We start from the raw sequence: 63844 nt of genomic DNA, 5'->3' as shown, positions 1-63844 counted from the left end.
AGGGTTTGGCGAGGGTTTGGAAAGTGGGGTTTTAGCAGAAGTTGCAAAACCCTTTTTTTTCTCTTTTATTCCCAACTTCACAAAATCCCCCAAAGCCCTCTTCGTCTCCAAACCCCCAATTTCAAAAGTCTCTTCGTGGTCCCCCTCAGGGACTTCCACAAGAAACTTCTGCGAAGACCCGCACGCCTGCAGCAGCAGCAGCAGCAGCAGCAGCTGCTGCTGCAGCAGCAGCAGCGGGGGGCGCAGCAGCAGGGGGGGACGCAGCGGCAGCGGCAAACAGCTGCTGCGGCAGCCAGAGGCGGCAGCGGCAACAGCAGCCAGAGGCAGCAGCAGCAACAGTAGCGAGAGGCAGCAGTAACAGCAGCAGCAGCAGCAGCAGCTGCAGCAGCAGCAGCAACTGCAGCAGCAGCATTTGCTGCCTCTCAGCACAAGTAGAGGACACCAGCACCTCGTCCAAAGCGAATTAAGCAAATTAAAACAAATCAAGGGCGGCTGGGGGTAGCCATTGCCTATAAGTCGTAGAAAGTGTACCCACATATCAGGAATGGCTTGAAAGTGACTCATGGGCAACACGTCATGTGACCAGCTTTAACACTTGTCAAACATTCACTAGTTAGGGGACTCTGTCTAACTGAGGCCGCCAGGATGATCCATGAAGACCTATGTTCGTTGCAGGCGGCCCCACGGAAAGATGAAAGCACTATAATCTGTCCAGCATGCTTATAGTCACAACGTTCCACTGCAGGTGCAGTGCTCACACGAGCACTTTAGTCTGATGCCTGCAGAATTTCTCTATACAACTGCTGCTTTGCAAATGATTATGTGCGTGACTGTGAGACTTAGGCACGACCTCACTCCTGCAAAGAAGAGGTACACCTTTTACGATGAAAATCTGCACGACCTAATTTTATGGGCATGGTAGTGGCAACTGTTTTTATCCCTTGGGTTTACGGTCCATCCGTGCTACATTGTTTCAATGTGCAACGAAGTTTGAGATGATGAGGAAACTGCACAAGCAGCTACTGAACCTTAAGTCTGATTCTGCTTTTTTCTGCTTTAAACTTCAAAGGCATATCGGAAGAGCGCCGAACGCGTAGGACACATGTTGCCGTCTATCGCAGCGCTGATATCGTGCTAGGGAAAGACACCGTGGATCGTCTAGTCGCTTGTGCAGCCCCTTACTGGATAGACCTCCGTGGCAATGAACGGGTAGAAAAACTGCCGGCATACACAGAGCCGTAATGAGCTCCGCGTGACCTGTGAACAATAGATATGGCGCATCACATATGATTCTTGCCACAATCACCTTACTACCTTTGAATGAGCAGTCGACATAGCACCAAACAGCCTAAAAGTGCATGTTTGGGGGATTGGTCGTCGCGCGTAGATGCATTCAATGCTAATAAGCTCGCGTTAAACATCGCTATGAAGTTCATCCTCCATGGAATGAGCTTTCAGGCCAGCAGACCCATAATGACCCACAACATGTCGTCAAAAGCGAATGATACGCTTCCTTCTCAGGTTTCTCCCTTCACTTCGGCGGGCTTTCTTATCGCACGGCATTCGTAATTTTGGGTGCTTAGAACGTGCGTGCAGATGACTAATTTCTGTGGATTCTGTTTGTCGCCATAGCACCGAAGTTCTAATAAATTTGTGAGTCATGGGACCCGCTATTTGATTGCACAGGTGGCAACACGCAAGGGTACAATGCCAGGAGAACTACATGACCCTCTCTGTCCGAAAAATAAAACATGTTGCTGCAGGAAAGTGTATTACAGTGTAACTTCAAACCGCAAACTCACTCGTATCAGCCTCAGTAGCTGCTTGTGGAATATCCTCATCATCTCAAACTTCGTTGCACATTGAAACAGTGTAGAATGAATGGACCGTAAAATGTTGGAATTGCTTTCCTAGTGTTCCTGATTCAGACCATCTAAGGCGCGACGTCTCAAGAGGTCTGCATGTGCTTTCGAAAAGACCTACACTATGGAGGGGGGCTTCGTTGACGCTGAACATACAGAGGGTGGCGACCGAAACAAGCAACACCATACGACGTTCGATCATAACACGTCTATCAATCACGAAAGACATGGCACTGAATAGGAAAATTTGGCTTTACAAGCAGAGTCGAACTAGGAGTGCGCTGCATTTGGCTTTACAAGCAGAGTCGAACTAGAAGTGCGCTGCATTTTGTTAGCTGGTGGGGAATGGCGCTGTTTTTAGTGCAGAAAGTTTTGAGCTTCCGACGGGTTTCTCATGTACAGAATGTCCAACACATCCAGTATCAATTGAGCCTCTCTGCTCCTGGTCGCCAACATTAGACTTACCAGAGAAGGCTGCTGGAAAGTCGGTTGCTGGTCTCCTCAAGTGATAATTGAGACGCTTCAGTGGAAAAGTCAAACAGACATCAGAGGACCATAACTGAATTCCTGTCAAGGGCAATATGCTTTCAGCTCAACATGCGAGGGCATGACTGTGGAGAATTATGCTCCCCAAAGAAATCACTTTCATGAAATGGCCCAGTCAGGACATAATCCACCAGCTGGTAGGGGCAAACAAGCCTCTTTCAGTGCTGCTAACAGTATTCAGGATGGCAAGCGAGACTCCGATATCTCCGTGTATAGGGTGAGTCACTAAAAGCCTCATCTAGCTTGTGCTTGCCAGCCGGTGTGGCGGCTGCAGGCACGGTATCCTTGCCTCATCACTTCGAACTCTCATTAATTGCCTCTCTGTGTCGTTCAGCGGGCCCTAATGGTGCTTGTGAATTTATGCACATTGCAAGAGGCGTTTCCTGTAACTTCTTGCTCTTCGCTTGCCTTCAACCATGATCCGTGGGTAACAGGAATTAGGAATTACTGCAAATCAGCCTACAAATTTCAGGCTTTCAAGTGTGGATCGACGTTGTTCTTGAAGTATTTGGTGCTTGTGCTCTTAATGGTGCATACGTACTTGCTCGTGCCGTACAGCAGCTTTCGCGAGCGTTTCTGCAGCTGCATGCTTTTGCTGGTCTAGAAAGACAGCTTCCTCTAGAATTGGCAGTGTCCTCTGGATGCACTCATAAACTGAAAACAAAGAGAATGTTTCAGGGGGTTGATACTATTGAGCTGTCACTGTACAGGAAGCACCACAGTGGCTGCATCGCACGTTACTGAGTTCAACTACACACAGTCAGCTGATTATTGTCCACAAAAGCAAGACTGCTGCGTAGAGCATTGGGTATGCGAACCCTGGCACATGCGTGCTTGTAACGCGGCATGTTGCTGTTGTAGTCCTCCTGATGCGCTTGAGATACAGGAATCAAGCTCTCACGGCCGAAGTGGGTATGCGGCGCAGAGGAGAAGACCTTCTTTGGCCATAGAAGTTTTGTGGATATGCTTGACGTTTGGTCCAAACATGTCGATTTATTAGAGGTGACTATATACCGTTACACGTATTTAATGTATCCTCGCTGCGGGTCAAGAATGCACTTGGTGGGGTGGAGCGCCGATGGTTTGTTTCCGTCTTTTTCTTGGTAAGTTTCTAGAGGCATTAAACTGTTTGACTTGTGTGTCCGAAATCCATGTTGTTAGACTGCCTCTTGCACCTTCTCAGCAGGTTAGTGCAATAGTGCTTCCCACTAGAGTATTGCACAGGAACAAACTCTATGGGTTGACGCATTTATCTTTTGCAGGAATGAAGATGCAACAGTTAAAGAAACCTGCTACAGACTAGGCCCCCAACGTTTCCTGCCGATAACGCTGGCTTCGAGGCTTGTAGTGTGAGCCCAGCGAACGGCGGCATGCATACGCAGGGACCCCAGTGGCTAGTCTTGTTTAGTATCATGCTGTACACGTCTGCAGGAACGTCTGATTGCATTCACAAGCCCACATAAGCGTGGCTTCTGTGGCAAAAAGCGAACGCGTGTAAAATACACAGCGTTTGTGAAATAGAGCTGCTGTGGTCTCGGATGATTTTCTGGATATTTCTCGAGTCATCCAGCTGTTATGCTTGTTGCATTCGACAATGTCGGGGAGTCCGGGGCTGCTGCACGAACGGCTGACAGAGAAATGTTCTATTGAGAAACAAGGCGCAGCCTAAAGTCATTCACGCTCTCATGCATAATTTCGACAGTTGCCGCTATTCAAACCATTGAAGCTGTTTGCCGTTCATCCAGCAATGCCGAGGCTGACTCCTTCTATACTTTTCTAGTGGTAGAATGGTGTCAGGCAGGCGGCAATAGGCGATTGAATTGAGATGCATCATTGCCTTGAGGTCATCTGTCATAGCAGGGCCACACTGGAGCGTTATGCGCTTCTTCACATTCAGTGGAAGTGAACTCGCCGCGTTAAACTGAACAATGCACTTTTGTCGCTCAGCTGCCATCTGGGGTAGGAATGATCGACGAACGACATCACCCTGGACAAATTTTACTGCGAGTTTCTTTTCCACGTATAGAGCTGCCAAGAGAGTTAAAGGGAGAAGCATATTGTTGGCATAAATGAGCAGGACGCATATAGCAAGAGCTTGAGGCGGAGACTCAAAAAAAGAAGACAACTGAAAGGGCTGAACCATCTTGACATTTAAACTGAAAGAAAGTAACAGAAAAACCCACAGTAGTCGCGATGCCATCCTGAGGAGTGACTAAACTTTTTTGGCTGGTAGAATCATGGATGAGAGACAAGAGTCATGTTCTTGAAAGTTGATGCAACAGCGGCGACTGAAACGTAGTTTAGGCGCTGAGAGGCGCAATTGTGCCCTTCAGGCAAAGATTGCAGCTGTTTCTAAGAAATGCAATGCTGCCGCTGCGTGAAATCGAGCGCCCTGGTGGCCGCGGGGCGACCGAAGTTCATGTCGCTGCCTACCTTCACCGTAGTGCGCGAGAACTACAATGGGCTCAGTTGGGGCTCCAGAAACCAACAATACAGAAACACTGGGAATTTCAGTTGAACTGGCTTAAGTTCCACTGTGGCTAAGGCTCAGCCGCTGCAACCCGCCGTACGCTGTGTCCCCAGACAGATTCCGATGCCACCCCGAGTGCAGAGCACCGTCCTATTCCGTGGGGAGTCTAGTTGCAGGCGACAGCCCGTCGCCTTCTGCTTGCCCTCATTGGAGGTCCCTTAGGTAAAGCCAGTGTCAAGGCACCCATTATACGCTCAGCGCGCCTCCCGCATACTACACCGGACAGCTGTTCCGGGATCCATATTTACCAGAAGTAATCCCGACGGGCTACGCTTCATATTATGCACAGTTACTCCGAGACATAACACAGTTACAATCAACTGTGTTGCTTACCGGGATATTGGAGCCTCCAGTCGCCTATCCGCGGATATCTAGCGAAGGCAGTAAAATCATCAAGAACTTTCTGGAAATGGGTGAACTACGATTCACGGTGTATGGGCTAGAACAACCGAAGTGCGGCCTGGAGCTTGCGGAATATCACGAATGGTACGCCATGGGGTACAGGCTAGACCTGAGGGCCACCCGCACGGATAGGAAAAACTGGGCAGAGCTGATGCATGGCATACAACAATGCATTAGCAAGGAAACCCGGGAGTAAGTACTGCCCCGATGTGCCAGCAACTGGTGGAGAGGCAACCATCAGCAGTACCTGACGATGTGGGAGTGCCGATCCCTGCAGCCGACCACGTCAGTTGTGTTTTCTGGTGGGATTGCCCCTCGAGTTGAGCAGCGCGACCACCTGCGAGGAAACGGTGCGATTTCCGCATTGGAGCGCACCAGCTGCAGCGCTAATGGGAGCCGAACCCCCGTGGGTGCAGGCATCTGAGGAACTGCGCAAATGGCTGCATTCGCTGGACGCTAGGCGACCTCCCGCGCGACCGGACAACATCAGTAGACCTGTATTCACAAGGGCGAGAACGAACCTCCGTAGCCCGAAGTACGAGGCGGAAGTGCACTGCTACGACTCTAAGGGCATGGGACATACGGTACGGGACTGCTCCTCCCTCGTCCCGGAGCGGGGTTCTGCGGAAACATGTATGCGATGCGGTGGATTGAGGTACTACTCCAAGGATTGCTACACCTCTGCCCGTCCATGGTGAGGCGCTGAGGACGGGCCCAGAAAACAGCCACAGCAGTCCAATGGTAAGACGAAACGTTTAAACGAAAGATCCTAGGTATCAGCGGAGAAGAACGTACTAGGCATGATGCATGTTGCAAGGCCACCATACATGCAGTGGCGACAAAGCCCAACGCCATCCTCGCCTCCAAAGAACGGGGCAAAGGGTTGTTTGGAGGAGGTCACCGAACAGGTGCAGAGACGTCGCAGAGGGGCGCAAGGCTACAGACTATAGAAGAACATAGGCGATCGGAGTTGGTAAATATGTCGCAAATGTAGGTGCCACCCAAGAAAGAAATTAGCTTTGCAGAGAGAGGTCGTGTAGATGACGAGGGCGCTGTTCCAATGGATGGTGCTGACTTGCCTGTGGTGGAAAGAATTTGTGCAGCAGAGGGAATGAAATTAAGCAGTGTGTTGTGTAGCACGGGTACGACTGCAGTGCTCCGCGTTGAAGTGGGTGGGAAGCCTTGTAAAGCACCCCTAGATGATGGGGCTTTCAGCTGTTTCGTTAGCCCTAATACAGTGGAAGGCATACAGTTCAAGGTGCGGCAGCTACCAAAGCACTGTGTGTTTAATATCGCCAAGGGGGACAAGTTGCATACTGATCACGTTATGAAGTGGCTAACAATGTGGTGTGCGAGAGAACATTTCTCGACAAACGCTTTTGTAGGACCGACAGCCTAACAGTTGTTGCTGGGAATAGGCTGGTTCACTGGACATACGGTAGCATGGTATTTCCAATGCATCAACCAATCTATTTGCGCGGCAGCTGCTGTGAACTACTCATCGTCGGAGTATGCATGGACCATTCCGCCCCGGGCCGCCCTAAAGGAGCAATTCAAAGGACCCGTGCGGAGCGAACAAACGGCTTATGGGCTAACAGCTGAACATAACTTCGGAAGAAGCGGCAGTGCTTCTGCCCCCGCCTCCTGAAAGGTCCAAGTCCCACACTAAGGCTATAAGCTGAAGATCGATGCTCTACTTCACGAGGCGAGCAAAGAGACGAAGAGCGCAAGGGGTCATCTGCGTTTCCGGGCTAGCCTTTCTTGATACTGCGGCGACCACGGCTACCAACTCTACGGGCTGAAGGGCAAACGGAGCTCCGCTGTGAGGTGGTCGCTCACCACGCCACTAGCGCTGGGGAGAGTTCTCTTGTAACCGCGGGCTACTTATAATGACAGCCATACATATTGCTTGCTATATTTTTTGCTATCGGCATGACCTGCTGCATTCCAGCGGGCTGCGTCCAGATTCGCAGTGAAATGTGTACGGACTTTACTAGTGACGGCTCCCAGTTTCTGAACTTTTCTTTGATCGGGATGCAGAAGGTTGTCGCTGGAGTATTCCACGGCTTCTGTGACAACAGCGGGATGCAAAATGTTTCCAGCGGAGCGCAGCGGCTCCAAGCGATTCTGTGGTATAGAGACAAGAGCGATCCCTACGAAGGGCGCTGTCTGCCGCAGCCAGGACAATGGCAGACAGCGGGGATCGTTTCTCTTCATTGTGAAAGAAGCTGTCATATGCGTAATTCAGGACGGGGACGACGTTCAGCGTGCCTTCACGTCAACGCATTGGCTGTTCTGGATACAGAACCCGTAATGCAGTATTTCAGGACGCCCAACAGCTCATAGTGGCGAAACGTTGTAAAACTCCTCAACTGGATTGACAGTAGGCAACTTGAAGCCTGTCATGAGAAGAGAAAGAATCCAGCACAGTAATCTCCATGTGCACTGGTGCTTTCATCGGCAGGTAATAACTTTCGGTCAGCACTGCAGCTAGATCTAGGTGCAAGGAAAGCAAAACAGCTAACTGGGCAGGAAACAAAAGCCGTAAGACCCCTAGATATTTCAGCAAATTTCTGTTGCAAAACCTCGTGTAATCGCGAGATGGCCAGGTATACAATGCTGACCGGGATAGGACTGCGAGCTGAGGACGGAGAAAAAGCTACAGAGAGATAATGGTACTGCAGGAAAATTCACTAGCAGCGGACTTTATGTCCTCTGGTAAACACATTAGAATAAGGAATGTTTAAAAGTTTCTGTTTCGCATTTTGCCGACCATGGGTTATGGTGTCGGGATCACGTGTGAAGCACCTACGCATACTACTGCAGACGCCAATGGCGGCATGAGGCTTTTCATGTTGCGCTGTTGGGTCTTCCTGCAGCAAATTTTTTCCAAGTTAACATGCGGCAAATGGCCAACTCCGGACGCTGTCGCAAAGCGTATTCAACGAGCTCTGCAACAGCCATCCACCTTTTTAGATGATGGGCCTCTTGCCCCTCTTAAAGTAGCCGGGCCTTTGTCACAACCAGCTTCACAATATCGCCCTGAGAGCGCAGTATGGAAATGTTTACCGTCGACCCCACAGAAATATGCGCGACGGCAGCTCTTTCAGCTCGCCTGCTAAGTTGCATTTTAAGCAAAATCAGATCATCGACTGGATACTTGTTTAAGTTGTACTGTTGAATGCAATATACCTGTCTCTGGCTTAAGTGAATTAGAAAAATCTGAACTTGGTTTCTAGTGAAAAGGCGGCAGAAAAGCCCAGGACGGCAACTACAAGGCACAGCAATATGTTGCCAATCCCGGCTCCTGAATACTCTCACGGAATGGCGAAGGAAAGGACGAGGCTGTAGATATTGAAGCAAGTATATACCACGAGGTAAAATCAGCGTTGCGTCTGGCTGAGGGACGAAGCAATAACGCGTACGCAATGGCCCCTTCGCAGCAAAATGTCCCACTGCTCTCAGAGAGAAGATGAAATGCACGGGTATTATGCCGACTGAAATACTGCTGCTGCCTTGCATGCAGTCCTAAGTCTCGTGTGGCCGTCGCGACTATGCTCACACGTACTCTTCGCATCTTCGACCGAAAAAACAAAAGTTTTGTACACGGTGTACCCTTTGTTTGGATGTGCGGTCCCTTCGCATGAGTGAACGGGTGGCTTTCATTGGCGTCGCACATATCCTGGCGGATCCTACAGGGAAGAACAAAACCTTCAGCTTGCCGGTACAGCAACCTGCTGCATCTCGCCAGACAGCCCTGCTCAAATTGATCCAGAAGCTCTACGAGTGCCTGGAAGCTAAAAATATTGTGCACCTTTGCTCCGGCGGAACCACCGCCTGCCTCGAGGCAACTTAGATTGCATGTGTACTCCAGGTGACACTTGTTTTCTGAGTTGCCTCTGCCATGGCCACAGGACAGACCAAATGCCAATATTCACTTCATGGGTCTTCACTGAAAGTCTGAACCAGATTGGCAGTATGTGTTTTACATGCCGTCTATCCCGCCGCCCCCGATATTGCTCACACCACTTACGAATCCTCCTTCATTGCTTGTTAGCCCTTCTACGTCCCTTCGTAATTGCTTTTCTGCCTCCACTGCAGGCTAGGTAGACTCCTCTGCGCCATCAGATCGATTGACCATACCCACCTGCTGATAATGGTAGCTGCTTTCTACATTTAGGGGAGACCTCCATGGGCTTGGTCGCTGTTGTGCCTGCTTTGGTGGTTCATCTACCAGGCTTCCAGCTTGCAGTAGTGATGCCTCCAGAAAAACGTTGAACGCTGGCTTGCTCGTTGAAACGTGTACTCGTTGCGTTTCCAGTGCTGGTGCTTGGTGCCCTATATGGTCTCAGGCACGCCTATGGCAATTCCTGTCATAGCGCTTCACCTTTGTTCGTGTCTTCTCGTCTGTGGCATTCGTTTGTTTAATATCCCCTCCACCTGCAGTTCCACCGCATGCTTTTTTTTTTGTCTGCCCGTAGTTCCTCTTTAAATAGCTTGGATGTCCAGGGGAACGTTGTTGCGCCTCCCTGCAATGGCCGCAGGCCGTGGGGCTTCCGTCGCCTCTTCCTGCAGTGGCGCCTCTATTATTCTGGTCTCCGTGCCTGACATCGCTAAGTGAAGACTTTCCAGAGTAACGCCGCTACCTCCCATCCCGTACCACAGCAAGGTATCGTCTTACTAGTATCGTTACCTTAAAATTGTGCCGATTAATATATTTTGTTAGTTTCTACTGTTATTTCCCCACGGAAACTTCGCGCCTTTGGAGCGGAAGTAGCGGCATACTTAGATGTCCTAAAAGCAAAGAAATTGATGACTAAAAATGAGCTGCACAGGATATGCACTCTGCTATTAGGCAGAGTGATCGACGGGGAGAAATGACTTTCAAATGATAGCAGCTGGCAGGTTTACAAAGTTTAAAAAAGCCAGAGCTAGCATGGTTGAAATACAGTGAATCAGGTTACGAGAGTTTTGATAACTCCACGATGAAGCTGATTACAAAAGCCTGACGATCCATCATACAACGGATTGAAGTAGCAAAGAAGGATTGGAATAGTACAAAGTGTGCTGAACTTGTGGAAGGGGAACTGAAAAAACTGTTATATTATGATGAGCCTTAATATTTTACATTATCGAGCAGTTGTTCAGTGGAAGATGAATCAAACTTGGATTAGCCTGGTTCCTAACATTTTCTGTCACTAGCCTTCGCTTTCGCTTCCAAGGTTCTGAGAAGCCCAAGATACTACTCCGTGCACAGCCCAGCCAGAAAAGATACTGGAGATTTCCGTTTCTACCTAAAGCTGCAAACCTTGTGGAGCCGTGTTGCTTTGGGCTCCAGCTGTGGACAGCCTTGTTCGTTCATAGCAAAACTGTGCGATGCATGCTCTCTGGAGCGTCAAGCGGCTACTACTTGCGTAGAAGTGATTTTAATACAGTGAATATCCGTCGTGGAATACGACTAAATTGCCTCTATATCAAAGCGCTAGAGCTATGGCTGTAGAATGTCCCAGAACTCTATTTTGCTTTCGATTTTTTTTGAAAAAATTCCTATGGAAGCATGAACTGCGCGATTGGAGGCGTTGGATTCTCTCCAGTTGCAAACAAAAAAATACATGTCGGCTGATGAAAAAAAGCGTAGATTCTTTTGCTTATTACAGACGATACCGGTTATAACACCTTCTAATTTGCGATTGACAACTTTAGACATATTCGTGTTACAGCTAAGGTTTCTGTAGAGACGCAAGAACCCTCAATCTGCGAATGCGAGTTGCTTCAGCTCCCCAGTTGTCTTTGAGTACTACATAAACCCGCTGTGTCACCCAGCCAGCTCCATCGCAGAATGCATCGCCGTTGCCCACTATCTGATCTTCAGTATTCTGCAATTCACCAGGAGGCTTGTCGAGACAGAATACTTGAACGGCCTGAGTTCGTGCACAGCGATACTCGAAGCTTCCTACTCGACACAGCTTTTCAGCTTCTTTAGTACCCCATGTGGGGAAAATCTCCTTGCTGGAAAGCAACCTTGGGCAAGCATCTTCAGTTTGTCCTTCTAGGCGAACGTAGATGGAAAACCAGTGCATTTCAACAGGGTCGCAGTGCGGAGATGCTGTTGCAGTTGTTTCTATGGCAATCGCAAAGATCAGAGCACGTCGCCCCAGGGAAACAGCTATTTGGCCGTGCTTCTCCGTAAGCAGGTATGTAGCGTTGCTGTCGTAAACGAGGCGGCCTGGATCATTTTTGTAATTGTAGAGAGGGAAGTAACTTCGAAGAAGCCTCGTGTCTTCGAATTCTGGAGCTGCAGATAGGGGCGAATGAGCTGTAAAAGTATCACTACGCATGTTGGGCATCGCGAACGAAGCTACTGCTTGCAACAACTCTGATAGAACAAGGGCTGCTTGGGAGACACCCCCAGAAGTTCGAGCATAATCGATAAAACCGCCAGCATTTCTTGCCGCGACATCTTCTCCTAGAGCCTGGCATTCTTTCAAAGCTGAATCGAGACCTATACCACAAAGTTCTTCTCTAGATTCATCGCAAGTATACCCGAGCAGTGCACACTGAGGATGCGCTTTACATGGGTGAACAAGATAAAAGCGGCCACGTACTGCTGTGCTGCTGTTTCCAGGGGAGTCCAGAGGAGCACTGATCTCAGCAAAGTTTGACCACGTGGCGGCGTTGTGTGATCGTTGCCAAACCAGATAGCAAGCACAACTGGCAGCTACAAAAGCAGGTACTGCCCACCGTAAAGGCTTTCGTGAACGTTGCGCAGGCGGATGCTCTCTAAACTTACGAACTAGCCACCCGATCAGCTTCCGAATGCCAAAATATCTCATCAAGAACTCATGATACAGGAAACACAAGCTCTTCCAGGTAAGAGTGTGTGCCTCCCTCTTCCTGTAGACAATGAAACTGCTTGCATCTGTAGACTCACGACGACCTGGACAAAGAGTTTGTCTTAAACGTTGTAAACTCCAGAATCGTGGCTGCCCTCTTGCAGGCATTGAGACTTTGCGACCTGTCATGGCTTCTGGAAAGAACATCTGCGCAGGCGAAAGCAAGATCTGATGATCATCACCATTGTCGCTAGTCTCAGGATTTTGTAGTCCAGCCGTAAACCTGACAACCGACGTGTCGGAACTCTCTGTTCCTCTGCTGCGACCACGACGCTGCTGTAATGATGATAATGGGACATCGACACCAATGCCACTGGATGTCTCATGGCTTTCACTTGTTGTTGCAGAGATGTTGGTCGGTCCGTTCTGTGTTTCTGTCACCACGGGTAAATTTAACGGAGCAGTTTCCTTGGAGAGCCGAAATTTTCTGCTGTGATTGTCATCACTTGTAAGGATAGTTGGAAGAGTTGGAGAAAGGCGCCGTATGCGGCGAGGCCTATTTTGTCTCACTGACGTTGCCGCTGCTTGCTTAACTTTCTTTGAAGCGCGTTGAGGACTTGTGTTTCCTGTGTTTTCTGCATTAGGACTTCCTGTAGTGGTCCTCGAGCTTATCGCGCCTTGCAATGGAAATGCGCGGTTCCGTGGTGACAATGCCGGCTTGTTATTTCCCCTGCGAGCTATTGCAGAGCTCTTTTTCGCCCCTTGAGGGGTGACTGACGACTCCAGGGGAATAGTAAGTGAAACGTGAAGGCCCAAGCGATCGATACGTGCTCCACTTACGGACACCTTTGGATCTGTCTTGTTTAAAGTAAAAGGACCGGCAGTCGACGCATTGAAATTTTGGCGATTCTCTGGCACAGGAAGTGCTACAGCGCCCCTACGTTGCCTTGTCGTCACCATGGTCTTTGCGCCATACGTCGGCACCACAAATACATGCAGAAGACTGTTTGCTACTTCACTTCTACAATCGTAACGTCCTGGCGTAGGACCACTGTTGTGCGCCCGTTAACGCGATAGCATGTTCCAATGCATCAGAAACAATAAGTTGCGATGCCTGAAGGCATTGCTTTGCAGGCCTTCATCCGTTAGACAGAAATATTTTGTTTATGCACATTTTTTTTTGATTGTGCTCCGAGTAAAAAGCTGCACGGGAGCTCTCTTCAGAAAACCATTATAGCCTACAGCGGTCTGGAATTCACACTTCAAGCTTTCGATCAAAACGTATCAGTATCCTTCTGCATCACTTCTAGCGCTACAAGTGTTTGCTATGTCTACTTTTTTTCTGGCAATGCCGCTAGCCGTTTGCTTAGTGGGCCAGCAGGATTTGTGGGGCTTGCATGTACTCAGCACTGCAGCTCCTTCAGGGCCCCAAATACGGTAGGTGTCAGCATCAGCTGTGTTCGCCTGTTTCTGAATCCTAAAGGAAAGATTTTATTACAATAAACGCATGCCAATGTGTGAAGCTTGGAAGATACGAATTGAAGGAACATGCACTAATCTATTCGAAGCACGACCAGTGACTGCGGTGTATATTGAAATGACGTGGAATGCTTTGAAGAGAGCTCCCTGATGTATTTTCCTACTCACACTAGCAGGAAGAATTCGAAAATTGGCGTTGATCGTCCCTGAGCGTTAGGCTTTCCAAGCCTCCTGGAGGGCTTTGCCCCAGCACTGCCTGTATTTTGCTCTGTGCCTGCTCTGAGCACTTGGGAGTCTACCATCATGTTAAAACCAGCTAAGGGTAGAAGGCGTGATGAATTGAAACTATTGAACCTATCACTGCAGAGAACCACTCTTATACCTTGTTAACACATTTGACATACATGCCTCGACTTTTGGCATCAATATCGCTCGTCAGCTATGAAACAAGGCAACTAGAACAGAGATATGCAAAGATATCTCATTGTCAATACAAAACAAATGAAGAGAACAAAATGATTAAAAACGAATGCCTATGGAAGAAAATTAAAATTGTCCAGAGAGTGCTGTCCAACTCGTGTAAGAGTGGTGACTAATACACTAACGTTAAAAAGTTAACAAAAACGAAGCCGTGCGGCTAAGTCGCGAAGGCGCAAAAAGGACAAGCAAGCAGAGAGAGGCAGTGTCAATTAATGCACACTTGTGGGTACCTTCGAAAAATCGTGGCCCTGTTTCTATCTTTTTTCGGGCACTTGCATTGAGTTCCTGGACTAGCCTTCGGAGTGGCACCACAGTTACGCATTACGAGCACCTGGGCGTACTTTGGTGATGATGAGGAGCACTGTGCAGTAGATGCCATGCAGTAAGTCCAACTGTGCTGAAGAAATACCAGCTGCAGTTGCCTTGTGATTCAGTGGATCTTTTTGAGTGCCTAGATTCAGTCCAATCTTGTTCAATCCATTGGGAAATTGGTGCTCCAAATGGGGTTCCGTGGGAACGAATAGACTTGATGTTGCCTTGATGACAAACTAATTCCAACGCCCACACTGTTTTACATCGATTGACTATGGAAGGCGGACCGACATCTCCGTTATGTTTACTCGAGTCAAGCAACACAAGTCTTAAATAATTACGCACACAGTCTGCTTAGCGTGCCGGAATTAACGCCCACCTAAACGAATTTTTTCCTCACAAATTAACCAGAAGCTCGTTTGCCTGCTTATCCGGCTGACGGTTATGCTGCAACAGTGGGTTCGTTTTGTTCACAAAGCAACCCGCAGCTACATTGTTGTAAAAGGGCAAGCAAGAAAGGCTAACCGAGCAATCCGCTAGCCTTGCTCATTAGAGGTCCTTCGTTTTCTACAGCTGTGCGGACAGCTACCATTGGGGTTTGTGGGTTTGCGAGTGCTGAGTATGGCCGCTGAGACGCTGAGAAGAAAGATGCCTATTTCGTAGAGAGCTACCACTGGGGTTAATAAGTTTGCGAGCGTTGAGCGAGTGTTGAGTACGGCCGTTGAGAAGGAAGATGCCTACTGTGTAGCGGGCAGTACTTTTTGTAGGACAAATGTCCTTCCAATGTGGTCATGCATAATTCTTCAAGTGGCACAGTAGTACATTCGTGGCCGCTCTAGTGTAGTGTGGTGCTAATATTTTCATTGGGCTGACAAGAGTCCAAGGAACAAGCCTTTTACTTGGGAATAAAGACGCAGAGCTTGCGAAAACAGTCCTATCTACAAGTGTACTGGATTTTTTAGTATATTAGACTAATGCAAGTAAATCGCTTTGAAAGCGCCGTCAAACCTTGAAATTTTCTGCCAGCTGCGTCTGCAGCCAGCCCCTTCTTGCTGTGGTAGGAATGGTGTAGAGGGTAGCGACAGCGCCAAAGTTACGCAGCAAGCACTAAAAAGAAGAGCTTGCCCCCGAAATTATCCAAGTATTGAATGCTTCTTTGTGAAAATGGGCATGCCTTCTGTAGTTTTTTTCATTCTTGAGCACAAACCATGTGCTTTCTGTTAGATCAAAAGCTGGTATACATCTCTTTTCCACAGAGGAAAAGATGGACAGTATACTTCCACCAGGATTCACGCAGCTACACGATCGGCCGGTAACCGCGTGGTTGATTTCCCTATTCGCGTAATACAGGCAGAGCCTTCCTCGGGATCTTGCAACCTACTGCGCGTGTCCCAATTCCGTAAAAGTCCGTGCAATGAATCCCTTTAGCGTCTCTAAACTTTCCGCAGCAAATGATGAACACCAAGGAACACAGGTGATTTCTCGCCATAAAAAATACCTGCATGTATTGGTTTTACCAGTACAACTGGGAACACGAGGTGACGCTGTTCGTTGGCTCCCCGTAGTTTTCCCCATGTACCGGACACTTTTGTCTCAACGCTCAAACACTCACTGTGTAAGGCTGCAAGGGCCATATCTATAGCAAATACGGACACTTAAAATATGTAATGTAATGCTTTCACAGAAAAAAGACGCAGCAGCAGGCAATTAGACACTTTCCATCGCGAGGCGCCAATTCAACCGCGCGAAACAAAATTTGACTTTCTTTAAAGTATTCTCTCTGAAGTATCTATCCAGGGCTCTTTCAAAACTGAATAACATGCAAGCGCGCAGTTGGGCTCCTGCTGCTGCAGCCGTTCTATAGTCTGCCCTCGCTTTCCCTTTTACGCTTGTTCTTGCCATGCACTCGCTCTTTCTTTTTGGCTCGTAATTTCCTCAGCCCTCTTGTGACTCTCATTTCCCTGCTATTTTGTGCATTTGTAGGTATTATATTAGTGGAGAGGAACCTCAAGAGAGAACTCCTCGCCTTCTGTTACCGTGCTCCCTGAATTGACGTGGAGCAGCTCCCCGAAGCCTGACAGCAAGAGCATGAGCTTTAACGAATGGAGCGACAGTGTTCACTGAAGGGACAAATCGGTACGAAGCCAGGCAGGAAAGAAGGGAAATGAAGACCTTGTAGCAATGAGCTAAGTGTTTTCTCGCATTTTCTGAAAGTACTGAGGGCCGCCAGGTGAGAGGCTGATTGCAGTCTTCGGTGCGACTTGGTTAACTGGGAGAGCGGCACTTTCTTGCTACTGCCAGTTAGATTCTTGGCAGGAGCACAAAACAAGGGAGTTGTCTTCTGGACAGGGCCTGGAGTACGACACCGTCTTGGAACTATTTTGGACCACGAGTAAAATCTTGGCGCGAATCTGCAGCTGCGCCGGAAGCTGCAACCTGACTTCGTGAAGTTTCAAGAGAAATTGTTGCTTTGCTTAACGCTTCTAGCCCAAAATCCCTCATGGGCGTTGCCTTTTTCACTCCAGCGTCCAAGGTCTGTGCTCTTGATTTCCCTCTCATAGAAAGCAGCTTAGAGACTTTGGGAGACTTGTCAACTATGATCTGTTTAACCGAAGGTATGTTTAAGCCGTACTTTCCTTTGCAGCCTGGCTCGGGCGGACTTTTGTGTGACTGTGAATAGTCCGACCAGGGCAGGCAGCAGCGGTACTCCGACCCTACGCCATGCCACTGGATGAAGGACGATTCTGCGGTGCTGGCTTTTCTGCCTGAAGCTCCAGCTGCCTTCCTCCTAACTTTCATACTGGTAAGAGTGGCGATTGGATGCAGCCTGCAGTTAAAAAGTAAGCTCTCATGAACTAATAACTCTGTGCCGCTAAAAGTTGTACGCCGCCGTCGCTGCTACTCGACGGCGAGCTCTCTTCACAAAAATGCACTTCTTAATTCCCCTTTGCAGACCTAAAACTGCTTATATAACAAAGGAGAGGCATCGAAAGCAACAAGTCCGGGCAAAGAACTCTGTGCTCAATAGCTGACGCGACGGCGCAAGATCCTTTGTGCGTGACAAGTATAGAGATCCTGTGCAAGCCTCTCTTGAGAATTGCGCACACACGCGGCCCACATCACCCGAGGACAAAACTTAACAATATAGAAAACAATTTTTGTATCGTTTTACATTACACCCAAACTTTCCTGTCAATAGGGATTTATTGCCCCGCTTGATGCAGCGGAACAGGCCCGTTAAGCGTCACTGGACAGGCGCCCAGTACCGCCTATATATTTCCTGTCCTCCAAAGCAAAAATCCGAAATTAGTGTTTGCGTCAGACAATCTAGCCACCTACAATGAGAGACCTCTTATGGAAAGTATAGGAGCACAAAGGCTGCCGGCATCTAAAACGTAGTGGCAAAGAACCAGCGTGGACCGGCGGCCGCTGCTCGGCGCGCAGAGCATCCGCTTATTTTAAGCCCAAAAATTTACTATGTGGGATTCAAATGAGTGTGGCGTTCTAGAATTGATGTTAGAGAACCGATAAGACGTCTTACGCGCCAGTAGGGAAGGTCGCAAGAAACTACGATAAGAATGGTTGCACCAAACAGGAGACATATGCCTTGAAAAAAATATTGTGCTTAACGCAGGGAGGAACAAGGGAGAAAAGAATAAAAGTGGGAAAAATAGGAAGGCTAAGGCGCAAAAATATACGAAGGATCGGATGAAACGAGCGGGTGGGCACAGGAGGAGAAATTAGAAGTACTACAAGAAAAAGAACACGGAGGAAATGTGGCGGATGAGACAAAAGCAGATAGCCGTACCAGCCTGGCCTCCTGAGAGGCCAGGCTGATCCCAATTAGCCATGTCATTCGCTGGATTGTACTATTCTTGTCCGCATCATTTTCCTTACCCTTACAACATCTGTTTGCGCGTGACTCACTATGTGTACGGTATTCCTTAGTGATCAAGACGATGGAAGGAACAGCCTTGCGTTGCTGACACACACGCATTCAGCGGCAGGCAGCGGGATCCACGAAACGCTTGGCCAATTTTGAAGCAACTTTTTGCTCGTTAGAAAAGCAGTTTTCATGAAAGAAGACAAAGTGGTCTATTATAAAAGCACAGAGGCACATGGTGCCAGAATGCTTAGGAGCCAAAGCACTCGGATGGTGGATATGTGAAGCTGCCGAGCTGCCGCATGATGACTGGGAAACACAGCCACCACAAAGTGAGAATGCAGTGAAAAAAGAATAAAGTTAGGTTCAAAGCTCAGACTACGTTGCCACTGCAAATTTGGCAGTATGGGATGGTTTCTGGTATCCTTTTTTTCCAGCACATTCTGGCTTTATGGTGATGGTGTTGTGTCTGTCTCCCCGTCATCGCTCTCGGCCCATGCTAGACCCCTTCGGTTTAAGTATGACAGACCAGAGGTATTTAATCCTTTGCATGAGTGTAGCAGCCGCCACAATGATTTGGGCGATGACCGCTTGATGCTTAGTTACTAGCGCCAACCTACGGCGTCTGAATACACCGTGCACACAAGGGATGTGAGGGATCCCTTTGTCTTTTGCAGAAAATGGGGTTTGTTAGGGTACTTGTGACGAATTTTCGCAAAACCGCTCACAATTTTTCCGCTGTCACCAGAAGCGCAAAACCGTAAACAGCAGAGTAGCGCAGTTCGGCTAAGCAAAACAGCTCTGAGGAAAACCTCACAGCTTCAAACTGTCTTTTACTCCAAACATCTTGCCCGAGAAATAGACGACGGTTTAAGTCATTGTCTACCTTACGTAATCGCCACAAGCTGCGAGTTAGTCCGCGCCATTTCATCGTACTCCCAATTACTCCTGATTAGAAGTTACTAAATCGTAAGTCTTTCGCTGCGTTCTTAGGAAAGGAATTGTCCCAAAACAATTTCGTTTCGCTTGGGGAACGAACTCCCTGAAACGGGAGACACACTGAAAAAGCATCGTTAGAGTCTTGAGATGCCAACAGCCTTCAGATATGTTGGATGAAAGCTGCCGTTTTCTATCCGTTATCTCATTTGGAGCCGAAAAGTGGGCAGCTCGTGAAGACAGGATGGAGGCTGCTGTCGGACAACCAGTACAGCGTGAAAGTACCGTGAGTTTGGGACGTTCCAGGATGTACCGGCACTCATTTCACTTCGTGTCATTTGCTCACATAGAGAGTAATACATGGTATGTGTGAACCATACTGACTCACTACGGGTGCTTTTCAAGGCTGTGCAGCTATTAAGGCATTCCAGAAGGACGTGGCATAGAAAGTTAAGACAAACCACTGCGATAGTCCACGCAGATCATTTCTCTTCGAGTTGCTGCTCTAATAAAATAGAAAATAATGCAAATAGATCGGGAAGTGGCGAATTTATCTTGCCCATTGAAGAAGCCCCACAAAGCCAACAAACGAGGCTCGCCAGTTGTGTGACACTCAGAGGAAGCGCAGGCAGTTCTGAAAGGCAGAATGGAAGTTGTTCTTGCACCGCCAGTACTAGTTGAAGATGGTGTTGCTTTCGAGCGTGCCAAAGAGTGCCCTCAATATTTTGTTTTAGGCTTACAGCCTCTGCATACTGAGAAAGACGTCTGTAGTGCGCCTTAATCGCATTGACCCAAGATTCGATTTCTTGAGCGTTCTTGTAGGAACGCTTGTTCCGACCTGTTGCGGTAGAAGTACGTCTTGGCGCTTTCATTTCTAGGGTGCTAAAACAGGTGTCAAGTCTTCCAAGGAGTGCATCATCACGTGACTGCAGGGAACTAGGTTCACCTACGACAAATCTTCGTCCTGTCTCGTTCTTGCCGTCCGGCACCTCATGTTCATTGCAAATATCTAGATTTTTTGAAGCCGTAGGAAGATTGAAAAAAGATGGCTGAGATGCTCTTCCCGAAATATCAGGCCTTGTGGGCCCTTTCACCAGTGAAACGGCCTCCATTCTATCGCAGTTATACATAAAATCAGGTAGGAGTGGATGTGTTTGATTCCTGTTGCAGCTTTTTCCGTCAGTGCCGTTGATGAATCGTCTACCCATTGGCGGGCGCATGTCTTTTTTATTACCGAGGAGTCACACTGCAGTTGTGAGGCAGTACTATTGTCCGATGCTGTGCAAATAGACGCCCCTAGAGGCCCTATGTTTCTTCTTGCTTTTTCAGCAGAGGATGAGTGCAGTCAAGTTATATGCTGTCAAATACCAAGCGAAACGCACAGCACACAGAGATACGAAAGTGAAACTGTCAAAAAGACAGACAGTCAGCCCTACTGCCAAGAATTCTAAGTGCCTGCACACTCTCTGTGCCTGGTAATAACAACTCCAGCCCATTCGTTCTACTGTCTTGCGTGTGAAAAGAATAAGCTATTTGACGAAGCTAACTGCTTTCTAAAGAGACAGGCGAGAACGTCACCAAATAGCAGGCGAACGAGCCCATGATGCTCCTTCCCCAGTGAAAAGTTTACGCTTGTTTATTTGGTTAATATAAATTGCTCTTGAAAAATTGCGCAAAGTAAGCAGTGACACTGCTAACTATAGACTCCACGGCGAGGCTTCTAGAGTGAGCTCGTACCTGTTGTGGTTGAAATCTGCGGAAATGAATGGCTCACGAGGATGCGAACTGTTATAGGGGCAAACTTATTTATAGACTCGTTAGGCGAAAATATGCAAAAAACAACGTCTTTTTCACTCAGATGGAATATGGGAGAAATCACATACACCAGAATGCATGCGCAGACTTGCCGCGTTCACCAGCCAGGCTACTGCGTTGTCCTCTAATCGTCAACGCGCACTATGAGACACAATGCATTATCACAAGTTCTTTCATGTTTCTTTTTTGCCATTTTCATCCGTGATTTTCCCCTTAGTGGGGCGTTCGATGCAACGGCAGGATACTTATGTCTGTCTCACCGAGCCGCTGAATGGTTTGCAATTTCATCTCACTGGGTGAAAAGATATAGCATGCATGCTAAAGCTTTCAATAGATAAAAAGAATAAAATAACCCTTCATGCTACAGCAAAGTTTCCCCTGCAGATCATTTAGATTTGCCATCAAGAGCGCTTCACAAGAAATAACTTTGGCTGGACGTCCTTGCGACCACTGACATGAACGGATGCAGTTTCTACATGCAACTCCATATACAAGCTGTTGAGACCTGCAAATAAAATACAAATATAGCATATGGTATCGAAGTCGGCAAGTAAAACACAAATATAGCTCTAGTGCAGAAGCTAAAGGAGCATCGATTTGGCACGATTTCCCACAGAATTCATGAAACAGCAGGGCAGCGTAGCCACTCTTGCCTTGCGCGCAAACTCGAAAACGTCAAACCTGAGTGCGCTTCCATTTGCTTAAGTGTTGCAACCATCCGAATTCATTCACTTGCGTCCCCCCGTGCAAAGGGAATAAACCAACGGTCTACTGTAAGGCGTTTAGCTGGCACGTTTGCCCTTCGCGTGCGCAAAATTAGCCTGCTGGCTGCACGTGGGCGCGGCAGTTTTTTACCCGCTGTAAATGGCATCTTGAGACTTCTTCTTTAAGAAAATTTTGTAAAGACAACCTTGTTATGAAAAGTTTTCTTGAGAAGGGAACATTCTTCGTAATCTTGCTTTCTGCATGCCCTCGGCCTCCCGTTAGCCCTAGCTTTAAAGCCCAAGACCCTAAACAGCTTCCTTTTGGCTGTATTAATGTGGATTTTAATCTAATTTTGGTCACGGGGACGGGCAAGGAAAAAGCCTAGCTAGCCTACGGTGGCAAGGCAGTCTCTATAACATGCTGCAGCAACGCCTTTCAAGGCGGATATGGTGCCACCGTGCAAACATCAGCAAGACAAATTCGACTACAGGAAACGATTTTGGATGGGTGAGTTGCTCTGCGTGCTCCGCCCCCGCATCGTCGCCTACATTGGCCGGCCCTATAGAGTAGCAGACATCATAGATGCATGCCTTCAATTGTTGCTAAATACATTGGCAAATGTTTTAGTTTGACACGTAATGGCTTTCATGTTTCATGGAAGAAATGCGTACTTTGACTAGAGAACTGGGCATACACGGCAGCAACCGGCATCTGCGTCAGAAGCAGAGGCGATGCAGAGAGCACGACTTTTTGCTTTGATGGTTGGAATGGAGACATACACAGGGAGAAGCTGTAAAGCAGGCCCACAGGGAAAGGACATCTCAACAGACGCACAACAGAAGCTCAGAGCAGCGACGGCAATAATGCTGCGGGCGCGAGCAGAAAGGACATCTCAAAAGAAGCACAACGAAAGCGCAGAGCAGCGACAGCAATAATGCTGCAGGCGCGAGTAGGAAGAAGACACAGCACTTTCAGAACGAAACGCGCCAAAAAGACAATCCATAAGCTTCTTTTAGTGGTGACAAGCACTGCGCAGAAAGAGGAAGTTGTAGTGCGGAGAACTCCAACGTAACCTGGAAATGGCGTCGAAGACTATAATGCTGGGAAAATAAGTAGTAGTAATCAGGTCTTCGTGCATAAAGTAGCTGAGTGGACCCTACAGTAATTACGTAACTACGTTCCTGTAAATGTGGGATGGCCTGAGACAACACTCTGCTGAGGAAACCCCCCTTTTTATGAAATTGATACCTCCAGTAATGCTTTACCGCCTATGGTCTGTGCTGTGTGAGACAGATCGCTGCGTGCTATCTTCTCTGAAAAAGTAGGCAGTCGAGTATATTGAGGCGCTGCCAATGAGAAATTGTAGCATCAAACTCGACTGTTAAAAGGTTTTGCCTGCTTTCTGTAACGACAGAATGGTGGACGACCCATTTCTGCCAGGGCGCCGATACATCCAGATGCTACTCAATGGGTTAAGATATAGTTGGCTGAAATGAGCTGGATTCCTTGTCAACGCTATACACGCAGTAGGATTACTGGGATTCTCCTGAACCGCAGCCCAGCAGAGAAAGCTCATGACGTGTTTAGCAGCTCACGAGGCCTGCTGCCAGAAGGCTCTACTGTATTGAGGTTCTTTAGGAGGATTTTCTTTTCAAGTTTTAAACCTTTGCCATCGGTTCTCAAGAGAGCGTGAACGGGGTGAAACCTGCGTGAATTCGCTGCAGACGCGCTTGGGTGCAGTTGCAAGAGAAATTGCTGGGCTTGCGAACAAAACACTGGGCAATCTACCAACAAAAAAAGGCTGGTAAGTATTCGGTTAGGAACAGGCGAATACACGTTAAGCTACAAGTCTCGGATAAGCCACTCATTCTTGCAACACGCGTTGAAGCCAGTCTCTTCTACGGGAACGCCCTTGACGCGATCTCAGCATTTAATGCTGCCACTCCTCCGAAAGGTAACAAACAGACACTCAGGATACTATGGAAGCCCTCATTAAAAAACTGCCTCTTCCACTGAGGTTACGTGACTGCGACTGCTCTTCTATTGGCCTCTGTACAAAGATGCTGTAGAAAGGCGCCAAGATCGACGATAGCAATCCATTCGAGATAGCACAGAGAAGTCTAAGACTCCTTATATCGAAGTGCAACATGTAATGAAGCAATACTAACCTCCACCAGATCCACCCCAGCATCCATAGTGGCCCACGTGAGGAAGAGTGACTGGCTACTTCTGCATAACACCACTGCGCTGGCCAACAAATCGCCAGAATTGGTGGTAAACTGAAGGATGTAATGGAAGCACTAGAATATTCATTTTTGGAATAAACTGCCGAATAAATCGTCAAGTGGAGGCCAAGTATTGGAGCCAAGCAGGATTCCTACACCTCTGTTGCAGGAGTGGCAGTTTATGCAGGGCTGTCTGAGGTAACCGCGTCGGGCCCAATGACGACTGTCACTTACGATTGATTGGAGGTGCGTCAAGTGAAACGTATCACAGTTAAAAGCTTATTTGGTTTTCTTTTTTTTTCCTGCATGATAAGCGTTCTGCCCTGACTCAGGCACCACCTCTCCTGCAGCTCAGAACTCTCGCGGCGCGGTTGCTCCAGTAGCACAACGCCTGACATTTCTAGGTTGTTCCGTTTCCCCTTCTTTCTTAAATTTCTTTGTCTTGAAAATGGATGGCGCCGGCAAAGTTGGAGGAAAGGTGGGAGGAAAGGTTGGTGGCAAGGTTGGTGGCATGGGCAAGGGAGGGAAGGGTAAGGCTGGAAGCGGCAAAGGCAAGAAGGCTCCTCTTTCTCGCGCAGCTCGCGCCGGACTTCAGTTCCCTGTCGGGCGTGTTCACAGAATGTTAAAGAGTCGTATCTCATCCGAAGGTGAGGAGAACACATCCAACCTAACATGCTCAAGTGCTGATACACAAAGACATAGCGTCTGTGGTGTGGCTGCCTCAGCAAGTGATTTTTTGATAAAGTCTTTGTAAGTCAAGTATTCTGTCGAGTTTGTTTATTCCTTTTTCCAAGGGTGTTTAATTGCTTCAGCTGTGGTGGGTTCGGGTGGCCTTACTGGAATGGCGGTACAGCGTGTCTGGAGGTTTATCCGCCTCTGTCCTGTGATAACTTGTGCTCATACTTGTTCCCGTGAATAATTTTATCCCAAGATACGGCTTGCACTTGCTGTTAATGCGCAAGACGCCGGCTCTTCAGGGCGAGCAGTGTAGGGCCTGCACGGGGGATATCCTGTCCTATCCTGTCCGTTTCTTTTAGAGCAAGTTGCAGTCAAGGATGGCTTTGCGTGTTGGTGTTTCTGTTTCCTGCTTAATTTGAATGCGCCTTACAAACTCCTGGAAGGGTGTTTACAGTCGCTGTAGATTGCATCAGTTGCTTGGTGTGCTTCATGTGACAGCACTAAGGGAGCCATGTTTTTCTGAGCAGGCCGTGTGGGCTCGACCGCTGCAGTGTATGCCTCCGCCATTTTGGAGTACCTTACGGCTGAGGTGCTGGAGCTCGCTGGCAATGCCTCGAAGGATCTTAAAGTGAAGAGAATAACTCCCCGTCATTTACAGCTTGCGATTCGTGGTAAGGTTCATCTCCCATTTCTCAGTAGGATGGTCGGTAGCTGCCGCAATCAGTGGCGCATGCTCTGCAAGTTTTTCTTCAGGTGATGAAGAACTGGATACGCTGATCAAGGCTACAATTGCCGGCGGTGGTGTTATCCCACATATCCACAGGTCGCTCATGACGAAAGGCCCCACCACGCAGCCTCTGAAAAAGCCAAAGAAGCCAGAACTCGAGTGAATAATTAGGATATTTTGGAACAATTTTGGGAGCCCAAAGAGTGATAAGCCTTGGTGTGCTCAGACCCAATTTGTCTTGCAAAACGTCAATTCTTTTTCTTGGATTTTGGGAGCCCCATTGAATCTTAACGAGCGCCAGCCCGCGTTAGCACACTAGGCTTGAGGGATTAGGCACCTTTATTTCTAAAAGCAGTGAACGGAGACGCTGCAAAACGTCGTCAAAGGAGTGAAATGTACCTGCGTACTAAAGTAAACCAGTGCACGAGTAGTTGTCACGATGGTGCGTAGATCAGCCGAGATGCGTCTAGATAGCATGGTAGGCTGGACGCTAGAAAACATCGCTGTACACGGCGAGTGCGCGTGATTAGTTAGTGTAAATTCGCGCCAACCAGGACTAATCCCGTCTGGGCAGATGGTACAGACAAGCTTGGACAGTGTTGGTGAGCTTTACCTTCATTCGGGAACCCTCACTGTCTTCTTGTACGGTTTGTACTCTCACTTGCTTCATCTTCTCTGGCGAAGATGTGCCCACGGATTATCAAACCGCACCGAATGAGCCACCGGCTTGGGAGTCGGTTATAAATACAGACGGAGATTGATTCCAGGTGTTAAGTATAGTTATTGCTTCAGCACTGCGCAAGCAAGGGGGCGAGGGGGTACTTTAGCTCCCGTTACTTGGTTTTCCGTGAGAGCGCTCCATGTTTTATAGGGTTTGTCCGTGTCCGTTTGGTTAGGAAGCAAGTAAATGAGAGCTGTAGCGGAGCCACCACTCTGCATATCTAGCAGGTAGGCTGTGCGTATTTCGAAGTCTCGCGGGGCTAAAGACAGCAGCAACTGCTGGAGCGGAACGTAGTTAACGCAAACGCGCCAAAAATAAAGGCTCGAACGACCGCCAAACACAGTTGCCACGAGTGTAATCGCAGTGTGTGTGGGCAATGTGTGGCTGGTAGTTGTACGAGTTACTGCAGGCTGGATCGATTGTGTGAAACTCCTGCCCTCATTGCCCCTGATGCTTCCTTCACCGTTTGCTGCTTCTGTGTTCCCTTTGAATCATGTCTAGATTACTGCAGAGTGCTGTGAGCTCCAGCTTGACTAGATCCATCGTGCTCCCTTGTCCTCCGCGCTCTGAACAAGTCCTTCACGGAGGTGCATAGCTACGATGTGAGTTAAGATGCTCAGTCAGGCACTTACCTATATCTTCTGCTGTTAAACACCTGATATTTTGTCGTATGTATTCCCTGAGTAATGCTAGTGCTAATCGAAGATCCGAAGTATATTACCTAGTAAGGCGAGGACTTTTTGATGTTTCCACAGACTGCTTTCCTGAAGGACTGTAGCCAGCTGCACCAGCCGTACAAAGCAAAGAGTGCTATCCTGGACAGTTGTATCCAGCTGCTCTAGCCATACTGCCTCCATATCTGTGTGTTTTGGTCAGCCCTTACATATCCCCTTGAGTAATGCTAGTGCCAATTGAAGATTCAAATTATGTAAGCTAAGAAAGCGAGAGCTTTTTTTGATATATCCAGAATAGAACTGCCTGTTTCTCCGGCACTCAGAGCAGGTAGCGGCACTTGCTGCTGAACTTCGTTACTTGCTGGACATGAACTGTTTCCACGGTATAAGTGTCGGCATCTGTAATTATTAGCTGCAGTGCACGCCCAGACTATTTAACTGCATTTTTGCGCCCGGTGGTAGTTTTCTGTGTTGCACTTGGGCTTCCCAAGCCAGTCCGGCCCAAAGCAGCTTCCTGTATACAGTGACGATTTAGTTCAATTAATAGCCTTATGGCATTTTCTGTTCGCCCGCTGAAACTGTGACGCTTCATTGCACTGGTGACCTCTCGTGCTACCCTATGTTATTACTGATTCGTAACCCTTGTACACTTCCTAGTAAGGCATTGAAAAGATGCATGCTGTATCAGCGCATGTGACAAGACTAGTGCATCATTACCTTTTTTATTCGATGCCAACAACCACCAAAAACTCCCGACACCATATTACATCAGCTGAGCACCTTGTATCCAAGAACTGCTTGTGTCTCACGGCGCCTCTCTAAACACACGCGACGAACTACTGGTAAACTGAAAAAACTGCCCATTTAGAATTGCAGAATGGAGGACAATTGGCTCTTCGACGGCTGAACTGCGAGTATTAGCAGTCGTGCAGATCTTCAGTACGTTTTCACAGCTATATGCATCTTACGAGATTTCAATGCAAAGTGCACTTCTTCTTTTAATAACTTTGGGTCTGTAGCTCGTGCACATGCATCTTTTGCGCACAGCTGACGTGCTAATGGCTCACTGAATCTTTTACGACAGAGCCCGCGGGCTTCCACATAATGAGAACAAGAAGCGTAGCTAGAAGTGGTGATGTTGATGTGTGAAGCGCACTCCTAGGAGAGCTCATTTATTTCTATATACCACACTGCACATGCGTAACGCGGCTAAAGCCAAATATCGGGCAGAAATGGGCATAAGGGCAGATTTTAGCCGGTTGCGCTTTGCTCTTGAAGCGGGTACTCTTCAGTCCAGTTTACCATTTCCGTCTTTCTAAGCCCATGGGCAGCTCGTGGGCCTCCGGACATTCGTCTGTTCCCTACCCTAATGTTTGTAAGCATCTCATTACTTGAAATCATTTCCGGTTCGGACACGCTTTGAGGTACTCAGGAGGCATGCTTGGGGCCAAGGGGTTTAGAAAAGTATTTTCATAATCTAGGGCCGTCAATTTTAGCCTCATGGGACGTTGCTAAAGGCACCTGCTGCTTCTTTGCAGTCAGATAGACTTAATCAGCGCTACTAAAATGTGAGCGCTCCTTTAGGGGCTGCGGCCTCCGCGCTGTTTAAGTGTGATCGGTAACATGCCGAGAAAAGTTCCAAACTGAAAGAATTTCATTGTATTTACTTATAGTCCGATTGCATTCGTACCGAAGGCCCCAATGAGCGCCATTTTCCCCAAAGCAGGTGGCCAACTAGATCACGACAGAAAACGCCACGCACTCGCCTGTGCATCGCTTCCGCGACACAATGTACTGGCTATTTAAACGGCTTGATAAGAGTTTGAAGCCCTTGCATCCAATTGAGTAGATTCATGCAAAAGGACTGCTCCCACAAAGTGCAGCGAAGATCAACGAGGAACGGTAAGTCTCCACCTGAGCGCTTATACTCCCAAGACAACTATGCAGCACGAAGTAAGGAAGGTCCAGCTAGGTCCGAAAGAAAGCTTGTCAACTGCAGTTCCTTACCAGATTCGTAGGGCAATGCAATATAGAGGCACCTTTAGTGAGAAGTTACTCTTTCTTGAAGCAACAAGAATGTGACAAAGCAGCAGCTTCAGTCCCGCTCTCTTCAAGTTGTTCATCTAACACTACTTTGGTATATAAAAAATGAAGTCATACGCTCTTTATTAACAAAAAGCTGCACTTGCGTGCAGTTACTGAAGCCAACTTCGCAAACCCCGGCGAAACAATCTTGTGCGTGAGTGTAGCCTGCCTTCAGCCACTTACAAAGTAAAGCTGCCGCAATTTATTATCAATCTTGAAGGCACTACTGCAGCTCTTGGCGCACAACTTTAGCTCCGACGAATCAAAAGACACATGCCACTGTATTGTGTTGCTAGAAAAAGACACAGACGCTTGTTATCCACCATAGGCCCGCCGCCTTTGTTGGAGCTGCTGATGTATCCTGTGTGGGAAGGATATCCCCTAAATCGCCGCGCACCAGTACGAGAATGGCCGCAACAGGTGTAACGCCCTACGGTAGATGCTCAAGGTTGAACTTGCTTTTGCTGGAAATAGCGTTGGTGTGCCATACGGATTGGCAGCAATGATGGCGCGTGCTGCAGATATCTGCACTCCGGAGTGAAATGGTTGAGAGTTTTTATCTCAGCGGACAACGAACCTAGGTTAGCCAACTCTGAACGGGGCTTCGAGAGGCTAAAATATGTGGGGAGAATTCGGCCCGCCATACGACGATCCAGAAAGTATTTTCCCTTCAGTTTCTTCTCTCCGGAGTGCCGAGCTACTATTTGACCCTCGTGTAGAGCAAACTCTGCTTCCTTTGTTTAGGCCTCTTTGTCAGCCTGGATGCTTACAAGACGGCAAGCCACGCCATCTGTCGAGTGCGATTGAGTCTTGAGCTACTCTGCAAAGGGCGTGTTGCCTCCCACCCCACAGACGCCGCCTATAGATGGAGCCGTACGTCGCCTAATCTGGCTGCCTCTGCTACTTTAACCGTGAGCTCCAGGCCATCTAGGCCACCTCCGAATTCTCGAACTGAATGTCTCTGGATTTCGCTGATGCCCCTAACAACGTCTGACGTGGCATTTCCTTTTTTCTTTCTGGGTTTTTACTCATCTTGATATCAGGTTTCCATTTGACCTACCTGTTATCGGTGTGCTTGCGTGCAAGCGCCATGCCAGCGCCTCTGTCCCTCTAAACGATAGGTCAAACCAGCGGCACAGTTCGTTTCCTTTCAACGCCGCCCCCCAGTTTTCACTTTGGATTTTTTTCATTTCGCTCCACAGACTTTGAAGCGTAGACAACCACAAACCAGCGGAGAACTACCTTTCCAATTCCCCGCAAGGCGCAACGAGCATACCAGGATGTAGACGCCGCAGGGCATCTGCAACCTAGCTTTCAGCCAGAAGTTTAGCGAGGGATTCTGAGTACAGTTCAAGGACGAAATCAAAACTAAAGGGTAAAGACAAAAACCTCCAGTCCCTAGCGAGGCTGCGGGGAGTTGAGGGCTCTCAGAATAGTTCCTGCTATCCAAATAAATAGAGGAAGCCATGTTCGTCGTCGTGAATAAGCACAAACCAATATGTGAACTCATAGCCCAGGCGATCATGAAGTGCGCCATTAGCATCTTCATGCATATGAGATTACACGAAGTGACTCAGGAGTAACCAGCAAAATCTCGAAAGCAAAGAGCTTGTCCTTACCAAAGGAGCCAGAAAGCCATTCAGTGTCGTGACCAATATATGATGTTTTAGGGGCAACCTTGGGGAAAGCTATTGGACTCCAGGACTGGGCATATTTGCAAGAGAAACTCGTTCAGAAAGCCTTGGCTCCTGTATGCAGGGCTAGTTCCACAGGCGGCCTCATCGTAGGGCCAGCACTACCCATTAACATTGGGGCCGCTAAAGCGGTTTCACAAGGAGAGCAAATGTTTTTAAGAGAGATATTCTCGCTTTACGGCTGCCAATGCCGGAGGCTTCGAGCAAAAGATCGTCTCAGCACAGAAAAGCAGAGCAGGAGAATACGAGAGGCATGGGTGATGGGTGATTGGAGTGGGACACTATGACCGTGAGTGCCTCACGTCCGGGAGACCCACGGAGAAGCGACTGGGTAGCAAAAGGGTCATTGCAACTAACTGCAACTATGCGCTCAAAAAAACAAGGATAGCAGCAGGAGTCAAACTCACTAGCCGCGAGAGACCCATCCAGGAATTGATGTGCGCACTCGCTGCATGGCACAACGGCATAGAAGCCTTTCCTAACTAAAAGAATCAGCTACAGAAACCAGGACTTGGGCAAAGCCGAAAGACAGACAGTATTTAAGGATATAGCCAGCTGGAAACAAAGGTTCACAACCGAGCATCAAAAGCAGAAATCAATGGACAAGAGGGCTGGGGTGTACTGTGGGGAAATGCTGACTTATAAGTCAGCCAGTCTGTAAGACAGATTTTGTGCTGCACCGGACACACAAGATCTTGTCTAAAAGGATGTTCAGAGAGAGTCAAGCTGCAATAAAGAGCTTGGGTAGAACAGTGGGTATGTAGTTTCAGATTGTTTGTCATAGTTTTGAAGCTTCTTGGGATACTAAACCATTTCGTACCTTGATTATCCCGTTTGCAATAAAGCTACTGTAGTACAGCATGCAATGCATTCTTAGGGAACGCAAGTTCATCGTGACATTCGGCGAGAGGTTGCGTGTTTTTCTTTTGTACGCAGAACAATGGAGAGAACGCAGCGCATTTAAACCGATAATAAAATCCTCGTAAAAACCACACAGTTGACGACACAAACATACTTCTTAGGGACTCCTAGTGCTACACCGCTTGTCCTCGTGAAGCGCATAAAGCTCGTAGACACATTCTGAACGACTACATCCACGGGACTCTGTGGTCTATATTTAAGAACTAGTTGCGGAAGGATGTTCGCAGAAATAGGGATATCTACAATAGCACCTGTGTGAGGATTTGTCCAATGAGGGTAGGAGGGTAGTTACCATAGACAACCTCGGTGACTAGGCGAATGGAGATCTTGGACCCGTACACCAACACTGGGCTCAGCTTCTGCTGGAACACCACTGCACACGGACGAGGAATAGTACGGGCCTGCCAATCTCAGTCTCTAAGGGCTTCTACAAGGCCTGCACTCGTAAAACAAGTAATGCGCTCTGGAACGTCGAAGCACCTCGCTGCTGCGTTTCAAAAGGATTCGGTACTCAGTCTGTATACTCATTTAGCAAAGTATGGTCCATTTTCTCTCGAGGGGATCTCCCATAAACTCTAGAAATCTCCTGCCCGCTTCTGGCATGTACGGGTGTTCGGAAAGAAACAATGTCTTTGTGCGGCGTCTTCCGTTGTGCTTAGCCCAAGGGGTCAGGCGCTCCAGAGAAGAACCTGCTTTGCCCAACAGCGGAGCCTTCGCTGATATCACCAGGCAATTTTGTTTTGGTGCCGTGGTCTACTTACGTGTCATGGTTGCATACCGACCGATAGATTCGTATGCTCTTCGTCGGACACTTCTGCAGCGCGTCTCCGGCGTTGCAGGATGCTTTCCAGAGCCCCATTCTTGCTTCTAAACAAGCGGCTTTCTCTGTCGTAATTTTTTGTCTTTGTCCCAGCGTTATCCATGCAAAAGTTTCTCTTCTCCAGATGGAAGGCGTCTTTGAAAGCACGTTTTTCGCAGCCACCAATGACAGAGCATGCTTTCTCTTGAGGTATCAAAACAGGCAGGTAGGGATATCATCTACCCAGGCCTTCGAGCACTGTGAATGAGTAGAAGGATACTCGACCGTTTTACAGAATTGCGACGATGTTGCAAGGTTTGGTTCTTCTAGTTGGCTGCGGCTTTCTTGACTACTAGACGACGCTTGAAAGGGCATCGCCAGTCTGCTAACTATCGTTCTCCTTCGCAACATCTTGAGTAAGCCTTTGTACTGACACTTCTTCAAAAACAGTACTTCATTCAGCTGGCTCAACGTTTCTCGCTTTTTGTGACTGCCGCGCAGAGAAATGGGGTTCGTGACTAGGCCTCCAGGTCTCGTAGCTCGGTATGGAAACGTCGACGCAGCGCACCTTAGGCTATTTTTAAAAAATTTCCACGTAACATGTTGTTTTGCAGCTTTGTTATCCTTGACTAGCGTTTTAAGGATGATGGCCAAATCGTCTGGAGCTCAAGGAGCAGAAACTATATTGATGAGCTTAAGAAACAAAAGCTGCATTGCGTATTCACGGATCAGTTGTAGCGTAGAATTCTTGACGGCCCGATTCCTCTACAGGAACGCGCTCTGCAATGCTCGTCCTACCGGATATTTCAGAATATTTTTGCTTGTTGCCGCCGTCTACTACGTAGCCATGCCTCTAACACGGGCTTGGGCAGCAGTACTCGGCTTCTCCCGTTGCCCTGATTCCGAACAACGATAGTCCCGCATTCAAACTGTAGAGATCTGATAAGCTTAAAGCCTCAAAGTCAATGCGCGCCACATAATTTATATTCTTGTGCTGGATTCCAAATATTATCTTCATTCTTGCAGTCTTGTGCCCAGGTAAATCGTGTTTTAGGTATAATTGCGGCTGTGTATTCGCTGGCAAAATATCACAGGACTAATTGTAGAGAGGTACTTTTAATCAACCCATCAAGATTGAAAGTCACACAACTATTGCAATGTGGCTCTGGAGTCACAAATACACTTCAACGCCTTTCTAACTAGTTTCATTCTAGTTATAGCCGTTGCAGTGACTTCAAACGTATGTACAGCAATCTCAGCATCCATGCCATTTTTTCGTGACACACGTTAGTAGCCGTTACCTCCGCCAGTCCGCGCCGTTTTTTGGTGTCTTGTTGACTCTCACTGCCTCTTTGATGCTTAGGTTGCCTGCAATACCCTTGATCTACACTGAATTATAATAATTAAGAGAAAAGACAAACGGGATATGGAATCGTCCCAGAAATACGGAGATACAGCAAGGTCTGGTGTTGGCGACCGCTGGGACGAGAGGCTGGCTGGTGTTACTGCAATGAACGCTATACCACCGGCAACAATCTTGGGTGCACTAGCTTCCAGGTGCAAAGGAAAACATTACACACTGCAGATTATATACAATGCATTTTTCTCTAGATTATGAAGAGACGGAGCAGCTAGCCACAGGCATTGTAGTAGCTAACTGTCAGTGCCGCTGCTGCTGCAGCAGCGGGGCAGGCAGCAGCACAGCGGCGGCACCCTTGGCGACTATCCAGGCTAGGGTGTCAGCTTGCCACAAACAAAAACACGTTCCATAATTTATTGCTGTCTCTGTAATTTCTTGTCTCTTTCTCTCTTGGTGTTGCTGCATCAGCAGCAGGCACCAGTTTCTCAGACAGGCCACCTCTCAACGGCAGCAGCAACTGCAGCAGCAGCAGCAGCAAAATGGCGCCGGCACGCCCCAGCGTGAAGTCTGCTCGGAAGGCCCCTAAAAAGTCTTCGACAAAGAAGCCCTCAAAGGCAGCTGCAGCAAAGAGCAGCGCCAGTGCCAGCAAGAAGGCTCCCCGTGCTCCGTCTGCTGCCCCAGCAGTGGCAGCGGCAGCATCAACAGCACCCAAGGCGAAGAAGACCATTCGCAAGAAACAAACAAAGCCGGAAAAGACGAGAAAGCCTAAGAAGGCTTTAAAGCAAACAATAAAAAAGACAGCTGCGAAGAAGCCCAGGAGCAGCAAGAAAGCATGAGCAAGCCGTCCTCATTGCTGCTGCCATACCAGCAGACCTCAGTGGCACAGAATAGCAGCATGTCGTGCTGCTGATGCTGCCGCAACGCACACTGCTGCTCATACGCCTGTCCGTGCTAGGGTATTCGCAGCAGCTGTTGACGCAGCAGGGAGGCAAGTGCTGGAGCACCTGCCGCAGCAAGGGGAGACGGAGCAGAGGCTGCAGTATCGCCGGCGGCGAGTACAGCAGCAACGGCTCAGTTGCTGATGTTGCGCGTGCTGCAACAACAGCTGAAATTCGTCTCTCATTCCGGGAACTCGTTGGAGCGTTGCCGCTGCAGCAGCAGCGGCAGGGTTCAGCAGCAGATTGACTGCATTTAGTAGCACTTTTTTTCCCTCTTAGGCTTCCCTAGAAGCCACCAATCGTATGTGCGTGCATTCAACTCTGCTCTCTGCTGTGATTACTGTGGTAGAGGGTACGACAGTTGGAGTTGCTGCTGCGCCGACAGTGTAGTTGACATCTTAGCGCGCGCAGCTGCTGCCTGCTGTGCTCATGCTGGACGGGATGCGGCATCTGCTGCTGAACGTGCTGTCCGTTGGTGGTGTCACTGTTGCAACACTTACGTTGCTGCTGTTTGCTTCGTCAGGGAGCAAGTGGTCCGTGTACCAGGGTTAGGTGTAGCGCACCTTGTGAAGTGCCGAGGTCAACAATTCCAAATTGTCTACTTCGGAGCGCCGGCTACCGGGGAACACTTGCAGCAGTTGCTACGGCAGCGGGTGCTGCACAGACTGCTGCAGCTGAAGCAGCACTGGTCGTTTCTGTAAGGGCAACTCTTGGCTATACTGCTAGTAAATGTTTTTGGAGTGTAAATGCATTACGGCTACCCGCTTTTGGAAATAGCAGCTGTGGCTTAAACACAACGCCTGTAAAGACACAGCTGTACAGTCGAGCTCGCTGCTCCTGTTGCTGCCCCGTGCTTCCCTAGGGTGCGGCTCTAGCGACTCGCTGTTGCTCTAGATGAACCGTCCAGTCTCTCTCGAAGCTGCTGATTGCACATTTCGTCTTTTCGTAAACGATCCAAGAGAGAGACACGGCAGGTAGAGCCTTGCAACAGTTGGCCTGCAGCCCTCTGTATAGGCCTCGTAGCCCACCTTGGCGCACTGCTGCTGCAGCGGCTGCCGCGCTGCTTCGATATAGCAACGGCTGGCCGCCACTTCCGTCCACCTGCATGCGTGTCCGCACCAGGGCAGTTGGGTACGCCAGGACCTGGCCTATGAGGCTGCTGCAGCCACCCATCAGCAGCAACACCACGGCGGGAGGCGACGCCGGCTGCAGCAGGCTGCTGCTCGTGCTCTGGTCACAGCAACAGCGAGCTCGCGAGGCCATCACAGCTTGAGCAGTCGGAATGTTTGGTACCATGCCTGTGTGGTCGTTTGTTTTTGTTGCCGTTGTTGAAAGAGCATCAACAGACGAGAGTTCCACGGGCGCAGAGGAAGGCTTGGGGCTGCAGTTGTTGCATGTTTTGCGTTGCTCGTGGTGCTGCTCCTGCTGCCGCCGTTGCTTGGGTAGCATGACTTTCTGCATGTAGGCTTCTTTAAGTGTCTCGAAAACGGCTAAATCAATGCCCGCATAAGGAATGATGCCAAGCAGTGAGGGCCCCACACCTCTGTAGAGTCGTTTCAAACCTCCTTCTCTGTAAATCTCCCTGAAACACTGCAGTACTCCTGTGTACATGCAGCCTGGACCGTAGGCAGCCAAACGCGTCTTGACCTACAGACACACAAACCATGCACTCTAGACTCAAGTCTTCAATTGTCAAGACGGGAACTGAAGACCCGGATACCGCTAAATCTACGAACCCTGGGAAGGCAAGCCTCATTAAGGCGTGCCGATGAGAAGCTAGTTCGTATAGTGCTATGGAGAGCTCTGGGTTGCTACGTGGTGTTTACAAGCTCCATGGGGTAAATAAGAAGCTGGGCACACAGCCCTGCCATCGCGCCACAGAGAAATTTGTCGATGAGCTGCAAGTGGGGTTCTCCCAGTTCCTCATGCTGCTGTTGCGGCGCTTGCTCGGGCTGCTGCTGTTGCTGCTTCCTACGTGCAAGCGTATGCTTGCAAATGTCGTAGCTGTAGAACTTGACCGCTGTCTCGGGCACAACTTTTAGGCAGTTGGTCAAGTTGCCCCGGAAGAACCCCCGCCAGCCACCGAGAAAGAAGTGACTGCAACTGCTCCCATTGCTAGAGTTGGCTTTGCTGCTGCAGCTGCCGCTGCAGCTGCCGCGCTTGATGCTGCTGGGGGGCGATGGACGCAGCACAGCCTCTCGCACTGGTTGCTTCCGGTGCTGCTGCCGCGAAGCGGTCCCTTCATCTTGCTTTGAGGATTGCGATAACTTCCGTTCACCGCAAATTGCGGCTGCGCTGCCGCTGTTTCTCCGCGTGGCGGTAGCAGCACCCGAATAAGCAGGATCAGCGACAGCCGTTGAAGCCTTACCTGACAGCTCCTGTTGCATGATCACCCGTGCTGCTTGCCTCAGCGGTACCGAGATGGGCTGCAGCTGAAGAATCACTTTAACTCGGTCAAGGGGAGCAGTGGCTGTGCGCGAAACGGCACCTGCGGCGCAGCGTAAGCCCAAAACCACAAGCTATAAGGTATTTTAAGAGAGACCCAGCGTTCCCGCCTGTCTTGTCCAGCAGGTCAATAAACAGTCCTGAAAAGCCAGTACCCAGGGTCTAAGGTTTGTTCCTTGGCTTAAGGAACCCCACCCGCCACAGCTCCGCTAGTGAGGTGAAGGAATGCATGCGTCCGCATGATCTGCAGCATTTTGGGGTCTTCATCTTCCCCTCTCCCGTGGATTTGATGCTGCTGCTGCGGCTGTTTCTGTTGCAGCAGCTGCTGCTGTTTATTTAAGTCTTCATTCATACCATACAACGGCAGCTGTTGCTGTGGTACTGCTGCAGCGGAAGCTGCAGACGCAACTGCAGGGCTGCTGCTACACGTGAAAAAATGGCCCCTGTTGGAGGGTAGCCTAAGCACAGCTCCGTGGTCCGCAACGCTTAGTGTCGAAGAGAAGGAAATACAGCTGCACAAGCTGCTGATACTGTCGCAGTGAGTGCTGCTGCAGCAATGCAAAGCGGAACGGGATACCAACCGCTCAGAACACACACCCGCCGGTAGTGGCTCCGCTGCTGTTGTTGCTGCTGTCGAGGGCGTCGCTGTTGACACCTTGGTTACTGCCGATGGCGTGGCATGTGCTAGTGCTGCTGCACTCATGCCACCAGCATCAGCGCCTGTTGTTGCTTTATAGTCAGAAGCGCTGGCTGGTTCAGTGCCACCGGAACCAGACACAGTGCAGCAGCAGTTCCGGGCCGCGCATACAAGCCGCTGATATATGCTCTCGACTGGATTATTGATTGGCATAACATTAGAAGCTTCAGATCCACTAGAACTTGCAGTATTAGCAGTGCCAAGCAGTGATGATGCTAAGCTGCTGCAGGCGAAGCGTTGCAGGACCGCTGACCGATTTCTACGGTTGCTCCACGGAGTTCACCCTCCCTGCACCTCTTGTTGTTCTCGCTACGGCTGTCGTTGAGGTTTATTCTGCTGTTATGCCTGCTGTTGTTGCTGTTCGTGCTACTGCGCCTGCTGCCGCAGCAGACGCAGCTGAAACGGCACCTTGTAGTCCCGTTCCCTAAAGATAGCCAAGTCGAGCCCCGGTAGAAACAGGCCTGGAGTGTGGAATCCACTGAAGCCATCGATCCGTGGGAGCGCTTCAATTACGGCATTTGTGGTGGCCGCTGCAGCTGTTGGCGCTCCTGCTGCTCCTACGCTATATGAAGCAGCAGGGCTATCAGTGCTGCCTTCTCTACAATTGTAGAATTCTTTCACTACATCTTCAATTGGAAGGAAAAGCGCTGTTATGCTGGCTTGAGCGTAAGGCATCTAGTGATGGGTGAAAAGGCCCCAGTGCATGCACTCGAAGGCTTCTTCATCTTGAAGCATCGGCAGTTAAGCTCCCTTTTCATATGCATCTTTTTACATTGACCTTTGCATATTTGAGCGAACTATGAGTATAAACTTATGGGAGAAGTGCCGCTTTTCAAGCCCTCAATAGGGAAATTGAAACGCAGCCACGACGGCGGCAGCAGTAGCAGCAGCAAGGGGAACCTCACTCCGCTTTATCCCCTTTCTTTGTTCATTGGGCTATTTTTGACATCGAAAAGGGTGCGGTACACCTATTCCTTGCTTTCCCTGAACCTGGACACCAGGCACATCGAGGGGAGTCTGGTGTTCAAGTTTAAGGATGGATTCTCAACCTTCTGTCGCTCCCCCACAGAGCCAAGCGCCTCTGGCTTGCAGAATCTGCGCTTGTGAACTAGAAGACAGACATGCCCTCAGTGAACATCATAAAACTCTGTGGCACTTGTCAGTAAATACTAACACGTTAAACACAAATGCCGTTCCCTAATAGGTGCTGCCCGGACCAGCGTGAGGGTGGGGTCAACTCTAAAAGCACCTTATGAGTGTTTTTGCTTTTATTGTAGTCTCAATTTCGGATTTTTCACAGTACATGTAAATGTCGTTCCATAGTGTGTCTACTGCATGTCCACTTCAGGTACAACATGCGTCGCCGCAGTCAACAGTTGCCATCTATCCCTGAAGCTGAGTTTAACAGGAAGACTGAACTGTTACGTTTAGCTCGGCAGTATGCGGAGGGGTGTGGTTCGCTTGGGACCTCCCAGCACATGACAGTACAGGAACAGGGGCTCACAGGCGCTGCGGCTGACTTTCATGCTGCCGTGCGCTGCAATATTAAAGGGAAAGACCACATAAAGAAACATCAGGACCATCAGAGAAGCGAGAGAGGTGTGACAACGTCAGCGTTAAGGGGCAGCAGCAGACAGAAGGCAACAGCAAAGGCTGCAGCTGCTGCATGGCGTGCGGCGCTGTTACAGCATCCAGAGAGATGCAACTTATTCGAACAGATGCCCGCATTCCCTTCAGCCGCAGAAAACCTAAGCTACATGCGCAAGACTTATGGGTTTTTTGTACGTCCCTTTGCCGCTCCTGCGTATTTCGTTTCAACCCTAGTTGGCGCTATTGCCGGGGCCACCTCAGTTGCTGTGACTACTGCTTCCTCTTAGCTGCTGCTGAGCGGCATCGTGATTCCCCGGGAATTGATGCATGCGATATGTTTGATTCGGTTCTGACAGCTGTCGCTTGGTTGCCCTTGCTGTGGTTCTGGTGTTTGCTTGCTGCTTGCTGTTCCTGTTGCGTCCGTTGCCCCTTTTGGTTGTGTCTGACTTTTCAGCCGCATGCATCATTCGCTGTTTCCAGGTCCCGGACGAGGAATACTGCGTGAACTTAGCAGGGCTTTTGCGCTGCTTGTGGCAGGAGCAGCAGAAACAGCCACGCTGTCTGTTTTGCTGCAGAGGCTTTAAGGGTATTCGCGCCGCACTCCAGCACATGCAGCAGCAGCGGCACTTCCAGCTCAAGTGGGACGAAGAGCAGCAAGACTTGTTGCACCGCTTTTATGACTACAAGAAGTCTTATTACGAGGTTCGGGTTGTATTACAAGGCTCGTGTTGTGTGAAATGTACGGGTATGAGGTTTAGCAGCTGTTCCCCAAATGTGTGAACTGCGTGCCAAGTTGTACGCTTGGTGTATGGTGGACTGCCACTTTTTGTCAGCGTGCGTCTGCAGATCTTGGGAAGGCTTCCTGAAGTCAATAACGCACAGCTAGTGCTCCCTGACAACCTCAGCAGCAGTATACAGGACGCGACATCCCCCTTAGCAGCAGCAAAACGAACAGGACGACCATTGGAAGCGGAGGCAGAAGTGGTAGCAGGCGAAGACGAAGGCGATTGGGAGGACTGCAGCAGCGACGAGGAGGGCAGCGCGAATGCCGCCTCAGAGCAGCGAAGACTTGAAGAGATGCTTCAAGCCAGGTGAGCCTTGTTGGGAGCTGAGCTGCTTACTGAGCGGTTGATGTGCACGTTGTACAATGTACAGGCTGTAACGTTTACAATTTCCTTGCAGAGGATGGCGGCATGCACGCGTGACTGATGAGGGGAACTTGCAGCTCCCTAGTGGCCAAGAGTAAGCGTCGGGATGTAAGATCCAGGGCTGGATTATACGGTTCACGGAGCATTCTAGGATTTTTTTTAGAGGCATTCACACCACTCCTGGCTACCTTCAGCAGTTTTGAGAATATCGGGCTGCGATCAGGGACTTGAAGTTTTGTGTATGGTGTTCTGCTGCTCAGAGTGCTGCATCGATCCCACGCAATTTTTTGCCGTCAGCGTGTCAGGCGTGTGGAGCGTCAAGCGGCCGAGCAGTGTGTGTTACGCGATATGGCAAGAGTAAGTAACAGCTGCTGTTCTTCTTTGGTGCTGTTGCTACTCTTTGTTAATCTTGTAGGCGTAGTATGGTTTGGCTTTGCCTCCACTTGATCTCTTGTGGATCGTCACGAGTGAACCTTTTGAGGGGTGGGGCGGATGCTTATGATTGTCCAGCTGCTACTACAACTGCTTGTACAACGTGGAACGGGATAGTTTAATGGCTCTTGTGTTCAGGGCCCATTCCTGCCTGACGTGAGTACCATCAGCAAGTGGTCCGTAGCTCTCTACAAGCGACACAAGCTTCACAAACAACTCAAGGTGTCAAGGGGTGACACACATATCCGACAGGAGCAGCGCGTGATGCTGGCTCCGCAGCAGCGCCGTCTGATCTGGAAGCGAGAGGCGGAACAACAGAGAAGGATGCAGCAGCAGCGCGTGAAATTGGGCATCATGGCAAACATTCTTAACCGGACTATACTGAGGGACACTAAGTGCTTTTTGTGAGTTGGATTCCACAAGCGAACTGTCGCGCACAGCTGCGCTGTAGCAAATTTTACAAGATGTTGGTGTGCATCATGCTGCATGCTGGTATTCACCAACAAACCTTGTGTACAATCTCCTAGCAAAGAGGAACACGCGTCACGCTGGCGCTGCAGTTGCAGTGGCAAGGCTTTGCATATCAGTGCGGTAGCCAAGAAGCTGAATCAACTGTTCCTCTCGTACAGTTTGCCTCATGGCAGTTTGCTGAGAGGACGCTTGATCGTTGTAGCTTGTGAATGATATGCATTTTCAATTTCCGGTGGTAACGGTCTAAGATGTGGTGACGTAGCTAGGTCACAAAATGGCGCTACAGCTGCTCATCTGGAGTACCTCGTTTCCCCTTGACGTATGCCTAAGCCCCTCCGACTCATTGGGTTGTTCGTTCAGCAGTGTCGTGCGCACACGTAATAGTGCGCTTCATCAAGCATGCTTGACAGCCGCGGTCGAAATAATGCGCAGCATAAGCAATGCAGGAAATTGGCTATCGGCTGCGAGATATGAAAAGTATGCAGAGAAACTCCACAATGGGAACAGGAACGTGCCTGTGACAATAAAAGGAGACAATTTGTCGAGTGCTCACCACTCGTGTACTGAAATGCATGTAGTGAGCACAGGGCCGGGTGCTTGTCTCCCCCTTCTGTTGTCATAAAAGCGAACCTGTGTATCCACAGTGACATTTCGTCATGCACTCAAATATAAGCAGCAAGAAACAGGTAGATAAGTGTACGAGAACTGTGGCTGAATCGCCTCATCACCCGTAGTTGTCAGTAATCTAGTCCCATCTTCACTGGTGTTCCTTTTCATACGAGCAAATACAAAGGACAGAAGACCTGCTCACTGCTGCATGGTCTTTGCGATGGGTCGCGGCAGGATCGCAAGTCCTGCAGTGGTGATAAGTGTTGCTCTAATCCGCATGTTACCAAGACCCTGAAAGCAACAGAGCCTAGCCGTCGGCCTTCTGTATGCCTAGAGACCGAACACTGGGAAGCTCTCGCGTACGAAGTCTTTGAAGTTTTCTTTTGTAAGGGGTACAAAGGCATCTCCATTTGAGTCGGCGTAAAAGAGAAGGCAGCAGCGATGGCATCCCCTGTCTTTGCATGAGGACCCTTTTCTCCCGCTGTCCTCACTGGCTAAGAGGTCGCACAGGCCTTCCAAGCTCTCTCGGCTACAGCCGTTGCCAGAACAGTCCCCGCAACAACCATTGTTGCACCCACCGTCTTTGTTGTCTGCCTTGCACGGCTTGCACGTACACATTTTGCTTGTGAGGTCCCGGTCGCCACTCTGGCAGATGGAAAAACAAAGCTTCAAGACATTTGGACGAATGGATAACTGGATGCCGCGGTCAATGCTGGTTCGGAGCCTTCGCAGAAAAGCGCGTAGAGTGATCATAGCTACGTCGCTACCAGCTTGATTTCCGTCTTCCCTCTTCCAACCGCTCGCCTCCTCCTCATTACCAAGGACAATAAGACTATTCTCTACGCTAGGGGGGCAACAGGTATAAGTCCGATTATCACCAAGTTCACCGTCTTCTGTGGAATCATTTGCTCCCAGCTTGACGTGGATGCAAGCAAGAAGGCACTGAAAGCAACACGCATTTAGTCCATACGAGGGACATGTGTGCACCTGATGATGCCCAACTAGAAGCAATATGTTTATCTTATTTCAGAGTGTTGGATTGGCCCAATAGCCTACCTTGACCCTACGGTGCTGTTCTCCTGCTTCTAGGAGCTCGAAAATAGTCTTCGGCCATCCGCCCTGCAGAGTTTTGATATTTTCTTGGGCTATATTGTGACTTGTCTGTTCCCGTTCCTTGTTTGCAAAGACGGGAAGGCCCTGCACACGTGCGCCGAAAACCCCCGGTAGGCGTCCAAGAAGCTTCCCCAGATCTAACAGCGGTGCCGCCATACCATCCACAAGAAAGCTAGTCCCTGTGGAGACATAAGAAAAGCAGACACCTCAAATGATACAACCTGAGCGCTAACTAAGGCCAAACAAAGCCATGCGCCGCTTGCAGGCCGTCTCAGAACGGGTGGCAACACAGGAACATTACATCATCTGGATGGCTAAATGAAGGGTGCACTACCCACCAACGCGTTTGGAGAGGTAGAGAAAACCTGCTGCATCTCTCTCTACAATGTCCCCAGATCGACACCAAATATCGTTTGACTTCAGCAAGTCTTTATAGAGGTACTGTTCAGTTTTCCCTTCTCCTGTGAAGAGGCATATGCCGTGCTCTGGGTTCACTTGCGATACCAGTTCACCTGAATGCCGCAAAATCATGGTACTCGCAAGTACTAGAAGACGCTATGCCGGCTCACTTGCAGAAACAGCAGGTTACAGCGACCAAACACCGGTCCACATGTGAACGTACCTCTCTGCACAAGCGTCCTCTTGTCCCTGGGGGCTGCCATCCCCATCTTCGTAACCGGGTCTCTGAAGATTTCCTCTCTTTCTTCGTCGAATTTTACGATGCGTTCAAGCTCTCTGGAATTCCAGGAGTTGTCGGGGACGAAGCCGAAGGCCCCCGGCATGCTCCAAGCATTGAAAAGGATCTGAGGCGTCTGGAGATTTCTTGGAGAATAGAATTCCAGAATGCGAGGGATGTTGAAGACGCTTTTGACCACTGGCCACAATTCCCCAGGCAAGCCGGTACCTATGCTGGCCCGCAGTTGCGGATGTCCCACCCAGGAACCCAAACGCTGTGTCTCGTCTCCCGCATTGAAGCGTTCGTGGGCTTTGAGGAGCCTCGACCATAGCATACCTGTGTGGAAGATGATGGTGGCGTCGAGAGCCTTCACATCAGGCCATAGAGAGAGGAGACTGCATCGAGAACGCAGCAGGAGAGCTCCCCTGCAAGAAATTGCTGCAGCCAATGCGTGGAGCCCCACCTCGTGACATAACTGAACCCCCAACAAGAGACGGTCCGACTCTGTCAGATCCACGGCATGCACCCAACACAAACCAGCGGACAGAAAACGGCTGTTCGACACCCAGGTCGCTCGCAAGTGCCCCTCCAAATCTGCGGTATACAGGCAGCAGCACGGCAGCGCCATATCGGGGCATTCGCGTTCATGCATGTGGTCACGCTTCTGCTCATCAGTCTTGGAACGTGCTGACAGGTGATGGAGACGTTGTTTTAAAAGCAGTGGAAATCCAGAGGGCTTGCATTTGTGTTCCTTGTCATGATGCTGTTCAACGTGCTGCTTGTGGTAAGCCACTTCATCCTCAGTGAGGAATTCTTTGACAATGCTGTGCACTTGAGGGAGGAGCTTGTGCTCTCCCGCATCCTCTTTTGCATCTTTAAGTCCACATATGAAAACCGAGCAAGGGTAGGAGCCAGGCTGTCCCTCATCATCGTGTAGGACCGCAGAAACTGCCGCATCAATCTCCTCAGTGGAGGGCTTCAGCCAAGCAGTCCTCATGGAGCTAAGAGTAAGGTCATCGCATATAAGCATATCTGCCTCTGATTCTTGTAGAGCTTTCCGCAGTAGGCTCCCGCGGAGCTGAGGATGCAGTAGAGCCACTGTGATTCCCGCTTTCAGTAGACCCAAGAATACAACTACGAATTCTGGGCTGTTGTGCATCATCAGGGCAGCTACTTGGGTGCTGCGTTTACAGTCAGCACATGCGTGACTATGGTTGCTGCTCTTACACGAGCCACATGGTATGCCGTTACTTTTCTCTCGTCTGGCCGCCCAGGCCGCAACGCTGTTGCTCGCATGGTCTGCGTGACGATAGGTCAAGACCCTAGTGCAACACTCTGCACAGAGCTCCCCACCCTCATATTGTCCTTCGTCACTTGCGGCTCCATACACCAGAAACACGCGATCTTCAGCTTTCTCGGCCATTTTTTCGAAGAAGCGCGCTACGGTTGTGTTGCGCTCTCGCTCAAGGACCCTGAGTTCATCGTGCCTCGCAGTGAGCTGCGCGGACCAATCCTTTTCAATTTCTTCCAACGACTTACCTGTCTCGCTCTTAATGCGAGACTCTAGCCACTGTGAGGCTTCCTCTGTGATGTGCTTGTCAGTCATTTTCTTGTTCTGTTCGAAATTTGTGACAAACTGCAAAGAAACACGCAGTTCAAGGAAGAGACTTCAGTTGACTACTCGGAGCAGGATCAGCGTTAAGGTGTAGTCCTGGGCTCAAGCGAAAAACCAGAATACAATCGAAGCAAGATCAGTATTGGGCCAGTGCGTAAGTGCCCCTAACACAGAATGGACGCGATGAACAGCAAAAGCGTTTAGTGTAATAGTTCCAAATCGGACAAAAGTGGTGAGGAAGTGATTGTGAAAGCAAGTATCAGGAGAACTCGGTTAGCTCACGGGTTCACAAGGAGCGGCCTTGAGCCACTGGGTCACCCCGACGGGATAGGTTTGCAAAGATGATAGCGCACACAAACGGCGCCCACAACTACGTACAATATCTGATTTCTCTCTAAATTCAGGTGTTCCGAGATGTCAATTCCAGTGTGCTTCTGTGACAGGAGGAATCAACACACACGAAGCAGGGCTTTGTGATACGGCGCGTGCTGGCGTCGTGAATGCGTGACTTGATGGAACCATTCACCAACCAGTTTATGCAGAATGAGTGGTTCAACCCATTATATTATTTATGCTTATTTTTCTAACTTTCACTTAACTGTTTTGCGAGTAAAGAGAGGAGCTGCAGTTGGTAATTTGCCAAGGATTTGCCGAGGTCACCACAAGTCTGCTTTGGCTGTTGTTGCCGTCGTCCTGTGTGCATGGAAGTCACGTTTACTGTTTACCTATTGACTATATTATCATTGACTCTCCCCATAGTCAGAAGATTTGTATTCATGTTTAACATCACTACGGAGAGTGCCTTGGCCAGGGGGTGTGGAAGCATCTGCTGAAGCGTAGGTGTATGCCTTGATTGAGAAGATCAAGTGACCTAGCAACGGTTTCCTGTCACGAGCTGCCTCGAATCATGGGGTGCAAACATAAATGTACAAACAAGGGTGAAGACGCTTGAGCTTTAATTACAGACCTTTTGAAGTGTACATCAGGTGGAACGACTCAACTCACAGGCACCCAGCGAAGAGGGTACAGCCTCATAATCAGCAGGAACTTTCTGCAGGTTATCTCTAGATAGCGAGCCGTGTAGGGCTGACTTTTTAGACAGGAGGCCGTTAGCGTGCATCTTTCACTTGCTGCAATTTTTACCTGCCGCGTATCCTCCGTTTGTGCGTAACGTTCTTCGATTCGATGTTACATCTTGTGCAGCTATTTGTTTACATTTCAACCAACAAATTTTATCAAGGAGCACGATTAGATTTACGCTTAGTGTGCACCTGCCAGCTGACGAGTTGCCTTGCCTGGGATGAAGGCGTTAAGGATGACACCACAGAAAGAATTTCTAGGGCGACTTTTCCGATATGTCATTTTCTTGCAGCGCAAAGTGAGTTCAGGAGGGATAACCTGCCGAGGCACGTCGAGGCGGCGGCCGCGCGGTCTTCACCTGGGGCTCAACATAGGATTGCTAGATACGTACGGTACGCCACCGTGACATCGAATTTTCGAGTGATTACTCAGTTCAGAAGTGCTCAAATGAGAAGGACGCGTACATGCGTATGTACTTATACTTGCATGTATACATTTTACATGTCCTTGTATAGATTTGTATAGAAGTAAGCGGGTGCCTTACCCAACAATGTGCGCCACGATCTCGCACCTACCGGCGACAGAGTTCTATTGTTGCTTATGCTGGGCCGTCTCCTGACTCGAATAAATATAGTGACATTCTGAAGTGAGCTGCTTGACGCGAAAAAGGATTTTCCCCGTTCTTGCGTTTTCGGCTCCGTTGCTTGTCTGAATGGACAGCCAGCAGTTACCAGAGAAAGCTGGTGTCAGCCGTTCCAATAGTAACATTTTGTGTAACATGCGTAATCGTTCCGTCTCAACTGATTCTACCACACCTTTTGAAATTCTTTCGGAAGCTGAACCACTCCATGTATTTTGTCCCTTTGGGATCTTAACATCATTCAGCAGCCCTCAGTATTGGACTCTACATAGAGTTCACATAAAAAGCAGCTGCGAAAGGTAAAGGAAAGGCGCCTCGACTTCGCAGATTCTTGCATCAAGAGGGCTGTATTGCTTTCCTAGTAAGAAGCGAACCAGGGAGAGATATAAGCATGCCTATCTCAAGAATGAGAATGAGAACGGGAGCAAAACAAAGGCAGTCGTGGAATATGTGCAGAGTTAGTCATATTTATATGTTGCCGAAGGGACTCACAAAACAGATGGCCTTCATGAATGCAATGCAAAAGAGAATATCCAGCTAAAAGGAGGCTCTAAACCCGACCAACAAAAACGGAGAGTGGAGCGTCCAAATGCGAAAGTAGAGTGAGTCCTAACTGATAATAGTAATAGCCAAGTGTATCACAATTTGAGACTTAACCGTCGGCTGCTCTCTTTCCTTCCGGTTACCTCTGTCATCCTCTGGCCTGTTCGTACCATTGGTAGATAGCTCCCATTTACACGTTTTCAATGCTTGACAGATTGATGGTACTAGGATTCATCACTGGCTCTTCAAAAACCTTCATCTCAGCACCAGGACTTGAGCGCTGGGCCAGACTAGAGACTTATGGAGTGAGCAGCATCTAATGCAACACTGTGCCAGTTTAGCCACTAATTAGTCAATATGCTGCATACTGTTAGTCACCGCGAACATACACTAAACGTACACATTTTGTAGAGGCCCACTAAGACAAAGCTGTAGTCACTCTTGATGGCACCAGAGGTGGTGTCGACGTCTCGCACCTCACCAGCCTTCTCCTCTCCTCTGACGATCTGCTCAAATTTCTTTAGCACCTCTGGATCTTTGTTTTCCACCGGATATCCCGTCTATGCTGACGCCTCCTCTACCTATCATTTACCGGCTTCCGTGTCTCACGTGTAATCGGAAGCTCTTCACCCAGTACGTAATGGTTCCTATGGGGTTTCGCGCTGTTACTACGTATGCGAGGCTTGTACCATATCTTTTCCAAGTCACATGTCCGTCCACCCTGCTATTTGGTCTTGCTGCTCAAAGCACTTTTATGCGTCAAGATGCGCGGTTGGCACAAAATCTGGCGTAGTGCCTTACTTTGCGGCGCCCTCAGCTTTTCCTGTCCTGCGTATCGTCTCGAATTATAAGGGGCACCGCCGTGCTGCTTGCTTTCTATGCAAAGGATGTGGATATGCATTCCCTTTCGGTTTAGTTCTAGTGCAAGAACTAGTATTCGTCTACATGCTTACAGTGATGGCAACTATTTGCTACACAGTGTCTTGCATTCTGTTACGGCCCACCTTCGTCAGCGTTCTGCCATGAACTCCCATAAAAAGATTTCAAGGCAGCTTCTGTGAGGAGCTGTACATCATGGGATAAGCAGAGACAGGATTTCTTCTGCAAACAGATTAGTTCTAAAATGATCCACTGTCTCTTCAGGAAAAAAGCCCCACTCTGGCCTACTCTGACAGAAAATCCGGCTGTTTAGTGTGCCTGCCATTTAACTGCTAACTTCTTGCTCAACGCTATCCCAGCCATCCACGTTAGTGTTGGATTATTCCGGGTAACATTGCCCTATTGCTTTTCCTCACTGAATGCCATAATACATCTCTCCAACTGATGCGGGGTATTTACCGGGAGCAGGGGCATCTTCATAATGTTGCCAGTCTCACGAACCCTGCTGAACCCGTTTGTTAATACGACATTGGCATGCTACAGAGAACATGAGTGTGCTTTTTCTGCAGAGTTGAGGGTACTCAACTCACATGAGATCTTTCCGATTCTGAAAAGTTCCCTGGGATTCACCAGTACTTTTAATCTGAATATGTTTGATTAATTCTTTTATTCGAGAAATGATTTTTTACCTATGTTATAACTCTCCGTCCCTCGCGCAACGAGGGCTTCAGCCACGGCAAATACCGCTGAGTAGGTATTGCGTTCGTAAATCCCACCACATGTGTCTCTATGCAATGGATTTCGCAAGACCTATACATTCATTTTACATGGTGGGTGCGCGTAGCAAATGCTTATTGTCCCACACCGACTTTGCTAGGTGCTGTACTCTGTCCCCGCTAAACGTTACCAAACCCCCTAAATACATAGAATATAGTAACCTAGAGAGTCAAGAGCTCCTAGATGAGTATCGTCGACTGCTTTCCTACGTAGAATGATATAAGTGACCGGCAATCCTCATGCCGACCTTTTGGCTCTTCCGGGTTGGCCTACGCTCCTTAAAAGTTTTGCATTCTTTGGCAGAAGTTCAACTTGGAAACAAAGACTATTTTTCACTGAAGTGCATAGCATTACCAGGCTGACTGTGCTCCCCATCCTAGCGCTTTGAGGAAAATGCCCGAGGGAGAGCACTGCAAATTACTTGAACTCGTGTTGATGTGAAGAGAGGTATAGGATGGGTAGAAAATTAAATGTGAAGAGCTTGGCAGGTAACAGCATAGGCAACGTGTATGGAGTTCACCAGGAAGGTTGGTCATCTAGCTGCGCACGCGTCACAGGTAAACATCTCTGGATATAAGAATGGAATGATATCTAATTTGTATCTGTTAGTTTTCATTGCATTGAGACTTTTGTTTCAAAGCTTTTCTCACTCTACTTGGCTCCGCTCAGTAGGCACACAGTACACTGGTCTGCCTGGACAAGATGTGTACAAGGTGCAGTCCTATCGCTGTCCGGCAGCTATCTGGATGCACGAAACGCAGTTAATAATAAGTAATCCCAAAGGCCGTTTTTGCTTAAGCAAAGTGAGAGAACAGAGAGAGCCAGCTGAACTGCAGGCGCGTTGTCCTCATGCAATAGACACAATAGTCTGAGCCGCCCGGCCTGCTGAGTAAGCATCAATCTCAGCAATCTCGAGCAGAAGTGGAAGAGCAACTGCACGTACAAATTGTCTGCTGCAAAAAACCCGATTACTATATTCACATAAAATGTGTATGTGTCGCAATATTTAGTCTGGGGAGCACCTCGATGACGACAGCTGTATGTGTCCCCAGCCAGCTTTCATTGGAGAGTCCTCACCGCCGCTGTGGCGGGACGCTGAGTTTCGTAGCGATCTTGTGCTCGCTTGTCGTGTCCTTCGCCACAAATCAAAGACATGACTTATTCTGCATGTTTTGTTGCTCAACTTAAAGTGATTTTTTGTTCTGGAAAGGATAAAAAGTTGCCAGAAGGCGTTGAACTGCCTGCGTTGTGCAGGCCCGGTCGTCAGCGCCCACTCTTCTACGGTGCTTCTGCACAAAATTCCTCTCAAACACAGCGTCCTGTGAGGGTGATATCTCTGCTAAGTGTATTTTGGTATTTTTGAACCTTGTGGACACCATGGAGATGCCCGTGATGAGGACTCGCACGTCCCTGGCTTGCGCCGACGTTGACCTTGAAACTGCAACTGGCAAGGCATACGCTCATACTGAAGACAAGAGCAAGACTCCCGTAGAATATCTGAAGAAGGTGAGCACAACAGTCATATTTTGATCTGCAGAAGGCTTCCAAAGCCCTACAGCCTTGATGCTAAATCCTTCTTGGTCCAAGGCCTCGTGGTCTCGGGACTGGCCTAGACCAACAGTGGATCCGAATTAGGCATGACCCTGCTTGCTACGCTTGCTACCTTTGTACACAGAAACTGCTGTGCATACGTGGTGTACTTGTCTTAACAGGCTAGCCGCATGTGGATGGCGCTCGCGGCCCTGTTGCTCATAATGTTCTTTTGCTTGTCTTCTTCAACCTTCAACCATTCGGCAAATACTCCGCAGCAGCCCCTACTACCAAGTTCTTCAGCGGAAAAATTTGTAGGGACCGGGGGTTCAGATCCGCTCTTCGCTTTCCACCGACCTAACGTGTTGGGCCATTCCCACTACTCACTGGGGGAACCTCACCACTCACCTGGCAAACACCACTTCCCGCAGCACCATGTGACCGAAGACAGTGCACAGCAGAATGCTGTCGTCCATGAGGGCCATGAGGGGGGACAAAGTTACGGGGAGTCGCTGGAGGGTGAACACGAAGCGGAGGATACCCATGATTATGCCGAGGAGGAGGAAGAAGAAGAGTTGCACGCAGATGACTACCTTGCGGATATTCATCCGGAATATGTCCACCATGATGGGCTTGATGATATGAAGCAACATCCAGACGAACCGGAGTACATCGACATCTGGGTAGGCCACCTGCAAAACAGCTCATTTGAGAAGGTATCTGTCACTAGTGCTTAATCCATTTTGTGTTTCAGTTTGACTTTTTTTTTGAAGTTGCCCACTGATTGCATCATGAGTGGCACTCCTCGCAAGCCCCATTACTGTGCCCGTGGAAAAAATTTCCTGGGCATGCGCAGGATGGAGTTTCGCACGAAGACCTCCATCTATCCGATGGTATTCCTGGGCTGAAGACCCCTCTCTTCCGCTTGCCGTTTGTAGATGGGCAGCACAACGACACGCACGTCATCGGCGTGCACGCAAAGAAGGTGTACTTACCGCGTTTCCTATCAGTTAACGGTGGTAAGAGGCTTCAGAGTGTTTCAGGCACCTACAAAATGTATATGATCAAGGACGGGAGGCCGAAGCCACACTTGAACCACGGCAGACTTATTTGGCAAAAGGTGAGCAGATGCTTGGATGACGTAGCGCAGCACCATTAGAAACACGCACATACGGACCTGTAATCAGGACGAAACAGATATAGAGGCATAGAGGCACACACAAATATACACAAATAGCGTGATCAGTGGTTGAATTTCTTATCAGCGACTTTCAAGGTGTTTACCTGCTGGGTTGTTTCCCACAATTTGTCGTTCATTTAAGACTCATCTCATTGTTGCATGCATCACTTTAATGTGTGCTTTTCGTCCTTCTGCACTAATATGCATCAGGAGGGACAAATGTCTTCGACATTCTTGTACTACGATCACATGCATCATACGTGGATATTCAACGAACACTTAGACCTCGTGCACCCTCGACCCTTGGCCTTCCTTGCTCACGGAGCCATTCTTCCCATTAGAAAAACAAATGATCACACATTTAGAAAGTATGGAGCACCAAAGAGCGTTCATTGGATCGTTAGAGACGCAGCTAGTGGGGGTTCCCGACCAGATGGGACAATCAAAGTTGAAGGTGAGCTTGGACTGTTCTTGCTGAATTCGCTCATGAAAAGTGTGTGAATACTTGATGGGCTACAGACAATAACACAGGCACCATGCCGCATGTGTACTGTTTCTTGGTGACTAAGCCAGTCATAATGATGCTGACTTTGCAAACTATAAATGCTGTGCAAAAGTGTATTGTGTGCCTCTGTCTCTCAGCTGACCCGAAACGCAGCGGTGATGAGCACCTGCAGGCTCTCCTACTGCAAAAGGTCTACCATGCCCCTGAAGATGGAACTACTGAAAGCGAAGGAGATATTGATGACTTCGAGCTATTTAACGAAGAACATGAGGAGGAAGAACAGGATGAGGAGGAATTGGCAGTCGATGATCATGGAGAGCCCGTCGTCCTTCCTCTGGGGGCTCGAAGTTTCCAACAATTCATCACTCATGTGAAGACTAATGTCTACCACACATTTGACACGTTGCACGCACGCTATGACCACAGAGAGATACTGAAGGATCCAGTTTCTTTCGTCGAGACCAACCCTCACCCAGACATGGTAGGCCCTGAGAGACTGGATGGTTACTCTCACGGCGTTGTCCCGCATCCTCTGAGGACGTCTGCACACGATGCAGATGGGCACTGAGCTCTTCGCTAGGGAAACTAGTTATCCGAAGGGACTCACTAGACGCGTTTCAGGCGCTTTGGCACTCGCTCTACTTCAGCCAGTAGTAATTCAGGGAATACCCCACAAAATGTGAATTTGTTTTGCTTTTATTTTGGGTTCCGAGGGTGCATCCTGAACTGGAATTGTATGTTCTAAGTTTTCGTGCTGACGGGCATATATGCAAGGTAAAATCTAGCACGTAACGCACTTCACGGAGATTGACTGGCGGACTTAAGAGGAGCCGTTGCCTATGCGCAGGATGAACCACTGCAAGCGAATTACGCTAGAGTTTTAAAGTCACCCACCTATACATGTAGCTAACAGGCTTGAATAACCTTGGCGAGACTCATGTTAGCCTTCAACCGCCTGGTAGCTACAGGTAAAACGAATAGCCTCTCTGGTTTTGTTGAGGTGCGCTTGATATCGCTGGCAAGGTAGTGCCAGCTCATGCGAATCAACAATAAAATCTCAGCTTACTAAGAGTGCAACAGCAGCAGCAGGTCCACGAAGCAGGCCTTCTCGTTCGTGATTTCTAATCAGCCTTTATGAGCAGGCATGCAGGCGGTATACAGCTTTATTGCTCTTGCACTTCTTTACAAGATGAGCGAGCCAATACCAATGAGTTGACCATCCCCAGGAGTTTGTGGAGTGCTGCTTCGTACGATAGAGGAAGGCAAGGAGACAGAGGCTCAATCCCTTGGTTGCCGTGCACCGTCGTGCGTAAAATATCGGGCGTCTTCTGCAGTTCCTGCGGGCTTTGTTTGATTCGACGCTGTCTAGGAAGCCCAGAATTTTTCCTTGGAAACTTGAATTCTCTAGGTGCCCGTTCAACATGCTGCTCCGTGGGATAACTCTTGCTCTCCAAGGGAGCAGGCAGTGAGCTCCCTTGGAGGAGACCTTGTTGACGTTGCTGTAGCAGCTGGTGCTTCATTAACTCATGTTGCTGCAGCACCAGCCTTTGTAGGGAAACCTGAGGCTCCCCCTGCTGCATAACAGGATGAATCATAGGAGTTGGTTCTTTAAAGAATCCCCCCATGACCCAAGGAACCCCAGGATGTGCCGCTCCTTTTACGCCTGTTGCTGGCCCAGAGGAGATGCAGTAACTGTTTGGCAACCATCCCCTATCCACTGGGTGATATGAGGAAAGTGTAAGGGGTGGGACCCTTGGAGTGGGAAGAAGAGGTGGGCCCCCTGGTGAGGATCTTGGCAGGGGCAAGAGAGGCCCACCACTGGCGCGAACCTCCCATTGAGCCGCACGTGTCCCAGGGCAGCCAGGCGGCTGGTGCTTGTGAAGATGCTCCCAAGGGCTTCGCCGATATTGAAGGCTTTCTTCTTGCGGAGGAAGCGGCGGTGGGGGAGGTGGTACGCTAGAAACATCGGGCTCTGAGGTCCTCGGGGCGCAGGGAGCTGGCGCTGAAGAGAAGACTGAATGCAGGTGGGCGACTACTTTCACACCTTTTGGAGCAGAAATGGCAGAGGGAGGTGAGCATTGTACAGGTGACAACAATTCATCTGCACACCGCGCTGGGTGCTGCTGCAGCATGAATTGAAGGTCCTCGAATGACGATGTTAGCAAAAGCGCTTGCCTCCTTAGACCAAGCAAAGCAACCGGCGTGTATCTGCAATTTCCCAAGGACGCCTTTAATCTCATTGCTACAGCAGCGGCATTTAAGGGGGCCGAATGGGATCGAGGCCTGCTTTTTATGAGTGTGTGCTGAAACCTGGGTTCATTTTCTAGTAGAGTCGACGGGTACTTCCAGAGTATTCCCGCTGTCTGCACTCGCGGAGGAGCCCTTTGGCTGGCAGCCGATGAAGAATTTTTGCGGTGTTGGTGTTCGTCTAGACGCATGAAGGGGAGAAGAGTATGCGGATAGTTCTCGTCTTGGTTGCGCTGGGACTCCACTGTATGACGTTGAGGCTCTCGAGAGGTAGAGGCGTCCGATGCAGTTACTCTCGCTGCTCCCGCGCTTCCATCTTTTGACGTTGTTGTTCTTGTTGCTGTTTCTGCTGCTTTTTCTGACGCTTCTCCAGTGGATTCGACATGGGGGTGCGGCCCAGTACCAGTTAATGATAGCAGAGCGGAGCTCCTTGAGACTGTAGGCAAGGCCCTTGGAACAAAGGGTGCGGCATTGGGGTTAAGGGACTTCGTTCTGTAGAGGACGCACAATGAGATAAGAAGAGTCAGAAGCCCACCGAAGAATCACGGCCTGTTAGGAGGGCAGAAGATAAGCTTACTTAAAATAGGTTCCCTGGCCGCAGTAGGACTCCCCATACACTGTCCGATCCTCTCCGCTGAAAAAAACGCATCTTAAGCACATGCACTCGGAAGCTATACAGATCCACAAGGCAGTGTAGTGCCTACCTTCAGCAGCTTCATGCCTACATGCTAGGATGTAGTCGAAGCAGAGAAGGGTCTTTTTGGGTTTGGGAGTTGTCCTGCCTCGACTTCGGGAAGCGCTCGAAGGCGTCTCCACAGACAGACACGACCTAAAATGTAAATGACAAAGCGTTTGAGCATCTTGCTAATGCTGGCTCCTGGCATGCGAGCTGCTTTCGGAGGAGGAAACTCCTTCATCAATATCTGCAGGCCTCCGAAAAGAATTTGTGGTTTTCAAGTACGTCATGCCATCAACCTCATGGAGATCGTGCTGGTTTGCTGCTTACGGCAATCGTAGCTTCTGAGGGAACAGTTGTCTCAGTATGCGAGCAGCACTCAATATCCCATCCGATCCCAGGACCCTTATCTCTAGCGAGAAGCAAGAACCGACGGAAGGAGGAGATCAGGGCGTGCCTTTCTTTGACTCCATCCTCCTGTAAGGCACATCAGCAATAAAAAGTGTTTTCAATGCTCATTAGAAAACAGAAAGTCTGCACAGCACCAATATATAGTTCTGGGTGTGTTTTGGAGCAATCAGTCAGCGTGTTGGTGAAGAATATTGGCGCATGAAAATTTCGTCGGGCCATTGGAGTTTGAAGACGGTGTGGAAACTAGAGGCTACGGACGTGGTTCGCTATGTGTACTATCCAGCTGCAGGCGAGCGCTGTAGGCCATGGTAGAGCTGGGTCGACATATCCCCAACAGCGCCAGTGACAGCAAAAGTCCTCTTGACGCGCTTCGCCCTCTGCAGATCTATTACTTCTGTGTGATTCCTTCTTGGGTTCTGCAGCTGTTGCTTCTTGCATGAGAGGCGCAGATTTCACTTCGTGAGAGAAGCTGCAGAAAGCACTTCAGATCTAATAGCTCAACTAAGACGGCTCTGCCACGCTATTCAAGAGTGACCAGGACCCATGAAACTAGTTAAGATTTCAGCACAATGCGAGCCTCTTTTTCAGGGTCACCTCATGTATGCGTGTTTCAGAACCCACCAACTCTGGCTTAAGGCAAAGAGAGGCAGAGTTTCCAGGAAATCTGCAAATTGACTGTTGTAGCGTGACTCCTTCACCGCAGTGCAGAGACAGTCGTAGAGCCGGCCTACCAACAGCGGAGACACAACTGCCCCAGCATCCGCAGTGCTCGGGGGTAAGCTAAGAGCTTCGGTGCGGCTTTTTCTCTCTCTGTGTGTTTAGTGTCATTCCAGTTCAGAGCAAAGAGAAACTGCATTTTTTATGCCCATGAAAGCGCTAGTGACGGCTCATATCCAGGAGCGTCTCTGGTACGTTAGACAGCCCCTGGATACCCCTTCGACGATCTTCATGGGCCTTTACGAGACAGAGAAACGAGATGAGATATACACGGTGCGCCACAAGAAACTAACTTGTATCGAAATCAAACGCCCCAAAGATACGCAGAACGTCGTGCGCGATTTGGTTTTCTAGAGGGGCGTGGGGTCCAGCGGGAAAGCAGATGAGGGTCCCGCAGCATGATATCAGCCTAACGGTGCAGCCTGTTTCACTTAGAGGCGTTTTTTCCTGGCTAGGGCTAGCAACAACTGAAGATGCTGCACATTCTTGGAGCAGCGCCTTTGCCAGCTTGCAGCCGCTAGTGGCTCCCTCTGACACGCTCCAGCAGTTCGTCGTTCCCCACTTCGTGAAGAAGCAAACTGTTGAGGCCGATAGGCAGACTTGCAGCTGGTGACCCTCAGGTTCCGCATTGGTGTGCATGCGCACATGAAGCCTAGGGCGCCTGTGGCTCCTTCTGACTAGTGGGAGGTACAACACGGCCTTCCTCGGTTCAAGGCCAAGTGACGGTCTTTCCATGGTTCCTGGGTGCAACTCTACTGTGACAAGTAGCCCTCCGACAAGCAAACTCTCCAAAAAGCCTAGAACCTCATTTCGAGGACGAGCGTGGCCTCCAAAACTTGTCGGGGCACCTGCCACTTGGCAAGAGTTTTCCAGGATGTCCGCTACATTTGCATTTATGTGCGTTTCCTTCCTACCCGTTTCAAAGGACGTAAACTCGGAGGTGGAAGCTCCGGACTCCAGATAACTAGGTGGAGGAGCCCGTGAGGGCACCTTGACGGATTGGAGCATTACGAACCCTCCAGATTCTCTACCTCAAAATCTTGAGTTTACGTCCTAACAAACAAAGCTTATGACTACTGCCCTAGTGAACTCAGCTGTTCGATATCTTTCGGTGCTTTTTGCAGATCACAGTGTAGTTCGTGCTACTAGGTGCCTTGTTTGTCGCTGTCATTCCTAACTACACAATAGGATAACGCACAGCGACGTCATGCTCTGGGTAGAGATCTAGCGAGATGTCCCAACAGCTACCAGATAAGCGTTGAATATTAAGTCTGACGGGCTAGAAGGGCAACGGCATCGCCTCCCTCACACCTGGCGGCCGACCCGCTGAGTGATACCTTCGCCGATACACGAATGTCCAGCGAAAAGGCTACTATCATTTGCCTTTAAAAGCTGTTTGGCCTAGGTCTCAATACGATAGGCGTAATTCATGGGATAAACAAGAACTAGGAAGGAAGCGACAGCGAATGGCCAGACCGCTTCTGCTTGCACCCCTCCTACGTGGCCCCAGTAGCTGCTTGGTGAGATCTGCCGTTTAATCCGGCCCATTCTCTGTTGATGACGTCAAAACGAGCAAAATTTGCTTGTAAATGGGGAATTGAGAAGAGTTTAGTGTTGCGACTTGTTTGGAAAGCCTGTTTTTATCGTAATGCTGCCTTCTCTGTTCCTGAGCTAAACCTCACGCGGTGCGCTGTGTGACTCGGCTGCACAACATTACGAGCACGAAGCGATTGACGCGGAGTATTCACACTGCTTCGAAACTGTTGAAAACAAATAAAGAAAAATTTAAACTTGAGTTCTATGCATAATTCATTAACAAAACTTGTTAACTGTACATCAACAGTACAACGCGCCGCGTTCACCCCTTCCCACCACCCATCTTCACATGCTCGAAGCCACCGAAAAGCTGGGTGACCTCTACTACCTGAAACGCAGCAGACCCACCAAATGAGTTACGTAGTGTGAATGAAATTTAGAACGGAAATTTCTCAAGAGTCGAAAATGCCTGCTTCAAAGCTGAAGAGCTCAACGTCCGGCCTCAAACCCCTTCCATGCAAATCTACGAGCAGCTGTGGGTTCGTCTACCCCCACCTGTCAGCAAAGATCCCCAAGTTTTTCATTTGGTGCTGTAGAACCTTCAACTTTTCAGCTTCCGCATTCCTCCTGTAGTAGACGTCGCAGTGCCAGGCATGCAAACAGCCCTCTGCGCACAGCCGGGAGCCTGCAGGAGATCCACCGCGAGCAATTCTGTACACGGTAACGAACGGCAAAATGCGTCGTTTCGCTTGCTTTTACGTAGAGAACCTACATGTGAAGGGGACAATTCTTGCAAAAAACACAGATAGACTATTTCTACGGACGAGCTACCACGTGTTTCACATCTGTGGCGCACCTGAATTCACAGAAAGCATCTTCTACACGTAGCCTGTACTTTCCCAGCCCTGCTACGGCCCCAAAAGTACATATCCAGCATATTCACCTACTTCGAACTACTTGAAACCTAACGCCGAAATCTATTACCCGAATCCAAACATGGACTCGCTTTGTACATACCGAAACTCGCTTTGTACATATCGAACTGAATACAATTTTGTAATGCTCACCGGCGCAGTGTCTGCATACATCTGCTGCTGCTGCAAGTCTCCGTTCAACTCTGTTAAGCTTCTGGTAAAGCCGCATGCAAACGAGACCCGGGCTGCTGCTGCAATCTTTGCAGACAGGGGGAGGCACTAAGACCACTTCTCTCTTGGTTAAGTCTGTCGTCTTTCTTCTCCCCTCGCTAATTTTCGGCAGCTTGTGATGATCAGGCTCATCTTGTTCTGCGTCGTCGCTACTACTGCTGCTGCTGAAACCCTTTTGCAGCAGCTGCCGAATAAGGTTACTTCGGGTAGATACCTCCTCGATTTCCGCAAAGGACCGCCCGACTTTCCTTCGCTTATTTTCTACAGGACTAACGATGTCTTTGTATGTTGGGGACAAGCAAGTAGGCCCAAGCAGCCTGCATCTGCTGCCACAAAACAAACAAGAAGCTCCTGCAAAGAAGCGCTGCAACACCAACCTCTCCCTTGTTGAGCCACCTGCTGTTAGTGACCGTATACCAAGTTGCTGCAACAACGATTGCTGCTGGTGTCGCTGCTGTTGCTGCTGTGGTAGAGCGGCTGCTCGGCAAATACTTAACGCGGCGAGCCGCTGTGCTGGCTTCGACATGTCCCTAAACCATTGCAGCAGGTCTACTGACGCTGGGGGGGGCAAAAGAGAAAAAAGCCTATCAATTGCGGGTATAATTTGCTTCGTGATATAGTAACGGTAATGCAGGTATGAGACTGGATGCTGCTGCTGCTGCTCCTCATGCTGTTCATGCAGATCCTCTTCTGGCTGCAGCAACAGCGAGAGAGGCTTTATAGAGGGTTGCACCCGTCCCCTCAGCAGCGCTTGCACCGCTTTGTAATCCCTCCGACCACCCCAAACATTTTCAGGAGCTGTAGCGCAATCCACAAGCCGCGACGACACTCCTTTGTGCGCCGCCCCAGAGGCACCGAGAGGCACATCTGTGTCTCCTGCTACTTGGGAGAACACAAAGGGAACCCGCATGCCATAAGTTTCGGTGGCACACCCTCCTGTGCTGCCCTGCTGATGCAGCCTTTCATACAGCACTTTGGCTTGGGGAGGAAGTGTCCCTGCAGGGGCGTTTCCCGTCTCGGCGCGATATGTTCCTGTGACAAAAATGTGCACGCGTGTTTTTGCTAGCTCCGGCACGGAAGAAAGCTGCATTTGTGTGAGTACATACATTGAGTGCATAGGTTCATTTGAGAAACATCAAAACGTGCTACCGTAGGCAGGCCCGCCGGCACGTACGAATGCAGGTTGAGCTTATGTGGGTTCACGAGCCTCTTTCAATTCCACCAGTATTCTAAAAAATAAAGGCACGGCTCTACATGCACCAATGACGTCCCCGTGATAAGAACAAAAAGGGTGTAATGCTTATCGGCAGTGCGACGGCAGACTGCCTTGAATATCCTCAGCAAAGCTAAACTGTGCGTATATTCCTAACTGCGAAACATGTACTGTGCATGCAAGCAAGTAGTACAATACATAGAAAGCTAATTCCATTCCATACAGGGGGCAAGTGTATCAGAATATTTCCCGCGCTGTCTTACCGAGTTTGGCCTTTCGGTGGAAAATGAAGTGGCTTATGGGTACTTGGCCTCGTAATATCTTGCTCCACTGCCTGCAAAGCTGGAGAAAGACAACATTCACGCGCGCTACTGACGCCGTGTCTATACACCTTCAATTGCTTGCAATGCAAGGATAGCTACAAGGAGCTATTTGTAAGCCAGCATAAATGAGGTTAAACTCATCCGGGCACAACATCCAATTATTCTGCCCATGCAAATACAGATTGTCAATGATATAATTTATGATTTTCTATCGTGATGTAATTTATAATTTTCTATCACTGTTCTACCTGTTGTTGTAGAACGTACAGGTCTTTATGTGCCTGGACTGCTGAAATAGAGCAACCGGACGCACCAGTTGTTTGACCTTAGAAAGATCTCGGGTTAAAAAGAAAGTGCGCAAACTGTTCTCCAGAAGGGCCGATGTAAGGGGACACTGATCTCTGCGGATGGTCTCCACGCCCTGCATACCACATTGCGGACGAGAAGTTAATGATCACAGCTCGAATCAAGCTAGCTAACTGCCTGAAAGAGAAGGAAGTAGGGCAGCTAACATAAAGCAGGTGCAGGCAGGAGAAAATGCAAAACGGGGTTTCTATGTCAGAAAATTTACTTTTGCATCAAACGTAGGCGGTCCAGAAGGTGACAGATAGGCATTCCCGACATACCTTTTCTTCGTGACCAAACAGCATGGCAAAAACACCTGAGCTCTCCATGCGCAGGATCACAGAGGTGTAAACTATCCAACGAAAAAGGTCTTTGCAGATCCCTTTTTAACTAAAGTCACTCCTTGTGTTCTGATAAAACGCCCAAACGAATCCATGTACGCATTCACCGGCGCGCCCATTTCAGTAAGGTGATGCGCCGAGTCACATGCACGTAAGTGCCGCTCTTTGAGTTTTGCAACTCTAAACAAACACGTTCTTACAGATCCCAGTGAAAAAGAAACCGCCATAGCAAAGATGCAACCATAATCCCGCTTATAGTCTGAAGATCAGATCACAAATTGCTGCAGCTGACGTTGGGTTTGCATCCCTAGAGGGAATACCTTTTCAAGCTGCAACGTAATTGGTGCTGGATTGCTCCTCGTGACGGCGTCGGCAATCTCCTTGCCAATAGCAAATGCAGCCTCGAGAGATCTTCCCTTTAATAAAACAAATATCGAGTCCGTGTCCCCATACAGTACGCGGGCTTTCCACCTGTACCAAAGCACAGTTGGAGAAAGACGCGCGGGCTACTATGTGCTCACCGCAAAACATAGAATACTAGTCATCTTCTCGCAAGGGAAGGGCAATACTGCTAATCAAGCCACACAGGCTGCCCAAGCGCATGCTTCGTTCGTTCTTGACCTCCGCGTGCGTTTTCTTGAAGTTTCCTTACTTCTGGGTTTGCTCTATGAGCTGCATTGCGCGAATCAAAGTGGCGCGTGCCGTTTCAACAATCGCGTCAGCGACGTCTGCGCAAGGCATTCTGCCGCTGACGTTTGCGTTAGTGTAGCTGTACAGGCCAGCAGGACAGTCAATGTCAAACACTGAACAGGTGGATTGTGAAGCCAGCCTCTGTGGAACTAAATTCAGGAAATGAGTAAGCCGTGTGTGTGTGTGTGTGTGTGTGTGTGTGTGTGTGTGTGAATGCACGCATTCATAGGCTTTAAATTGCGCTGCAACGGTGCATGCATTCATAGGCTTTAAATTGCGCTGCAACGGTGCATACATATCCATGCCAGATTCGTGTGCGTGTGGTGCATGTTTTGGTTCACAATCACACTTAGTGCAAGCTGTATCGGCAAAATAAGCTACTGAAGCTACTGTTACCCGTAAGTAACGTTGGCTATCATCTTGAGGCCAAACTGACGGTAGTCAAGTTTTCTCAAGAGCGCCTGATCAGCATAGCCTTCACCTGAGTGTATACAGTTCTTCCCACAAGCATAGCATCCCTCTCGATGCTCTCGAAGCTTTCTAGAGGGCGAAAGCGCTATATGAGCAGTTTCTTCGTGCGTCCTACCCTTAAATGCATCTTAACTTCATAAAACGTAAAAGGGCTGTGCACCTCCAACGGTGTGTGGATCATGAGGAACGGAGCATATTCATAAAAGTGCCCTTCCCTTTAAAACACACCATCTTACGACAGGCGAAGTGTACGCACATCGCAAAGTGTGCATGCTTGTTACCTTGGTAACGTTTCGCTGCTTGCTTGACCATTAGACGTGTCTGTAGGATATCGTTTAATAGGGCCGGCAATATGCCCTATTTTGCACAAACACAAAGGAAGCCATGAACAATTTAAAATATGAAAAGCTCAAACGACCTTGTGGACCAACCGCCGCATGGCATCCTGCAAACATTACCTGGAGTCAGCCCTACTATAGCTAAACCTTAATAAAACAGTTATGTCTCGGCGTAGTCTCCTAACACCAAGGTTACTTGCCGAGAGGAAAACGCAACCAGGAAGAGCTAAATGCGCCTCACCTGGCGAACTCGACGTGATACGAAGATACTCCCTCCAGGCAGCACCCGCATTGGTTCTTCTTCAGGGGTTCCCGAGCTAGGCCAAGAAAAGGCTGCGTATTCACAATTACGCAGGCAATAACCTGGAAGAGCGACTGATAAGGGTGGAGAAAAAAGCATGCACAAGAAACTAATTGTGTCAGCTGCCTTAGCATTGGAAAGATGGTGTGTACGCAACACTGGGAAACCGTTGGCTCCAAGAGAAAACTATTTCCTTATTCACGCGTGGTTAAACCTTCAGATTTTACACCTTGTGGCTTACGGCCAGCAGCATTGGCCTCTGCATGCGCCTGAATTACTTGTGCGAAGATTTGGGGTGGTGTATGGACTGTTAGGACACCCAAAGTCTTCATTTCGGACTCCAGGGGGTCCACCTGAAGTCAACCTCTCAAAAAGCTCCCGTTGGATCTGAAAACCTTATGTTGTGTAAGAGGCAGGATCTGAATCGACATAAATGCTTAACGCCAGGTCCCACGACTCAAAATGTAGCTTTTGGTGTTTAAGTTCTCAAAGCTTACCTCGACGGAGCCTAGGCAAGTGGAATAGCAGATGTTGTTGGCGATTACAATGGATGGG

At 49.1% G+C, this 63844-nt stretch overlaps 10 protein-coding genes across 10 annotated transcripts in view; 5 read left to right on the top strand and 5 right to left on the bottom strand.

Moving 5' to 3' along the window:
- Nucleotides 1–7432: 7432 nt before the first annotated feature.
- ETH_00004810 (uncharacterized protein) lies at nucleotides 7433–7654 on the top strand (the record flags this gene model as incomplete). Its single annotated transcript, XM_013372353.1, has 1 exon — nucleotides 7433–7654. One exon carries the CDS (start codon nucleotides 7433–7435, stop codon nucleotides 7652–7654), a length of 222 nt encoding a protein of 73 aa, XP_013227807.1.
- A 3406-nt stretch (nucleotides 7655–11060) lies between these two features.
- Nucleotides 11061–13133, bottom strand: ETH_00004805 (uncharacterized protein; the record flags this gene model as incomplete). The annotated part of the gene is made up of 1 exon (XM_013372352.1): nucleotides 11061–13133. The coding sequence occupies one exon, from the start codon at nucleotides 13131–13133 to the stop codon at nucleotides 11061–11063; it is 2073 nt and encodes a 690-aa protein (XP_013227806.1).
- An 11323-nt stretch (nucleotides 13134–24456) lies between these two features.
- On the top strand, nucleotides 24457–25576 carry ETH_00004800 (histone H2A, putative; the record flags this gene model as incomplete). Its single annotated transcript, XM_013372351.1, has 3 exons — nucleotides 24457–24655; nucleotides 25214–25357; nucleotides 25440–25576. 3 exons carry the CDS (start codon nucleotides 24457–24459, stop codon nucleotides 25574–25576), a joined length of 480 nt encoding a protein of 159 aa, XP_013227805.1.
- Nucleotides 25577–34206: 8630 nt separating this feature from the next.
- On the top strand, nucleotides 34207–34503 carry ETH_00004795 (uncharacterized protein; the record flags this gene model as incomplete). Its single annotated transcript, XM_013372350.1, has 1 exon — nucleotides 34207–34503. The coding sequence occupies one exon, from the start codon at nucleotides 34207–34209 to the stop codon at nucleotides 34501–34503; it is 297 nt and encodes a 98-aa protein (XP_013227804.1).
- Nucleotides 34504–35463: 960 nt separating this feature from the next.
- On the bottom strand, nucleotides 35464–37900 carry ETH_00004790 (mitochondrial carrier domain-containing protein, putative; the record flags this gene model as incomplete). Its single annotated transcript, XM_013372349.1, has 3 exons — nucleotides 35464–36252; nucleotides 36432–37093; nucleotides 37246–37900. The coding sequence occupies 3 exons, from the start codon at nucleotides 37898–37900 to the stop codon at nucleotides 35464–35466; spliced, it is 2106 nt and encodes a 701-aa protein (XP_013227803.1).
- An 883-nt stretch (nucleotides 37901–38783) lies between these two features.
- On the top strand, nucleotides 38784–41325 carry ETH_00004785 (uncharacterized protein; the record flags this gene model as incomplete). Its single annotated transcript, XM_013372348.1, has 7 exons — nucleotides 38784–38905; nucleotides 39096–39528; nucleotides 39818–40039; nucleotides 40184–40428; nucleotides 40520–40579; nucleotides 40746–40842; nucleotides 41056–41325. 7 exons carry the CDS (start codon nucleotides 38784–38786, stop codon nucleotides 41323–41325), a joined length of 1449 nt encoding a protein of 482 aa, XP_013227802.1.
- A 1002-nt stretch (nucleotides 41326–42327) lies between these two features.
- ETH_00004780 (uncharacterized protein) lies at nucleotides 42328–45392 on the bottom strand (the record flags this gene model as incomplete). Its single annotated transcript, XM_013372347.1, has 4 exons — nucleotides 42328–42939; nucleotides 43054–43289; nucleotides 43449–43622; nucleotides 43733–45392. 4 exons carry the CDS (start codon nucleotides 45390–45392, stop codon nucleotides 42328–42330), a joined length of 2682 nt encoding a protein of 893 aa, XP_013227801.1.
- A 5305-nt stretch (nucleotides 45393–50697) lies between these two features.
- ETH_00004775 (uncharacterized protein) lies at nucleotides 50698–53103 on the top strand (the record flags this gene model as incomplete). The annotated part of the gene is made up of 5 exons (XM_013372346.1): nucleotides 50698–50826; nucleotides 51033–51533; nucleotides 51707–51970; nucleotides 52241–52484; nucleotides 52673–53103. The coding sequence occupies 5 exons, from the start codon at nucleotides 50698–50700 to the stop codon at nucleotides 53101–53103; spliced, it is 1569 nt and encodes a 522-aa protein (XP_013227800.1).
- A 5403-nt stretch (nucleotides 53104–58506) lies between these two features.
- On the bottom strand, nucleotides 58507–62230 carry ETH_00004770 (DNA polymerase zeta catalytic subunit, putative; the record flags this gene model as incomplete). The annotated part of the gene is made up of 8 exons (XM_013372345.1): nucleotides 58507–58510; nucleotides 58678–58807; nucleotides 59190–60299; nucleotides 60744–60822; nucleotides 61117–61224; nucleotides 61375–61464; nucleotides 61810–61960; nucleotides 62142–62230. 8 exons carry the CDS (start codon nucleotides 62228–62230, stop codon nucleotides 58507–58509), a joined length of 1761 nt encoding a protein of 586 aa, XP_013227799.1.
- A 341-nt stretch (nucleotides 62231–62571) lies between these two features.
- The window catches only part of ETH_00004765 (DNA polymerase, related), a gene marked incomplete at both ends in the record, with an annotated part of 6756 nt that continues 5483 nt past the window's right edge, over nucleotides 62572–63844 (bottom strand). Inside the window, 5 exons of the mRNA XM_013372344.1 lie at nucleotides 62572–62660; nucleotides 62932–63007; nucleotides 63230–63321; nucleotides 63531–63642; nucleotides 63787–63844. The exon at nucleotides 63787–63844 is cut by the window's right edge and continues 101 nt beyond it. Coding sequence (XP_013227798.1) covers nucleotides 62572–62660; nucleotides 62932–63007; nucleotides 63230–63321; nucleotides 63531–63642; nucleotides 63787–63844 — 427 coding nt within the window. The remainder of the gene's footprint in view (nucleotides 62661–62931; nucleotides 63008–63229; nucleotides 63322–63530; nucleotides 63643–63786) is intronic.

The sequence above is a fragment of the Eimeria tenella genome, genomic scaffold (genome assembly GCF_000499545.2).
Source record: "Eimeria tenella Houghton genomic scaffold, Eth_scaff1, whole genome shotgun sequence".
NCBI classification, from domain to species: Eukaryota; Apicomplexa; class Conoidasida; order Eucoccidiorida; family Eimeriidae; genus Eimeria; species Eimeria tenella.
The sequence above is the reverse complement of the archived record's forward strand: the minus strand, read 5'-3'. Positions and strand labels throughout refer to the sequence as shown.